Here is a 50,928-nt window from a genome sequence, read left to right on the forward strand (position 1 = left end):
GATGCATTTCAACTTCTTTTCAATTTGTCTCTCAACTAAGGCCCGAAACTGTTTAAACGTTTCCAATACTTGATCTTTTCTTTTCAAGGTATAAACCCACAACTTCTCTTGAATGATCATCTATGAAAGTCACAAAATACAAGGAGTCACCAAATGTTCTTGTCTTCATAGGGTTGCAAACATCTGAATGCACTAGATCAAATATACTTGACTTTCTTGAAGGAGTATAACTTTTGAAGGAAACTCTATTTTGCTTGCCTGTTAAACAATGAGTACACTTTTTCAAAGATGCACTCTTCATTCTATATAGAAAATTCTTTTTAGCCAATATAGTCAAGCCTTTTTCACTCATGTGAACAAGTCTCTTATGACACAGTTGTACTGTGAGCTCATTCTCCATAACATTAATAATACTATTGGAGAGCTTTGCCTATAACATGTACAAGGTTGAAACCTTCTTACCTCAAGTTATAACCATAGCACCCTTTTGAATTTTCCATTTGTCATTACTAAATGTGTTGCAATACTCTTCACTGTCAAGTTTACTTGTAGAAATCAAGTTCAAACGGATATTAAGAATGTATTTTACATCTCTAAGAATGAATATCGTGCCATTATTCATCTCCAAGCACACATCTCCAATGCCAATGATTTTAGTTAAGCCACAATTGTCCATCTTTACTGTGCCAAAGTCAACAGGTATATAATATATGAAGAAATCATTTCAAAGTGTAGCATGAATGGAGGCACCACTATCAATCACCCAACTAGTTTCATGAGAAGCAATATTTACAACATCATTATCATCATAAACAATGATGAAGTCTCCAATAGTAGTGATGACAACTTGATCATCATCATTTCCATCAGCATTCTTCTAATTTCCTTTCTTCTTGTATTCTCTTTTCAATTTTATATCATATTCCTTGATATGCTCCTTCATGCCACAATGATAACACTCAATATAAGTAAACTTGTTTGACTTACTTCTATCCTTATCTTTATTCTTTGGACCTCTGCTTTTACTCCTCCCCTTCTTTTCTGTAATCAAGACCTCTAACTCCGAAGAGGAATCCTATGATTTTCTTCTCATCTCTTCATTCAAAACACTGCTTTTCGCCAGATCCATATTATTACACCATTCAACGCTGAGTTAGATAATGACATTCTAAATATCTCCCAAGAGTTTGGCAATGTACCAAGTAAACACAATCCATATACCTAAACTTAATGCCCATTCCAGCTAGTTGATTAATTATTATTTGGAATATGTTCAAGTGATCTATCAATAGAGTTCCATCTTGGTATCTAAAAGTCATCAAATGCTTGTTCAAATACATTTTATTATTTACACTATTCCAAGCATATAACTATTCAAGTTTCTTCCAGAGTGTACGTGCATATGTCTCTCCACTAATATGGTTTAAAACATTATCATCTACCCACTGCCTGATATATCCACAAACTTGTTGATATTGCAAAGTTTTTTATTCATCAGATTCATTTTTAGGCTTCTAAGAAGGCAAACACTGGTAAATGAAATTGCTTCACAAATAAAAAGTCTTCCATTTTTTCTTTCCAAGTATGATAATTAGAACCATTGAAAGTAACCATTTACTCAAATTAACTTTCATTATTCAACACAATATATTCAGTGGTTATGACCGCGCTCTGATACCACTTTGTTGGGAGAAATCAATTACGAATTTAGAATAACCAAATCAATCACTAAACAACTGAAATAATTTTCTCTCACTTTGTACGAGCTTGTTAGGAAGTAATTAAATAGATAATAACATAAACCAAAATCATACACATAGAGACAATCAATTTTTTACGTGGAAAACCTCCCCTGTGTTGGAGGAAAAACCAGGAGATTGTAGTCCACCCAAATATCCATTATCAACAAATAATGGGTATACAATTGTTTTCTCTAGATAGAACTAGAGGCATACAATCAACAATAATTTCAAGAAATACTTTCTTGGCAACTAAACAGTATGATTAGTAGAGACCTCACCAAAACACGTTACTATTCACAATCCTTGACACCGAAAATACTGCTCCAATCTTTTTCATAGTCTTTCCTTCTTTATTTCTTCGAATTAATTCTAAAATAAGTAAATGAGTCTTTGCCTAATATAAAGTTAGGTTTTTAATTTTTAAAAAGAGAAGTGTTAAAGACATAAAGAGATCTTACAAAAGTAAACTCACAAATTGATTTGATTTCACATAATATGCTAGATTTACTTTACAATAAATGTAGTTTTACAATATAACATACAATATCAAGCTACGTGAGTTTATAGATTTACTTTTGGAATATCTCTTTGTGACTAAAATATTTTATTCATCAAGTTGGTGTATATGGTTTTCTTAAATCACCAAAGGTTTCTCCTTTTAAAAAAGATAATAAACAAAAGAGATGAAAACACAAAAGAAAGTATTTTTGAGAAATCATGTTAAAAAAACAATAGGAATCAAGCCAAGTCTAAATTCTATACCTAAGTTTTAAAAAATTCACAATTAGATGCATCCATAAATATTTTGTTATAAAATTAAAGTAAGGTTGCGTTTGAATGTTGAGTTGAATTCAATTCTTTATAAATAGGAATGAGTTGAGTAGTGGAGGGAGTTATGTATGGTTTATCTAAACTGAGTTTAAAATGTGTTTGGATGTTAAGATAAGTTTAATACTTTTTATGAAAAGTTAAAAAAGGTTGTGGTCCAACGTATAAAGATGTGTTAAGTTAAAAAAAGTTGTGAGTCTCACGTGTAAGGAGATTTTGAGTTGAGATGAGTTTAGTAATTTAAAAATTTAGTATTTAGATGTTAGATTCAATTTAAAATTATATTAAATTGAGTTGATCTCAATTGAATCTAACAACCAAACAGGACCTAAGAATGCCACGAGGCATTGGTATGCCATGCGCCAATGTTCGTTTTAGTTGTCATAACAAATTGATACTACGTGTAAACCAATTAAAAATTGACACGTGACATGAATACATCATATGATAATTATTCACTATTTTCTAATGAGAGATTGTCGCAACTACTTAATTATAGAATTTTTAAATTTTACGTGTTATTCTTATAAAAATTGAAGACATTTATAAAAATATGAATATTTATTTACTAATTTTGTAATTAATAAATATAATAAATAAATTTCCACACAATTTTTATAAATTATTATATAAAATATAATAAATAATTTAATATTTTAAAATAATAATAATATTAAAAAATATATTTTATTCAATTTTCATCCTTCGATTTCCAATCCTTCTCTAAACTTACCTTTAATCATAATTCATACATCAGTCCAATCGGATTGCCGACCTGATCAATGCACATCACGTGGCTCTGCAACTGGGGTCTCTTTCCTAATTTCATAACTACTCAAATTCCTCCACGTGGAATTTTTCATTTTATCTCTCCAGTGAATCACTACTTTCCTGACTCTCCATGTTTGACCTTTTGCTAATGACATTCAAGTCCCCCACCCACTTGCAAGTTGCAACCCTAGGTCCCCCCACTCCATCGCATCTTTGCACAACTTTTTGGAAAAAGATTTCATGAATTTGAATCTTTTAAGTATACCTAAATTAAATCTAATAATGTTTATTATTATTCATAAAAATATTTTAAATAATAAATATTATATGATTTACTATACAAGTCAATTTCTCTTCTATTTACTATTAGAATTTCGATTCTAAATATTTAAGAAAAACATAAATTATTATTTATTTTCACACCTCATAACTATAATTTTTTTTTCATAAAATGTGAAAGTATTTTTCATAGAATATAGGAGTATTTTTCATATAATATGAAATATGTGAATATTTTTTATAAGATGTATAGTATGTGATAATAAATAGTAACTAATGAAAAGAATTTTTCTTTCTAAGAATATTCAAGCAATTTTGCATTTACATACAAAACCACTCACCCATTTTGTCAAAATATGTTTCTATTGGTTTAGGTAAATATCTATTTATATGAATAAAAAAAGTACTGTTTATGTGAGAGACTTGTAAATGTAAGTGTTACATCGGCACAATAGTCTGTACATTGAATATTATTGTTTAAAAAATAATATTAAATATAATTTTAGTGTATATAAATCTCATACATATTTTTAAAAATGATATATTTTTTTTTTTTCTTTTAAAAAAAGTGAAGCGGGGGCGACAGCGTAGTAATCATCTCTGGACATGACCATAAGAGCTTTTTCCTGCTACAGAATGTTCGATTTGAACTATAACTATTGCTTCAAGAGTGAGCCTTTCACCACAGCACCACTAAAGTATTTAGCTGGTCCAAAACTCAAGTCATAGCCCAAATGTCAGGCTTTACTATCATAATTAATTTCAATTTACTTTTTGACTCGTGCTCCTAACCTCAAAACCATATAATACAACTGGTATCAATTGGGCTACCATCTTAGTGGGTTTTTAAAATGATCTATTATAAAAAAGTATGATTTATTTAAGTAGATTTAAAATTACATAAATAATTTTCTTGTTGAATTTTGATAGCGGATTTAGGCTATTAATAGGGGTATAAATTCAAATTGAAAAATCGAAAAATCGGTCCGAATCAGATCGAACCGGACCGGTTTTGAACCGGTCTGGTCCAGAATCGGTTTTTAAAATGTAAAAACCGGTCAGTTCCAGTCCGGTTCCGATTTCGAAATTTTTTAGCCCGAACCGAACTGGACCGGACCGGTTGATTAAAAAATATAAAAAATAATATTTTTATATATAAGTTTTATACAAAATATTTCATATATATTAAATATTAATATATATAAGTTTTATATATAATATATAATTATAAATTTTTATGTGAAATTTTATATATAATATATATATTCATATATGAAATAATTTCTTATTATAATTTATAAATTATTACATAAAATGTTAATACTAAATTACTAAAAATTTATAACTAATACTAATATATAACTTATAACTATACCAATAGTCTGATATTAATACTATTATATAGTCTAATATATTAATAAAAGTATAAAATAATTTTTTTAAAATTAAAAAAAATTTTTTAATTATAAATTGTGAAACTTACATTTTAAAAAAATTAAAAAATCGAACAGGATCAGATCAGAAATTGATAAAATCGAAAGTATCGATTTAAGAGAATAACCGGTGCGTAATCGATTTTAAAAAATATAAAATCAGTACATATTCATTCGATCCTAAATTTTATTTAAAATTGAATCGAACGGGACCAATTACATCCTTTAACTATTAATGCGAAAAAAACATAGAGAAACAAAAAGGTCCAGGTGACGCGTGGCTCTGCAGTTCGATCATGTCGAATTTCCTTCGTAGCCTGAAAATCTCCACGTGGCCTCATCTCCTCCCTATCTCCGCCAAAATATCCTCTCGCTTTTCGCACTTTTTCTCTCTCTTTCCACGTCACTCGTTTTGCTAGCCTGCTCTTCCTGCCACACTACACCCCACTGCCACCGGCGTTCTGTTCCCCACCTAACCCGCGCAAGTTAGCCAAACCGCACTATCTTTGAATTATTAATTAAAAATAATACTTTTTCTTTTATCAGATAAAATGTTGTCTATAGTTAGACATAACATAACATAAATATAAAAGAAAAGCTGAGATGACAAACTGACTGTTTTCGCTAAAACGCCGAAAAACAAAAGGGTAAAGCCCCGTAGCTTGTGCGTTTTGCTAAATTGCGCCGCTCTCCGGTTGTCCACATCTCTCCGTCGTTCCCCGACGGCCCCACCTCAGTATCGATTCTCCACCGTCGATTGGCTGAAATCTTACTTTTCTAACGCTTTCTCTCTTTAGTTGTATATGTTATAGTGGCATAACTTACCGGCTATGGATAGAGGTAACGTGGGCCGCCGTATGCACGTCAGAAATTCTGAGAGCTTTCTTTGGTTGGTGTGTACGGCAGGTTCGTCGTTTTTCTATGGCGGAGGCTCTGATTGAAGCCCTTGAATCCGAAACCCTAGCCCATGGAAGTTCTTTAGAATTCAAGTTTTGAAGCAACGAGAAAAAAAAAAAAAAAAGAAGGAAATTTAAGAGCTTGTTTTTGGAGTGAAGGCGGCTGAATTTAGAGCTCAGAGTAACCTGATTTGCAAAAGAAAAAAAAAAAAAAAACAAAGAAAGAACATGGAATCTAAGGAGCTTAATTTGAGCAAAGACTTTGGAGGTGGGAATACTAGTAAGGGAGGTGATGGGTTTATAGATAGGAGCAAGGTGAGGATTTTGCTGTGCGATAACGACGCCAAGAGTTTGGAAGAGGTTCTGACACTTCTTCTGAAATGCTCTTATCAGGGTATATATTTTATTTATTTGTTTTTATTTTCAGATTCTTTTTTAATTATGCGGTTAAGTTTTGTTATGGGCATGATTAGTTTTATTTTCTTATTATTAGTTTGGAATTTGAATTGTCTATTGGAAATGTTAAATATTATTGTCTGTTTGATTACTATATGAATGGATGTGCGTTTTGATATATTAAGGGCTGAGAAAAGTTGTGATAGTAGAAACCTTGGTGATGCGGGTTTGGAGATGGTTTAAGCTGTAATAATTTGCAACACATGGTTTTCTTTTTAAGAAGTTCATCTCTAAACTGTATGACTTTTGTTTTCAAGCTGTTCAACAGGAACTGGCTTTTGTTAAGCAAAACTCTGATAAAGTTTACTGCCTCTCGTCAGAATGCTTTGATCTCTTCCTGCTCTCTCTTTAGGTGTCCTAGAAATATACGCTGTGTACTGTGATAATGCCTATGACTATTTTTCTTGGTTATTAACGTACTTATTAAGAACAAGTTTCCTGCCTCTTGTCGAATTTGTAGTATGGGGATACTTCTGCTATCTAATAGTAAGGTTTCCTTCACCTTCTTATCTCACATTTTCTTGCAATTTGAGGTAGGAAATCAGTGACAACTTTGGATTTCTTTGCTTTTCAGTGACTCCGGTGAGGTCAGCTAGACAGGTGATTGATGCACTGAATGCGGAGGGAGCTAATATAGATATCATACTTGCTGAACTTGATCTTCCATTGGCCAAAGGCATGAAGATGTTAAAGTACATTAATCGGGATAAAGAGTTAAGGCGCATTCCTGTGATCAGTAAGTTTGTATTGTTTTCATCACTGCCAAATTCCTTGATAATAAATCTATTTACGGTTAATTATAGCCTGATCATTCTTTTGCTTTGATAAGTGATGTCGGCACAAGATGAGGTCTCTATAGTTGTCAAGTGCCTGAGGCTCGGAGCAGCAGACTATCTTGTAAAGCCTTTACGAACTAATGAGCTACTAAATTTGTGGACACACATGTGGAGAAGAAGGCACATGGTTTGTTTTACCTGACTTTGATATATCTATTTATATATATATATACACACGCGCGTATATGTATGTATACATGTGCATGTATATGTGTGTGTTACACATCTTTTCTTCCTGCAACCCCCATCTCTTTGTAGATACATTTGGATACAAATTCAATATTGTCGGTAATAAAAGCTGGGGAAATTTACACAATGCAAATGTGCAAGGAAACAGGAGGGACCTTCTGTGGTACCGAGTGATATACTGTTAGCATCTTTATGTGAGGCTTTTATCTGTAGCTTATGGATTTTCTGGTATCAGAAGAAAGAATAGGTGCTTGCTTTTACATGTGTCAATTTTGGATCCATCTTCTTGTGTTACATATCACCAGTAAACAGTCTTGAGAGTTTCACTGAAAGCTGACTTATTCCTCCCAGCCTTTTTCTAACTTCTAAGCGGCTTATGAATCCCTAATCAATGTTGAAATGTCATTTATATCGTTATGTTTGCAGCTTGGACTGGCTGAGAAGAACATTTTGAACTATGACTTTGATCTGGTAACGTCAGACCCTAGTGATGCTAATACCAACAGTACGACTTTGTTCTCGGATGACACGGATGACAAGTCTCGCAAGAGCACCAACCCTGAAATGGAAATGTCAACCCATCAAGAAGATGAGGTGAGTGTAATATAGGATTTGAATTTGTTTGCTCAAAATTATAATATTGTCTACGCATTATGAAATAATTGATTTGGGAGTTGTGAAGATTCTTGACCCTAATAACCCTGGAACTATAGAAATTATGATTGATTGTTTTAATTTGAGATATACTTACAGGCTTAGTTATTCCTTTCAAAACCTGTTTTCTAAACGTTATGTTTTTTTGGGTTTTATTATTGGGCCTGGTATCTTTATTTTTAAGAAAAAAAATTATTGGGCTTGATAAGGGCTATTGAACACGGTAAATGGTAACTGTAAATCTCTCTGGAAGTTCTCTTTGCAGAAGTACATTATATTTCATAGAATTTTTGACCCGTTAAATAGAAAGAAAGGAAGTGATAGAAAAAAAATATACAAGGAGTTCGTGGGAATATTGCAAAGCATGTATCCCTACTCTAAGTGTATGTTTGCTTATGAAAAATTTTGAGAATTTTTTTGAGACGCGTTGTTTATTGGGTTTTAGGAAAGGAGAGAAAATTGTGGATAATATTTTTGAAAATAAGTTTGTATTGGAGAAATTCTCAGCCGTTCTATTTCTAATACCAGACTATTTGACACAGAGAATATAAAACCTTCTAAACGTATGGATGCTGAATAGGTGGCTAGAGAACACATTATAGAATTCAAACAACCTCCTCGTGGACTAGTTATGGCTCGCTTGTTCTCTTTCAAAAACTTATATTGAACCAGGCTCAGGAGGGTTAAATTAAACATTCCGACCTTTCAAGCAAAATATAGAACTAGAAGGTAGGTTACAACTCATAGCTGCAAACAAACTGAAAAAGTATTCAGATGCAACTGACTTATGATCCGAAATTAGGTGAGAAGCTTAAATATTATCCAGAATAATAAATTATTCTCTTTGTTATTCACAATCAACTACCGGTCATTGTGTTATTTCTATGTAATGTGCCTTACTGTGCTTGTCAGAATGCAAAAATTTTACTTTTCTTTGTTAAAATCATTGGATTTGTTGGGGTGAACATATTAGTGGGATTGAGGATCAGTAAAGAGTAAAGTGATAATATCAAGTCTGGTCTAGACATACTATGTACTGAGCTATGGCCACATTTCACGCAGCAAAAAAAGGATTTCCTTAAGCTATATGTAATTCTGTACAATGACGGAAATAAGCGATTTTGACAATGACATCTGCTGTGCATATATTTTGTTTTCCTTTTCCAGTCTGCTGCTGTAGAGCCTCCACATATGGATTTAGTGGGATATCGGCCTGATGTGCCTGGAATTAGTGACCGACGAACGGGTGAGCCTTTCCTCTAACATACGAATATCATGTGCTGGTGTCTTGTGAGTGTGAAAAATTTGTCTCCTGCGTAACAATAAAAAATATCGATTGTTTTTGTGTAAGATATTTGAAACGGATCATTTAGGCCTCATTTGTTTTCGCAGATGAGAAGAGATGAGATGAGATTAGATGAGATGAGTTAAAATAAAAGTTGAAAGTTGAATAAAATATTGCTATAATATATTTTTTTAAATATTATTTTTATTTTGAGATTTAAAAAAGTTAAATTGCCTATTTTATTTTGTACGAGAATTTGGAAAAGTTGTAATGATTAGATGAGATGAGGTGAGATGACAATGGTTGTGAAAACAAACGAGGCCTTAGTGTGAATATATAGGATCTCTCATATTTGTACCATCAAATGACAGTTGCTTGAGTCTTTGCCATTCATTTGGGGTGGCCACCTTTTTCCTGTAGCTGATGCAGTCTATACTTTAGATTCTCTTTCTCTGGATCGAAACAATGAAGAAAAAATTTCTTCATGCTATTGTGTTATTTTAACTTCGCCTTATATAATATAGCTGTTTCATAAATATCAAAAGGTTAACCAAGTAATTTGCCTGCTGGATGATATCGGTGAAGCTCATAAGATGAATAACTCAAACCCCACTCTTGGTTTTTTTTTTTTTATTATTTTTTTATTTTCAAGGCTTCTATATTGTTTTATGATCAGCATTATTATGAATGGTTGATGTAAAGCATGTGTTATACAAGATACCATTTATATGGCTTCACCACATGCCATGTAACGCCTCAATGGAAGACCCAAATCACATGGCCTATATTTCAAAAAGACTAGTCAATAATACAATTGGAGTCCCATTGAAAGATTATAAAGAGCATGAACTTCTCCTTCCCAAGTAATGTGGGATCCCATACATCACCTACCATTACACATCATATGGGGTATCACATGCCATCTTGAATAATTCATGTCAATTGAGTGCGCCCATATTTCTTTTTTAGTACGAGTTTAATGTATCAGTACCATGGAAATGAGAAATTAGTTATTCAAAAACAAAAGGATTTAACTTTACAGTGTCCTGCGTTTTCATTGTTTCCACTTTTTTCCCCATTGGTTTTCCTCTTTTCTTTTAAATTCTTTGGTGATGTCTTGCAGGACAATTTTCATCTGGCCCAAAGAAGAGTGAGCTGAGAATTGGCGAGTCTTCTGCCTTCTTTACTTACGTGAAATCAAGCACGGTCAAAAGTAACTCTCAAGGCATTGTTAATGTTATTGACAATTCTGTTCAAAATTTGGGGACTAGAGAAAAATATGAAGAGTGCAGTCAAAGATTGATTAATGATCCCCAAATACATGCAAATGGGGCGGCAGGGGAAAACTACTTGCAGGAAGATGATTTTCCATGCAGTAGTAGTGTTCCGGATTCTCTTTCAATGGAGAGATCTTGTACGCCACCTTCATCAATGGGACTCTCACAGCAAAGGGATCTCAAGGACGTGAAACTCAATCAAGTTCTTTCACAGCCTAGAAATCAATTTGATGTTTCGGCCTTACCTGCACAAGCTGCGTTTCCATATTGCCTTCCAGGAGTTGTAAATCAAGTTATGATGCCATCGACAGCACAACTGTATCAAAAGAATCTGTACGACCTTCATAATCATGCACCTAATTCTATGATGTCTCAGTACCATCATCTTCATCAATGCCCTCCTCACGTTAATGGAATGGCATCATACCCATATTACCCGGTTAACATTTGCTTACAACCTGGTCAAATGCCCACTTGTCATTCTTGGCCATCTGTTGGAAGTCCTTCAGCTGAAGTGAAATCAAATAAAGTGGACAGAAGAGAAGCAGCATTAATCAAGTTTAGGCAGAAAAGGAAGGAACGATGTTTTGATAAGAAGATTAGGTATGTTAATCGAAAACAACTTGCTGAAAGAAGGCCTCGAGTACGTGGACAGTTTGTGAGGAAGATAAATGGTGTTAATGTGGATCTTAATGGGCAACCTACTTCTGCTGATTCTGATGAAGATGATGGCGAAGATGAGGAGAAGGATGCTTGAAAGGATTCCTCTAAAAATGCGTGCTTGAAAGCATGCTTCAGGACATCGATGTCGTTGCTGGTTATTGAGGATCATATTGTTCCAGTTCCCTCAAAGTTGTTTAATTTTCGAGAATTTTCCTATACCCTTACCGTTCTGTAATGCGATGGACAGGAAGTGGTTCTTCTGTTTGGCCAAAAAAATGCATCCATCGAATAGACAAGGGATTAAAAACATTTGCTGGAGATATCAGGGGATCTGAAAGCCCTTTTTTTTCTTCTTCTGCTGAAAGGATAAAGAGTTATTGGCATGCTTCAAGAATCTGAAAAGGGATTGAAACGATGAAGAAGAATATCAGAGATCTGAATGATCCTCCCAAGTCTTATAGATTTTCAATTTGCTTCCTTTCTGTATATGGTACGTTTCTGTTGTCTTATGTGTCAATAAGGAATCCATTATGGTAGTAGTGTTAGATGCTCTCTCCAAAAAGGCTGATTGCTCTAAGAAAATGCTTCTGTGTGCACAAATCACTTGTTCTAATCAAATGCTTGCAGGAAATCTCGGCATCAATTGTTTACATAATGATAATGCATAGTTTTTATTCTCTACCATTCCATTGCTGTCACATTTAGAAAACGCAGGCCCTTTCCTCCTGTGTGTTGTGCAATAGTTATGGTAGAGGTTATAAAACTGATATTTTTAAGTTGTTCTCTCTCTCTCTCTCAAGACATTTTTTAAATGTGATAACGATAAGATTTTAAAAGAAGATGATTAAATGAAGGAAATGTCACTCCCACTACCGAAAAAAGCTATCGAATGATTTTTTTTTTTTTTTACTTGCTGATTGTTTCTTAATCAGTTTGTGATTTATGTTTAAAAGGGTATAAAAAATATTTGAAAAAAAAAATTATACTATTTAGTACAAAAATTCGGTGAGTCTCGGTGGCCCTAATGGCTAATACTACTCAAGAAAAAAAAAAAAGTTCATTTTGTCTAAAGAATAGGCTTCGTTTGGTTTCAAAAATCCTCTCAACTCATCTCAACTCATCATTACAAATTTTTCAAATTTCAACATAAAATATAATAAACAATTCAATTTTTTCAAATCCTAAAATAATAATAATATTAAAAAATAATATTCTAACAATATTTTATCATCTCAACTCAACTCAACTCACTTCAACATCCAAACACAACCTAAGTCTTCTTACAGTCGGCTGGGAGAACCGTTGCGTAGTCGGTGCCCACGTGGACAAAATGAAATAAATCATTTCATTCAAATGGACAAAACACCTCGTATCGAATGGTCAATTCAGAGACCCACAAACCCTCATTTTCTCCCATCTCTTTCTCCCATTCATTCTCTTCCCTTTGTAAACCTAGACTGCCTTTCATGTTCCCCCTCCTCTCCAAGGCCTCATCTCCTCTTTCGACCTACGAGAAGCATGTTTTCCATTTTCGAGATCTCGGCCTCATTTCCTTTTTCGTGTTTTCCAAAGCCAAATCTCCATCTTCATGTTCCCCTTCGTGTTTTCCATCTCTGAGCTCATTCCTAACCCTAACCCTAACATTTCCCCTTTCTCTTCATTCCGAAACCCTAACCTAGCCCCCTCCTCTTCATCCCGAAAACCCTAAGCCTAACCCAAACCTGGCCCCTTTCTCTTAATCCTGAAACCCTAACCATCACTAAACGACATCGTCTCATTCTCGTTGTTGACCCCTTCTCCTTCATCGCGATTGGGCACTGGGCAAATGATTGACTGAGAAGTTAAAAGCTTGGTAAGCTCTCTCACTCAACTCTGAAAAGCAATGATTTATAATCTAATAAGCTCTCTGATTATATGACCATTCTTAAAAGTTGCATAGCTCACATATGATGATTCATTGTTTCATTTGTATGTTTGAGTGTGCAGGATCTTTGAAGTAAATCAGTGCTGCTTGGTTTGGATTGTCACCTTACTGTGTTTTAGTTTAATGAAGCATCCAATTTTTGCATGTTCTGATTGAAGCTAGCTATTGTTAGATTGTTCTATTTATATTCTTGAATATGGACTCACATTTTGGCAGCAAATATTAATAGAGTTTTGGTTGAGGTTGGCTCTTTTGTTGTATTATTACTATGTATAATTTACAAAAAATGCATTCCATATATGATCCATATTATCCTAAATGATGCTTTGGCATTTAGGGCCATTAGCAATGGGTGATTTTGCTATTGATATGTTTCAGAAGAACAATAATTATCTAAATTGGTGGTAGAGTTTTTATTAAGTAACCGCTGAGAATAAATTCTAATATTCTGCTCGTTAGTATTTGCTGTAATCAAATTCTAGTCATAACCATCTTTTCCTCAAGCATTCAGATTCTTGGAATGTGAATAAAATATTTTTTTTTCTGTTGTTTAGATTATTGTATTGTGAATTTAGTTTTGGTTAGAATGTCGTCATCATTATCAATGTCTTCTTCATCTTTTGTTAAACGTACTTTTAGTCAACCAGTGTGCTTCTGTAAGGTTGAAGCCACACTGAGATACTCAAATACTGCAAGAAATCTTGGATGAGTCTTCTTAGGATGTCCAAAGTACAACACAGAGGTAATTACAACATTTGTTAAACGTTTAATTTATGTGTTGATAGTCCTACTCAATATTATGTACATCTAACATTTTTATTTAAAATGATTAGTGATTAGCATCCTGCAAGTATTTCAATTGGGCATATAGTCAAGACATAGAGCAAGAACTTCTAAAAAGAAAAAATGAATCGTTAAAGAAGGAGGAATACCTTGACAATATACTTGAAGATATCGAAAAGAGGGAAATTCAGCTCTGAAAGAGAGCAGATGAGATCGAGAAGAGAGAGATGGTGCTATTTAATAGAAACGAGGAGATTGTTAAGAAGGAGTGGGCGCTTCTTTAGAAACAAACTGAAATAAAGCATTCACGCACACTACTCTGAGTGTATTGGGCTTTTGCCATTATTGTTTCATATTACTTGGTAGTATCTAAGTGATGTCAGATTGTACCACAAGTTATTTGATGGTATTAGGTTATTTCATACACTGCAAATTAATAGTCTAAGTTAGTCAGAACTGTTGCTATGTGATAGTCTGAGCTTTTGAATTGGGATGGTGGATGTACTAAATATCATCCTATGGAGTATGAAGGTATAATGTGTTGTAATAGTTTTGGCTTTCAAATCTGCAACTAGGTTAATGTACTAAATACTTTTGGCTAGTTATTTGGTGAATGTGTAACCAGGTTGTTTCTAACCCAAATTTTGCCCAAAAGATTTCGGAATACCTAATCTATGAAAATCTCGGCAGTAAAAATTGCATATTATGTTTTTCAACATTTTTTGAATAAAGTTTTCTCATAGGTAAGACAGAAAATTCTCTATTAATTTTAGATCCAGATTGTATTTGCAAATTGTGTCTAACATATTACAAAGACTAGCTAATGCAGCAAAGACTAAGATATTCGTCTTGCTAATTAAACAAATTCTTCTAAATAATACAAATGTTGTCAATATATATGCTGAGTTTTGAGTGCAACTATCCCAACCATACATCCCCTTGAGGCAGCATATTGCATAATACAAATAGCAATCAATATATATTCTAATCTCCGAGTTCTAATACATTATATTCAAATCTACAGTTTGCAAATTATATATCACAAAGTTCCAACTACACTTGCCAACTATAAAGTTGCAATTACAACGGGCACGACTTTCTTCTTGGCCTTTCTTCTTGGATTACCTACACCTGTATGATACCGTTATTGAAGTCTTCATGGTTCACCTGAAATTGAACAATATCATGACTCTAATCAATACCTATTAAGTTAAATAAATCATAAATTAAAAAAAAAAATCATGGTGTAGCAGGTTCAGAAATCATTCCCCCCTCCCCATTCACAAAAACCAACCCTCATTAAAAAATAGGCAAAGTAATTTCAATGACCTTTCCCGTCCACACTCTCTGGTTGTGACTCATCCAACCCAACTTGCATCTGTAATTAATATTCAATTAAGTTATGTCATGTGTATATTATTGTTCGTACGTAGATAATAAAAAACCTACTCCAGTATAAAAAAAATCATTACACTTTCTTGAGTCCCAATGATTGCTTCCCGGAGCTACGTTCCACTAATGTCAAAAGCTGAACTGTCTGGAATAGTCTGGTAATAAATAACAAAAATCAGCCAAATATTAGTCTAATGTTCACAATGTCTAACAGTTACTTCTTCCATAGCCAAGCATCAATTCAAATATAAGTATATAACAATTAATATACCTGCATGTGTCCAACATTGGACATATCTATCTTTGATGGACCAAATAAATTCTTGCACATGTCCTGGACTGGTATATCTCATTCATCTCACTAATAATCAAGCAACAAGTGGAATGGTGTATCTCCTCCATCTCCTCCATCAAATATTACAAAACCCATTTGTAATATTTGCATTAATAAAATATACATAAATATGTATGCTTTTAATATTATGAGTAACAAGTATTAAAAATGTGCACTTATTTACGCTTCTTTTTTATTGGTGCTTTCTTTTTCTTTGCTTCAACCTTTAGCATGTCTTTCTCAATCCTGGATGCTCTCCTCAAAGATGAGGGTCTGTCTTTCCCTCTCAAAACAAGTGGACTAAGTACTTGTTTTGAACTACTAACTGTAGTTATGTCCAATGTCGTACAACCTACATTGAAAACCGTTTGGGGCATAGATCGGGGTTGTTGATTGTCACGATATAAGTCAATCATTGCATAAAACTTTTTAGTTGCATCCTCATTGTGCTCATTGGAACCTGTTGCATGAGTTATCATCTGATAACATTATTCAATAGACGTGAAAATCTGTTAGCATCTGGCCTGTGATCCCCTATGTCATAGCTATGTTGGATTAAAATGTATCTTTTTTTGATGTCATTCCTCCATCAATCTAAAATGTACCTATCTAGCAATGATTTTATTTGGTTAGATTTGTGGCCAAAATATGCTTACACAGTATCCCCTCATCTAAATTAACCCATATGAACACTTTACATCATAGTCTTTTTCATTAAAGTTCACAGAATGTGTAACCAGCTTAGTGAACTCTTCAACACGAACTTCATCCTCTACCAAATAGGTTTTTATTACACCATCCCTTTTAAGTAGAGTTGGATCCATATCGAGCACACCTATGACTTGCTGCTGAACTTCTCTAAATTTAGCGTTTGTATACAACTCTTGAAATCTCTTTTCAATTGGAGATCTAGATATGTAAGGAATTGTGACGTCAAATGAGTGGAAGTTCTCGCTATTTTCATTCTCACTTTTCTTTCTTAACACATTGTCAAACTGGTTGACAAACTTTTTCAAATTTATCCTCGCATGAACATAATCGTAAAAAAAAAAACATTCATACTTTCATTTCATTGGGTTGTACTCATTCCAATCCAAAAGAACTCTTTTAGGAATACCGGTACCCAATGTCCATGCTCAGTGTATAAACTTTGCAACCAGACATTCTCATGCAAGTTATATGTGTTAATTAAACCTTCCCAACAACTCTCAAATTCTTCAATACTTTGGGTGTCATACACATATTTCATCAACAGATTTTTCAGCCCACTTTTGCAGGTATCATGGGAGCCAAGCTTCTCAGGGATTTTTTTCAGTATATATCACAGGCAAACTCTATGTCAGCTTTTCGGAAAGACAATTGCAATTTCATTTTTCATTGCTTTATCTTGATTTGTGATAATAGCTTTCGGAGCTATACCATCCAAACACTACAACCAGGTTTGGAATAACCCTGTAAAAATCTCTGTATCCTCACTGGAAATTAACCATACTCTCAAAAGAATTGACTACTCATGGTGATTTACACCAACAAAGGGTGCAAAGGGCATCTCATATCTATTTGCCAGGTATGTGGTGTCGAATGTTATCACATTACCAAAATATTGATAGGCTGCCCTACTACGTGGGTCTGCCTAAAAGACATTATTTAACCTTCTCTCATCATCTAAATTCATCAATGCAAAAAACCCGTCATTCTTGTACTGCATCCTACAAAATACTCTTGAGTGCTCCAGCACCACCTTTGTTAAGTTGTAGATGTTGTGCCTTATCGATGTAATTGTGACAATTATTTTTAAAAAATGGGAGGTTCTCGAATCCACTTGTGCCAACTACAAGAGATCCGAAACTCTTATTCATTCGGATGCCATCAAAGTCGTTTATATCTAGGACTCTTTTTACGAACTCACTCACTTCTTTATTACATTTAAAGTATCAAAATTTCTGTGGACTGAGGCCATGATTATGAGTATTATGAACTGTTGTTAACCACAACATTCTCTCAACTTTTAAGGTATTTATCTTTGTCTTACAGTTCGTCTTTCATGTCAGATGTGGTTTGGCGATATTCAACGTCCTATTTCGAGCCTTCTCACCATGAGCAACCCCAATGGTGACATATCTGACACTCATCCTCTCCCTTCTCACTCCTTTGTGCCATCACCTCAAACTTGCATTTCTTAACATATTGCATATAATAACTCATTAACTCTTCAAAAGAATTAAACTGTATTCCCGACTTTGGTTTCTCAATCATAGCATCACTATCCATTTGCATTATCTGAGGTGTCACGGCACTGACATCATCGGTTTTCCTAGAATCTGGTATATCCTCTTCCTTGAACAACTCTAGAGGATGTACATGGCGCTTCAGTTTTCCTACAATCGAGTGTATCCTCTTTACCAACTCTTGCGCTTGTAGCAGGAGCTTCCATCCCATATTGAAATGGATAACCAACATTTTGTTTAAAGCATAAAAAATCTGCAATTAAACTTCCAAATAGTTTCATTACTAAACCCAAAAACAGAAAAACGCTTCTAATTGCATTGGGTAATGGGAGTACAAAAAATGCAAACTTACAAAAAAAAGATAGGAACAGAGTTGCATCACCTGAATGTTGCTTGGATATTAGTTGCTATTTGGATATGGCAGAAAAGCCGGTGACCACGCAGGCACTGGTCCATAGTAACCGTGCATGTAATTTGTGAAGTTTGGACAAGTTATTGGTATGTCCTAACAAAAAGATTAATGACAATTAACACGCATGAGGTTGATATAGTCTGAAAATAAACATCAACTCAACATATTCCAACAAATTTTTTAAATAATATAACATACCGGGGTTGATGGATTTGAGTTAGATGGTGTTAGCGGAGATGAGTGTTCTTCTAATTTTCCCACGCTACAATCCCAAGAAGAACTATATATACAAACAATACAACAACCAACTGAATGAGCTATCCAAACGATTTTGCATTTGGTAAAGATAATTCCCAAAATGATCACCAATGCAATATTTCAATCTACCTAAATATAACAAAATTAGGAATTTAATTACAAAGCTAACAAACAAAACGAAAAGATTAGTTCATAAAGAAGAACACGGAGTCAAATATTTTCATGAAAAAAAGCATCAAGAAAAGCAAACTTTATTTGTTGTATGATTCTAGTAGATATGTGAATTAAACCATCTTAAAATCAGTTCTTCTTACTGGCTGGTATTGTATGTACTACTTTTGTGCTCATCATCTAATGTATCATTTATGCAAAATATTACTTTCTAGCTAATTTTTGGATTCTTGAAATGAGATTCTTGTACATAGTGCCCTGCATCGGCCACATCAAAGTTTCTGTAATCATGGAATCGAACTCGTATTCACGAGCCTAACGAAGTGATCTAAGAAGATAATAATGACATAAAACTCACATCAAGGTTTCCATGCTATGATTTTAGCTGACTACAAGTCTACCACTGTAAATAAAGCATATTTCAAGCAAATCAAAAACTCACAGTGATGCATATTTCAAGCAAAATTACATTTCTAATTTTTTAATTAATTTTGATCATCATCCTCTTAAATAATGACTGCCCAAACTCTCAGCAAAATTCAGATCGATTATATTCACAGATCTACCAACGTACCAACATTAATAACTGATCCAAACATCATAAATAAAGGAAATTTTTACCCAACTAAGAGAGAGGAAGTGCAGCAAATTGATTATGCACAAATCTATTCCTTGGTTTTTTGTGGCTTCAATGTGCAACAATCCACCGACGACAAGCTCCACAAAGTTGGCTCACTAGTACAAAGACGTAGATACAAATATTTGTTGAAGCTGGTACGGAGACAGTGGAAGCTCAGCCTGGTACAATGTCAAAGAGAAGCTCAGCCTGGTGCGATGGTGAAGAGAAGCTCAGTCTGGTACAACGATGAAGAGCAGCTCAAGCTCCACCCACAAAGACACCAACGAAGACGAAGAAAGCTCTGCATATTTCTTTTCCTGTTTTTGACGATTGTGCGTAGAAGAACTGTTGTCTAAAAACCGTTTGTGTCGGCCTATTTTAATCTAGCATTGTATCATTTTTCTTATAACAATAAGTCCAAGTTTAGAAATCAAATCAAGTGATCAATCGTGGACTGGCACACAAAAAGTAGGGCTGTACAGGAACTGCCGGAACTGGCCGTGAACTGATCAGACCAACTGCCGGAGCACGGAACAGGTCGGAACTGGCAAAGAACCGGTCGGCGGTCGAGAGGAATTGAAGGAAAACCGATATCGGAGGTTTGGCGCCAGTTTGAACCCCTGGATAACCGCTGAACCGGCCGATCCGGTCTATTTATATATATATATATTTTAATATATGTATATAAAACGGCGTCGTTTCACTTATAATGAGTGAAACGGCGTTGTTTTAAATCCTGAAAGTTAAAAAAAAAATTATAATAGAACGGCACCAAACGGCGCCGTTTTAAGATGAATTAATAACCCCCCCCTCCCACGCCCCTCTTCTTCTTCCCTGCGTCGTCTTCTTCCTCTCTAGCCTCTGCAACTTTCTTTTTCTTCCATGGCAGCGACGGCGAGACACTTCTTCAGTCTTCCTCAGTTCCTCCTCCTTCACAGAAGACGCCGACAGTGGACCGAAGACCGCGTCAATGCATGTCGAGACCAATTCGATCGGTTTTCTCTCCCTAAATCCTCGGTTTCGGCTGGTTCATCAGACCCATGGTAGACGTCGGTGGTGTCTCGGTTTTGCGCTGAAACCGACGCCGTACCCATCGGTGTACATCCCTAACAAAAAGTATGTTTTTTTTTAAATAATAATTTTTTTTTATAATATAAGACTGATTTCTAAATTTTATAAAAATATATATATAAAAAAAGAGAAATGATACTTGTAGTCGTGAGTGTGCAAGCGTCGTGTAGTCGTTTTAAAAAAAGTAAATAAATATGAGACCCACATGAAAAGAAATTAATTTTTTATGAGCGAACTCCATTTTTTTAAAAACGACTGTACGGTATTTACATATTTTACGATTGTATGTAGTATTATTCATAAAAAAAAAAAAAAAGGCTAAAGAACCCGTTTTGGACTTTGTTTATGCTTTCCGTTTGAGATGTAAAGGCCATGTGGCCTATACTTTACCATTTTTTTTTTTTTTTTGTTTTCTTTTCCTCCCTCACCCAGCTTTTTGCAGAAATGAAATATTGAGAATATTTCTCCAAGTCCTCTTTATTGTTTTTCTTATGGTTTTTGTTTCTGCAACATGTTCTCTTTTAGTTCCTTCCAAATGAATATAGTCTGAGGTGGCCTTGCATGGCGAGCCATAGAGTTGGGTAGACTGGTTTATTGGACTCAGGACCTTCAAATCACCATGTCCCTTATGTAGTTTTTCATGGATTTAATGCTCCTTCCACAAGTTTCATGTATGAGGACAATTTTCTTCATTGTTTTCCATCAAAATCTTATTTAGTAATGCAAAATCTTAGATTATTTGCTAAACGGAATCTCTTCTTTTCCCAACAAAAACTTGATTTGGCTTTGTTTGCTTCTCTGCTCATCATGTCTGACAAAGGTCATTTAATTGTTTTCTTGTTTAGCAATCAAGAAGGATCTACTTTCGATTTTGGAGAGCTAGAAGAAGCAATTGTGCTACAAGGAGTTGAGAAAGAAGAGGGGAGGGGTCAAGGGCAGGTGAGAGAAGAAAAGAAAGAAGACAAAAAAAAAAAAAACAAAAAAGAAGAGGAAACTGGGAAAGAGCCATGGTGAGAAGAAAAGAATAAAAGAAAAAAAAAAAGATAAAATAAAGGTCACGTGGCCTTTACGCCTCAAACGGGAAGCATAAACGGGAGCCCGTTTTGGACTCCCTAACATTTTCTTATGTATATAAAACAAAAGGAAGACAATCATGAGTGGTAATATATCTCTTATGTTATTAAAAAAAATTTATTTTAAAGTCGTGCGTAAATTTTTTTTTTTTTATAATCGCGAGTGTCCGGGTTAATTTGCGCAAACTTCGATTAATTTTAAGGGATCCTAAAGTTAACGATCAGATAAACCTCCAATGATCTTAAGGAAACTCAAATTGATAATCATTAGAGATCAAGCTTAAAACTTGACCATATATTTGTTACTTATCATTTTATATACTATACATCATTTGTATTATTACTATTTTTTATTTTAAAATTTTATTATTTATAAATTAATTGATTATTGATTCATAATTCATATACCATATATTAAAAATTAAAAAATTAAAAAAAATCATGTATGTTATAGTCCTTGTCATGGAAAACGTGAAATTAGAAGGACGATTGATCATGCATTACGGCTGAGGATAAGAACGATACCATACAATTGATCCCCTAAAACCAACACCGAGACTATAAAACCCTAAACCTAGGGTTTTGCTTCACCTTCTTCTACTTCTTCCTGTCCTACCTCTCTGAAATTCTCTCTGTAAAACCATTGTTTTGGAGAAGATGCTCCGCAGAAACATACGGCTGAGGAGAGAGTATCTGTACAGAAAGAGCTTAGAAGGCAAAGAACGTCTTCTCTATGAGAAAAAGCGAAAGATCAAAGAAGCCCTGCAAGGTTCAGTTACACTTTTCCCATTCTTACTATTGAATACATACGCGCGTTTAGGTGTAATTTGTTTTTTAATCTTTTAATGCTCACGAAGGAGTTTTTATCCCACAGAGGGTAAGCCGATTCCCACGGAGCTACGGAACGAGGAGGCGGAGCTTCGGCACCAAATAGACCTTGAGGACGAAAACACAGCTGGTATGGTGTTTATTTTTTTTTTTAAATCTTTTTATTTCGTGGTTAGCAGACAGAAAGTTACAACATGTAAGTTGAATTCTATGGTGGAATGTCTTTTGAAAAGTTTGGCTTTTTGTCACGGGTTGAATGGACGGCGGCTAGGGCAATGGAAGGAAGCAGAAGATAGATGAAGATGGGAGGTGTTTAGATTGGAGGTGTTTAGGTCGCCCGTAGATTCAGAAATTTGGATGTAATTGGACATGGGCCGAACATATTTTGATTCTTGGAAGCATGGAGCTGTATTAGAACATTAAAAAATTTTGTTTCTCAAAGTTACCGAGATTTATATTGTTGGAACTGGATATAATTCTCTTTGCGGCAGAATGTCCAAAAAAGTACAATACTGTTGGCTCATTGAACTTATGACACGTGGGATTGTTCACAAATTTATCAAAAACATAAATCCATTGAACTGCTGTACAGTTATAAGTGGGTGTCATTCTTGATTGGTGAATAAACACCAAAAGGGTGCTTCCAAGTGGATTTCTTTATTTCCTTCTTCATTGGAGTCTGAATTCTAACTTAGATATGGTTGTTTCCCTGTTGTTTTTTTATTTTTTTATTTTTATGGGTAAAATAAAATTGTTTCCCTGCTTTATTAGTTTATACTTGAACATTTGACCGATTTGAAGTTGTGAAATTTAATTTATTTAGAATTTTATTGTGTTTTTTTTCTCCCTTCTGACACATGCGAATTTTCACTTTTGACTATGATTGGCACCTGTGCGGAAATTTCAGTCCCGAGGACACACATTGATGATGAGTATGCGAATGCAGCGGAAAGAGATCCTAAAATTTTGATAACTACATCCCGTAATCCAAGTGCTCCACTTACACAGTTTGTAAAGGTTAATGCAGTTTTTTTATTTGCCCGTGTTTCTCAATTCATCTATTCTGGGCTATACTTATGTTTACATACATCGGTATACTGCAAGTAGTTTAGTTTTGTTCGCTGACTGGAACTCATTGTCATGTTCTGGCAGGAATTGAAGTTCGTCTTTCCTAATGCACAACGAATGAATCGTGGTGGTCAGGTTAGTGAATGGATTTTCTTTTTACACCGTCTTATTCTCAATTTTTAATATCCCAAATTTAGTGTATAAGAGGGTGATAAATGAAATCCCACATTGCTTGTGAGGCATAAGTTATTTTGGTTTGTAATGAGTCCAATGTGCTTCAATTGTAATATTGTCTAGTTATTCTGGAGTATAAGCCCGTATGTGGTTTAGCTTACTTTGGATAGTTATAAAAGGTATCAGAGCCAGAGACGTGGGACTTGACTCATGTCCTTTTAAATGGAATTGCCTGACCTTGCGTCATGGATTTTATAGGGGAGATTGTGATACCCTGAATTTAGTTGAAGAGGGTGGTGAATGAGGTCCTACATTGTCTAGGAGGGAGAAGTTTCTACGGTTTATAATGATCCCAAGGGTTCTAATTGTAATATTGACTACCAGCTGACTCAAAACCCACTCCAGTAATTTGCTCGGCAGGAGGCTTTGACATGATCGGTGCCTCCAGCCCCAATTGCCTAAGGTCCTTTTGGAATAGAAGTCAAATGTGGCTTGGGCATGTTGTTTCAATTTGGAATTGTAATTGCTTGGTGACACAATTGCAATTGTTTTTTTTTATCTATTTCTTTCCACTTAGTTTTAAGACTTACTTGGAGATGTTAAAATTTGTAGATATCCATTTCTCACATTTTACATTTTTTTATTGGCATTGGGAGTCTGGACATTTTTGCATCGAATACATTTATTCTTGCAATAATTATTTGATATTTTATTAAAAATATACTTTCAAGCTTTTTTTGACACACCTGACACAACTAAAGAGTGTAATACGATGATAAAAAATATCAGTGTTTATTTTTTTTTTATAACTGTAATGGGTCTCATAACATGTGGACTGTTGACAAATCGGGCTTACAAATAGAAAAATTCTATTTTATTTGATGCAAATGCCAGATTTTATAATAAATGATCAGGAAATATGTACCTACAAGTCTACAACATTTTTGTGCGTGTACAGTTCATATGGCCACCTAGCACCATGTCATTCAGCTGTTTTGATGGCATATGCATGTATTGAAATTTGGTGTATATGCTGCATGATATTGTTACCATCTTATTAGTTTGATGCTATGGGTGCTTATCTTCATTCTTCATTATCATGCTTTGAATATAATTTTCCATTGTCAATAAAGTGTAAATGGTGCAGTAGCCTTGAAACTTGTGCGCGTCTGTTGTGGTCCTTTTCCATCGTCAAGCATATTTTTGAATATTTCTTTTTTGCAGGTTATTAAAGAAATTATTGAAACTTGCCGTGCACATGATTTTACAGATGTTATCTTAGTTCATGAACACCGTGGTGTGCCAGATGGTATGACTATAAGCCATCTACCTTTTGGTCCAACTGCGTATTTTGGATTATTCAACGTCGTAAGTAGTTGATCATACTATTATTTCTAAACTTTTGTTTTGTCCCAGTTGTTTCAGGCATTGATAATAAAATATTTGCTTGTAGGTTACAAGACATGACATTAAAGACAAGAAGACCATTGGAACAATGTCTGAGGCTTACCCACACTTGATACTTGACAAGTTTTCAACCAAGGTGCCATATCATGAATGGAAAATTTATTTTCTGAGTTGGCTTTTCACTAATATACTTACAAAAAACATATATTGTGTCAATCAAAATGTACTTTATGTCAAGAAAGCTGAATATTTAAAAATCTAGCCAAAGGGTCTGAATATTGATGCTCTGGTGTTCTGGCCAGTAGCGTTAGTGTGTTCTGCACTAAGGGTTACTGCATATCTAATAGAATGTAGCAAAGATAAGGAAGAGTCCATAATTTTGTATATGAGTTCCAATAGATGTTATGTGAGCGTTATAATGGTTTCCCAGTTATTAGCATTACACTAGTAAAAGATGACTGGATGAATTTAAGAAAAGAATTTGAAGGGTTTTACTGCTGGAAACATTAGGATTCTTTGTTTTGGTGGATGCTGGCTTTGCATTATAAGCATGTATTTGTTTTTTTACACCTTTTATCTTCTTTTGGCATTTCTTCTCTTATTCGATGTAGACCTATTCTTCTTAGATGTTCACTGTTTTTCATAATTTTTATGTTTTTGTTGACAGCTAGGTGAAAGGACAAAAAACATTTTGAAGTATCTTTTCCCTGTGCCAAAGCCAGATACGAAACGTGTTATAACCTTTGCTAATATGTCTGACTATATTTCGTTCAGGTTGGTTTGTTGCTTGTTACTATAACTATTGGCTGTTCTATAGTTTGTGAAATTTCTATTAGCAAGGATAATCTTTTTTTTTGACAAGTGAATTAGCAAGGATAATCTTGGCTTGGATAATATGCCTTCTGTTGATAATGATGTTCGTCCGTAATAGTTTTACTGGTCTTTGGCTGTTCTTTAGGTGTTATGGTATTACCATTTTAAAGCAGAAAAGAAAAATTAAAGCTGAAATTTTTTCATTAGATGCACCCATAATCTACTTTGCTGGGTGATTGGATCTTTGGACTTAATGGTGCTGTGAAAGATCTGTTTATACAGCTGTTTTCTGTCATCACAGATTTTTTTTTTTTGATGTCGGGGAACCTCTCTATGGCAGGGCCCTTTGGACCCACCCCTGTAGAGTAAATCCCGGTCCCATGCACTGTGCCCTCGGAAGTTTCCCTACACGGAGTTGGTTAAATTGCTGGCTTTTCACCAAGGGGTGTGGCCCCAAAAGATTGTTTGCACCCATGAGGTGTTGAACCTTGGATCTTGAAGGGAGTGATACCCCAAGATCAAGGCCTTCACCACTTGTCATCACAGATTAGGTATTATTTAGGTTGCCTCCGCAAGTAGTGACACATTTTATTGATGGCTTGATAACAAGAGAGATTCAACCTTGCTCATTCAAAATGTCCAGATTTTCAAGTAAAATTGAAAATATATCATGGGACTTGTACAGAAGGCGAGCTTTGAGTACATAACTAGTGACTTGTTGAAAAAATAAGGAAAAATATACTTTTCACCCAGACTATTTTTGTATGGTACCCTTCACAGTAGATTGCTTAGGGTAATTTGGTGTATTTTCCCCTTGCAAGGTGGCATACATGGGACTTTTGAACTCTTATTAATGACTTACGAACTTATAGGAATCACATTTATGAGAAGCCTGGAGGTCCTAAATCAATCGAGCTTAAAGAAATTGGTCCTCGGTTTGAAATGCGGCTTTATCAGGTACATTTTTATGCTCCTCGGTTCACTTTTCAGTGAAGCTTAATTTTATTTGTCAATATTGTTGTTAAGAATTATACATGTATTTTTGTACTGCACCCAATTTGATGTCTCTTATGACTATTATACTTCCATATGGCTTTAGATTTTGCACACCCAGAAAAAATGTTCTGTTTTACCCGTCCAAAATACTATTTTGTCGCAAATCTTCCTTTTGATCCTTGTTTGTCACCAAAAGCAAACTGAGATCACTTTCATCATTGTATGTTAGTTCGTAAATCCAATTTTCTTCTATGCTTTTTCCTTTCTCATGGGCTTTTGTAGTTATCTTTCGCTCTCACCTTGTATTTATCTGTGGTAGATATTATGTCCTAGTTGCTCACTAGAAAGTTAGCATCTATTCATTATCCAAGAGTCCTGTGATCTGCATTTGTCGAATTGTCATTCTGCTTAATTATCAATGACAATTATGCCTATGAACGAGTAATCTGATACCTCTATCTGAAAAGAAGAGAGGAAGAATTATTTTTTTTTTTTTGGGGTGGGGGATGATAGCTCTGCAAAACTCCTGATCTCAATATATTTCACTTCCTCGTGTAACTAGGTATGCTGCTTGAATACCTCCGGCTATGCCTACTTACTTCTATTAATAAATTGTTGTCTTATAAAAAAATCATTTTAATATAAAAACACATCAATTTGAGGTGGGGCCCACACTTTCATCTCAGACTTTCACAAATACTATAGAAAGCACCAACACTTTCACAAAAACCTATAAGACTTTCATCATCTCAACTTCATTTCTTCAATGTTCATCAAAAGCTTTCCAACTTTTAACAGCCCAACATTACCACAACCACAGCATATCTCCAAACCCCTAATACATGAAAAAGGCTTTTGTTCATAATTTTTTATTTTAGGTAAGGCTCTGGTTCATAATCCATTGCTTCTTGGTATTACCGATAAAAAAAAAAAAGGGAATAATTCATTGCTTCTTGTTGAGATTCTTGGATTACTTTTAACATTTGAAGTCTTAACATACTTTTCTTTATAGTTGGGTTGCACATTTTGTGCACTTTAATGAAATTATGTTACTTGTTGGAAGAAAGTGATATGGTCAAGAGTCTTTTTCATAGCACATGTATATCATTGTATATATTTGTATGCATTGGCTGTTACTTATAAAAAATATATATATATATATATTTGTATGCATTGGCTGTTATTTTATTTAGTTTCTATATATTCCTGTTTTCAGATAAAGTTAGGAACAGTGGATCAGGATGAAGCTCAGACTGAATGGGTAATCAGACCATACATGAACACGACAAAGAAACGGAAGTTTCTGGGAGATTAATTCCACCTCAAAAATAATTTCTAGCTTTGTTTTGTTTGAATTTTTGTGATCGATCTTGGAAACTAATGTGCTTAAGAGCATTAGCATTGGCTTCATCAAAAACTTAGCTAAATGTAAAATATGATGAATTTCATCAAAAGAGAGTTGCATTGGATTAGCTAAAGAGATAAGTGTGAAACTTTGAGTTACAGTAAATGGATATGTTTCTTCAAATTTGAAGGGTTACTGTTCACTTATCAAATCTACTTATTCATTTTTAATCTCCAATGGTCTTTTTATTTACGTTTAATCTCTAACTGTCTTGTAATGATAATGTAAGAATCAAATTAAATTATTAATGAACATGATTAGTGTAATTATAAAATATGAAAAAATAAATATTATTATTAAAAAAATAATATTATATTATTATTTTGATGAATTCGATAGCTAATTCAATATGGAGTTATAGATAAGGAAGTTTTAAATATATGGAAAATATGTACTTTTCATCAAAAGTTGAAGATGAATTTGATGAGTCAAATGCTATTGCTCTAAGCTGGCTTCTCTCATTATGAATATTGATTCCATCGAAAGTCATACTCAGAAATGGAAGAACATCCTGAAATAGTTGCTGGAGATTTTGTTTTTGTTTGCATCCCAGAAGACAGATGTTTTTGCTCTCTCCTTAATAGCAGCAATCAGCCTAAGCATGCAACGTTCTCTGTTGAGCTCTCGAATCGGAGAGATTTTAAGGATGGTGTTGGTTTACTCGATAACTCAATGTTATGTTGATTTTGACACTAAAATCGCTAGAATAAGATTTTACTAAACAAGAAGACGAGATTTCATTATCAGTCGACTAGTGTTTTCCACGTCCCATTGTTTGTTTTGCATGTTCTCTTTTGAGATATTTTGTTGGTTTAAAATATTAAAAACTATACCTTTTTATCTTTCGTGTTATTATTTATTCGCAATATGACTTGCAAGACAACAAAGTTGTCATTTAGCACTCCAGAGTAGTTGTTTAGAGGGTTAAAATTCAACTTTTTTTTTTCCTTTTAAAATATGTATTTTAGAAATGAAATGATTTATTTTGTATTACTTAATTATCATCCCCATATTTTCTTTTTATGATAAAATGAAACGTGAAGAGAGTGTAAAAATTCTTGTTTTTTATTTTATGTCATTAGTGACGGTGTTGCTTAGTTTGAGAGATGGAAGTTTATATTTTAAGGTTTATATTACACTACGTAGTATGTATCACTAAATTTATAATATTTTTTTTGGATAATTATACTTCACACCATCATATTAGTACTCAAGCCGTTCTTTCTTCCCATGTTCTGCCACGCGACAGGTTGTCCATGCTTGATTGTGGCAACCGCTAACAATCCAGGGTGCATGTCGTGGTCTCAGCCTGGCACGCTCATCATTTAGGTCTGTTCAGCCGTCGGTGTCCAGGGACCAGGATTGTCCCTGACATTGTGTATGGGGATTGTCGGCCCGTAGTGGCGTTAGACCTTCTGACTCAAGGATTCTCGTTCCATGCGTCCGACTTCGTTGCTCCTCTCTGGGCTTCCTAAGCCGACCTTGCCCTTCTCGGCCTGGCCCATCCTATCCCTTCTTTAGATTCCTCTCAAGTCTTAACAGTTATAGTTGAGTAAAGATGCAATGTATGAATGTTTTTATAATTTGTTGAGGAGAGAGGAGTCCTTGTGATGTTGCTACACTAGAGTTTTCTTTTTGTTCTAAAAGTATTTTCCTTGTTTTTCCTCTTTGTTGGTAGTTTTTTGTTCCCAAGGATAGGACAAAAGTGTCAACGGATCTTGGTAGAAAAACCAGGAAAAAATGGACAAAATAATGTATTTAGGATTTGGGTAAATCTCATGGAGCTGATTCAAAGAGAGAGCAAAAAGGTACAAATTCAGAGTACGGACTTTACAATTTCCCTTTCTGGAAACTCTCCTCCTCATGGCTTGAATTTAACAAAATCTAGCAACCATATTCGTATCCAAGTTAGCCTTGAATCCAACAAGTGGACCTCAAGGATCTAAAACTCTTTGAGATTTCACCTCTCAAACTCTTGAAAAAGTTCAAATTCTTTGCAAGGAAATATTCGTTGAAGGTCTTTGCAACAGATTTTTTTTTTTTCATGAGAGAGGTCAAAGCCCCAATTTTATTCATAAAACCTCACTTATCACAAAGGAAAACCTTGATAAAAAAAACAGCATCTAGACTATACAAAAACCCGGCTACAACCCAAAGTAAAGATAAACTAGAGAAAATAAAACGTGTATATGGATAGTGTATATTCATCCCTATCATTTACACCGTAGCACAGGCAAATAAGCTCTCTCAATATTTCGGGAGATTTGGATAGTGAGTTGAGTTGAGATAAGATGAGATGAGAGTTGAATAAACTATTGTTAGAATGTAATTTTTTAATATTATTTTATTTTGGGATTCGAAAATGTTGAATTATTTATTATATTTTGATTGAAAGTTTGGAAAAGTTATAATGATTAGATGAAATGAGATGAGTTGAGATAAACTCATTATCCAAATAAGGCTCTTAGTTCCTATAATATCTCTAGTGGCTGAAAAGATCTTTTTAGTTTCTTTTGCACCTGCTTAGTCAATATGTCTGCAACTTGGTTTACTTCTCTGAAATTGTGCTTGACTGTAAGAACCAAATCTTTTGATAGGCAAAAGATTCTCTCCCAATCCTTCCTTACTTCCCAGTTTAGACAACTATGTCCATTCCACCAATTTACAAGAATCAATGAATCGGTCTCAACCTCAATTCTACTTAAGTTTCACCTTATGCAAACTTTAAGGCCATCTAGTAAAGCACCTACCTCAGCCATTGTGTTTGTTCCCCATCCATAGCAGGCAGAAAAACCTACAATCAAATCCCCTCTTGAATTTCAGATTACCCTCCCCCACCACAAATACCTGGGTTGCCCAAACTAAATACATCTACATTCAGCTTGACGAAACATGAGACTGGAGGAGTCCATCGCAAAACCAAAACTTTTGGTATTTTGATACCTGAGAAGGTGATGCCTAGTTGATGCATAATGTCAAGATCAGAATTACTAACTTTCTTACAAGGAGATAATTTTGTCATCTGTTCAGCTAGTAAAAGTTTAATCTTCTAATGTATCGTGTTTGTCGACTCCTTTTTATCTTCCATGCGAGCTGTGCACCTACGAAGCCAAAGACACCAGCTAATAATAGATGGTAGTAAACCCAAAATAATACCTAGTTGGGAGACAACATTAGCCTTCCGGAACCAATTCTCTGTCATCTGTTTCCAGCTTGTTCTTCCTTCTATTTTGATGCCGAGCAATCTTGCATAATAATCCCATAATGCAGAAGCAAAAAGACTTGAGCACATGACATGGTCTCATGAGTCCATATCTGTTTTTTCACAGCACTAAAATTTCTATAGAGGGCTTCAATAACTTTATTAATGACTGCAGATTAATCGAGCCAACTTTTGAGGGATCCAAATTCACGTGGTGTAATGGAAGAGAATGTCTATTCAAAATATGGGGAAGATTAAACAAAACTTTAGAACTCCAGATTTCTTACACAGAGAGAGAAGGTTGGTGGTTAAACATTTACCTAGGGTATGCTCGGATCATTGTCCTATGCTGATCTCAACAAGGCCGAAATTTGAGGCATATGGACCATCTCCATTCAGGTTTCAACGAATGTGGTGTCAGCACCAAAACTTCAAAAGCATAGTGGAGGAAAGTTAAGCTAACAATAGGTAGAGTGTTAAGATTTGCTTAAAATGACAACAAAGTTAAAAAGACTCAAAATAAAGCTCAAAACATGGAATAATGAGTGTTTTGGGAGGGTAGCTGTTTTGGGAGGGTAGAAAAGAGGATTTATGGTTTGGAAGATTCTATTGTGGAACTAGAAGCAACGATGTGCAGTGGCTATAATGTGCATGTGGAAAAGGAACTAATAAAAAACATGAGCTGGAAAGATGTTTGCTCAATAGGAAATTCTATTGAAATAAAAGGCTAGGTGGCTGCAGGAGGGCGACTTCAACTCCAAGTTCTTCCATGCATCAATTCAATATAGGAGGAATAAGGCTACTATCAAACATATGAACATGACAGATAGAAATATTTTACAATCTCCCAAGGAAATCCACAATGCGGCTATCAGTCATTTCCAGGAGGCTTTAACATCGAATGGGGAGATGACACATTTTAATTTGAGCCATCTGATATGCCTCGTGATACTGGAGTTGGAGAATTGTAAACTTTGTCAACCCCCTACTGAAGAAGAGCTTAAACATGCATTGTCTGGCATAACCATAGATAGTAGTCCAGGTCCTGATGGGTTTGGGTCTAGCTTTTCTTAAGCTGTTTCGGGAGATGTCTTTGAGGCTGCTAAGGAGTTTTTTGAGGGAGCTGAATTACCACCCTTCTATTCCTCATCATATATCGTCACAATTCCAAAGGAAGATAACCCAAAAAGTTCCAAAGATTAAGGCTCATAAGTTTATGCTCAGTGATCTATAAGATCTTCTCCAAGGTCATAGTAGATTGGCTATCCCCCTTCTTTCTAGAATGATTTCTAAAGAGCAATGAGCTTTTATTAAGAGACAGATTATTCATAAAAACATCTCCTTAGCCCAAGAAATTATACAAAGCATTAATAAAAAAGTTTGAGGTAGGAATTTAATGATGAAGGTGGACATGGCGCAGGCTTATGATAGGCTGGAATGGTCTTTTCTCTTGAATGTTCTTAAAGCATTTGGATTCTCAGATCGTTGGAGAAGCTTGATTTATAATTGCATTGCACTTTGTTCATTCTCAATCGTGATGAATGGGACGTATCAAGGGTTGTTTAAGTCATCTCAGGGATTGAGACAAGGCGACCATCTATCGCCTTATTTGTTCATAATATTGGAAGAAGTACTTAATAGGATGCTGAATCAAGCTTTTCAAGAAGGTAGGATTGGTTCTTTTCAACAATCTCGAGGCTTCCCTTTAATCACTCACCTTTTTTATGTTGATGATTTGGTCATATTTATGAATGGGTCAAAGTCTTCTCTTAAAGCAAGTGTGGAGGTTCTAAGGATTTATGAGAGTATATATATCTGGTCCAAAAGGTGAATAGCAACAAGTCTGCTATATTCTTTTCCAACCAAAGTGTCAGCAGCTTGGAGATCAATTGTGCTAAATGCCACTAGGTTCAAAGAGGCAAAATTCCCATGTACGTATTTGGGAGCACCACTTCATACAGACAAGCTTACTTCTGCCCTTTTAAAGCCATTGATGCTGAAAGTGAAGAAGAAACTTGTAGGATGGAAAGCGATTTTATTGTCTAGTGGTGGAAAGCTTAACTCTCATTAAAGATGTCTTATCAAGCTTACCCATTCAACTTATATCAAGTTTTAAATGTCCCAAAGAAGGTGATAAATGAGTTGACAAAGCTATTAGCGGATTTCTATTGGAATGAAAAGGAAGGGAAAAAGAAGAAAAAATGGATTGTTTGGAGAAGAGTATGTAAACCAATAGAAGAAGGGAGTCTAGGAATCCAGGATTTAGAGGAAGTGAAGAAAGTACTGCACATGAAGTTTGCATGAAAATTTTTATATGAGAACTCTCTGTGGGCAATTTTTTTTAGAGGGAAATACCTGACACAGGCACACCCTTTTCTCATCACAGCATCTCGACAAGACTAGTTTCTGGAAAGGGGTTAGATTAGTCCTTCTAGATGTGATCTGTGGAACATGCTAGCTAGTGAAGTAAGGAAATCTCTCCTAGTTTGATAATTGGTCTCAATTGGGCTTGTTGGCAGATTATGTGGAGCATATTTCTCAACCTCAGCTACTGGTTAAAGAGGTATGGAGAAATGATGGATGGAATACAGATAAAATGGAAGAACCATTGGGGGAGAGTCTAATAAACCAAATAGTGACAAAGGAATTATGGATCAGAGAAAGGAATTATGACTATCCAATATGGAAAGCTTCTAGCACAGCAGATTTCACAACTAGATCTGCTTTGCAACAGAAAATAAAAAGGGTCTTAATTCACTATTATGTGAAAGTAGCAAAAGCTAACCCTAATGAACTTCAACGACCCCAAATTTACAAAGTGCAAAAATGGGACAAACCAAGCAATATTCCATATGTCAACATTGGTTTGATGTGAGGACTGCTTGTTTCAAGCTAGCTGTTTGTCGGGTGGATCAGAGTCTGCTTGACCGAGGGAGAAGCTGTGAATATAGAGTGATGACAACAAGTAGCGTTGGTGCAGCCGAAATGGGTCAAAAGTCGCACATAAAAAGACAGACAGACAAAGGTAAAAAAGCCATTTTGTGGTTGCCGATGCCTGCATCTTGTATATGGCCATTACGTGCCCACCAGAATTAAAGATGGAATAAAACCCAACTTCTAAAATTATGGATGTTAGCACGTGAACTTGACTTCATCTTGATGAAACACACCTTCTAGCCCCATATAAACCGCTCACTCCCTGCCAAACTTGCCGTTGATCCTTCTACTTACAATTATAGTACTACTTTCTCATTTCAAGTTCCATTTTTTAAAAGCTTTGTTGAATTATAATACTACTGATCACCATATCATAAAACATCATCAAATTCATTTTGAGGATCCACCCGAGCTGGATCACTACAAATTCATGTGCGCACAATTTAACAAAACGGGTTGCTACCTCACCGGCCGGGAAGCATTTCGATCCAATTGCCATCACTTTTCACACACTAGTTTCATGGTCTTTCCTTGGATTTAATCAACAGTTTCTTATAACAAAAAGAGTACATCTTTTTTAAGCTCTAGGCTTGAGTAACAAAGCTTGGACTAATGCTGCAGTCTGCACTTGTACTTTGAGATTCCCCAAGGTCAGTGGTTCTTGTTTTGGAGGGCATCATGTCATTTGTCTAGTGGTTCTTGTAAAGAGGTGCTTCTCTCGGGTCTTCGCCGGTTGCCGTTTTGCAAGGGGAATCAAGACGGCTTTCTTTTTATACTTTTTTTTCCTCATCCCTCCAACTCATGATTCTCATATTTCTCATCTAAAACTAAAAAAGTGCTTAAGTGAAAACTGTCCACTAGAGGTTGTTGTATTCGGCACCAAACCTCCAAAAGCCTAAATCCTCCTATTGCCAACTAACTCAACATACCAATATAATATAGCCTCTATTTTTCACATGACCCGCGAGCTCAATATATCAAACATAAAATAACAGTGAAACCCAAGTAATAATCGAACAAGTCATATCGAGTCGTGTAGGGACAACACGCCATATTTTATCCACTGTGTGTATTAATCTAAAAACTTGATGGTCTGATGACATATGATCCGATCATTGATAAAAAATTTGGATTGAAAACCTCACATCCCCTTTTATAAAAAAAAAAAAAAAAAAACTACAAATATAATATTTTTTTAAAAAAAATAAGTCACTTAAAAATATAGGCAACCTCAACAGGTGTGAGTAAAAGGTCCGAATCCCCATCCATGAGATGAAAAAAAATATGATAAATGATAATTACAGTCGTGAGTATGCAAATGCGATACAATTATTTTAAAAAAAAATAAAGACGAAATTTATATTAAAAAAAATAATTTTTTAATATTAAATTCTATTCTTTTTTAAAATAACTGCATCATTTACTCATTACGTAACTGAATACAGCATTACACCAAAAATATTACAAGTGAAGTGAACTAGTTAAGCTTTGAAGTTGAAAGCAACTGAAGCGTGCATGCACGCGCGCGAGAGGAAACACGTAGTGGAATTTGGTCCGTGTATGCAACGAGGGACAGAAGGACGAACACGGTACTCTCCTCCCAACCATTTATAAGCTTTTCTCCTCTTCTCTTCCTCTTCCCATTCTCAATTCCAAATGTCTTGCCTTCATTTCTTTCCTGCTTTGTGATAAAAGAGTTTGTAAGGATCAATTCACCTATGTCTGGCGAGGTTTCTTCGTCGTCCGCTTTTATGGATGGCCTCGACGACGTGGAGGACTACGTTCGGGTGAGAGATTCTCCTCCGATTTCTTCCTTCTTAATTGTCTGGTTTCTGACTAGAAATGTAGGACAAGATGAAGGATTTAAGCTCTCCCGCAGCTGTTTGAAGAAATCGATTCGTTTTTTTATTTCTTTTCTCTTCCCTTCTTCTTTGGCATGTTTGCTTGCTGCTGATATAACTGAAAAAACCGCCACTTAACTGAGCGTAACAAACTTGTTCTCTGATCTAAGTTGATTGAGAGACCAAAGACTTGTAAGAAAAATCGAGTTTTTTTCTTTTTTCCTTTGCCAGTTTCTTTTCTCGGAAACCAAATGGTGTACCAATTTTGGGTTTTCCGTATATTTTTCTTTTTCCTTGTATTTTCCTTCAAGTTTCCCGCTTGCTGAGAAAATGTGCTTAAAGACAAGCGATGGAGTTTGATTGCGGTTCCTTTGTTTTTCGCTTCTCCAACTGTTTGATCAGTGAGAAATCTGAGGGAAAGGGAAATCGCTGTAGTATGTTTTGTTTTATTCTCTCTCTTTCCTGATACTTTGTAGTTCATAAGAATTGGATATTTGAATGGTAGTCTTGGATTATGGACATGTATTACTCCCATCGACCTTGTATCTGATGACTGTGTCATCCTACCACGTCACCATACTCTTGGAGTACCTGATAGTATTCCGTATTTGATGGAAAGTGGTCTTTCAGTTGACTTGAAATTTTATTCTGTTGGTGAAATAAATTTGAAAACAGAACAGGCTAGCTAGTTGGCTCTAACATGAATTAAAAAAACGTTTCTGTTGGTGCTTGCTTAGTCGATTAGGTATATTATCTAGCAGTAGATCTTTTTATAAGTAATAAACTAAGATAACAGATCTATTCACGTTCTTGCATTTTTCTGCAACCAAACACAGCTACTCTTTCTACCTCATGGAGTATTAATTGCTCTCGAGCAAATTTAATGGTTTGTTAAAGAATTTGATGAAGTAAGCATTCATTGAATTTCAGGCAAATGAAGGAGGTGGACCGGTGCAATGGGATAGTTTTAATCATATTTTTGACCTTGTACAGAATGGAAACAAAGCATTTCGAGACAACCGTTTTGAAGAGGTAAATGTTTTAATTCAGAGCACTTTGTCTAGTTTGGCTTGTTTTTCCTCCAGAGTGGAGTTTAAGAGGATTTCCTTATCCACGTAAAAACAGATAAAAAAAAAAAAAAAATTCATAGAAATGCTAGTGAAGAATGATAGCATTGGGCTTGAGTTTCTTAGCAATAACGTTTATACTATTGATGAATCATCTACTGCCTGTTTTTCCACCACTTCTGGATGTTGTTGATCTGGTGCACTGGGTGCTTAATTTCAGGTGAAGGTATTAGTTTGGACAGTATATCTTGCTTTATAGTTTCCTTGTCCTTCCCTGGTGCAAGTGTTTGGTCACTTTAAGCATGCTTGTTTCTTGCAAAGAATTATAATTTCCAATTGTTAATAAACTTTATGTGATTATTTAATTAATTCATTACTCGTAAAAAATAAACTTTATATAATTGTGTTCATATTTGAAAATACTTATTTTTTTAGCTCCTTTACATTCTTGTCCTTAAATTGCTGATCCAGTTTATGCGCAGGCAATCAATTGTTACTCAAAAGCCAATAACATTAAACCAGGTGATCCTATTATCCTTGGGAACCGAAGTGCTGCTTATATCAGGTTAATTAATAAAATACTAGATTAGTGATTTGTGATTGATTGGACCCCATATCCATCTTCTAGACCATTAAATTGCACTAACTATGATGGATTTCTTGCAATGACGACTTCTTCATTCGACCAGGATTAGCCAATTCCTGAAACACAGATCACCATCAGCTTCTGAATATAGACCATTGAATGGGATGGATCCTACAATACATGCCGAGGTATGTTGTGTTGCTTTGGTCTTTAAATGCTTAGAAAATAAAGTTCAATTTTTGTTAGAAATCTTTAGATATATTCTAACAAGTATTGATTAATTAAATTCAGCTTGCTTTGAAAGATGCTGAAAAGCTGAATAATCTCCGAAGTAATTTAGTAAAGTCATACATTCTAAAGGCCAATGCACTGATATTGGTAAGAATAGGTTTCCATCTTTTTCTCTTTTTTGGGTCTTTATTCCTTTTCAATTTCTTTAATGTATCAGGGGTTGGGCCCCATCTCTCTCATTGTGTGCACCTGCATATTTTAGTAATGAAGATGAACCTATGTGGTGCCTTTAGGCCATAAGGCCTTAGAATTTTCGGTCCTTTATACTTAAAAAGATGGAGTAAGGAAAATATTTGCCCATTCTAGTGCCTTTGATTTTTCAGTCTTTTAGCCTATTCTAGTTCCTCGCTTGTAGTTAGGTGTTTTCTCTTGTATACTTCTTGTGTACTTGGACTATGCTTATTTACTTGTCAATAAAATTTTCTTATTACTTATAAAAAGAAAAGAGTAACTGAGTAAGACTTGAGGGGAAAAAGAGTAACTGGGAAAAAGCAGCATTTGTCCCATGGATGATAAGTTGGATAAATGTAGAGTTTAATACTTTTTTTTTTTGATCAGTAATCAAGAAGTTATATTCATAGAAACAGGCAAAGCCCAGGTACACAGGTGGTATACATGAGAAACACATGTATAAATGTAGAGTTTAATACATGTAAACTTGATTATGAATACAGTTTGTAAATATTCGAATAAAGAGCTAATTTGACATTAGAATATTGTGGCCATGTTACATTGTTTGATCATGGTCAGTAAGGCTGATGACTGCACTTAATACAAGGTACCGAACATTGCTTTGGACAGAGTATAATGACAATAAAATGTTGGAAATGCTACACATGAACACTCAAACTAGTCCTGAGCACATGCATTTCTACTTTTTTATTTATTTATTATTGAATAGTTTCATTTTATGTTAATATCCTGGATAGGAGGCGAAAACCTTAATTATAGGTAATTTTTTTGTTTGGTGGATTTTAGCCTTATATGTCATAGTTACATTGCACTTGTGGTTCTGCAGCTGGAGAAGTATGAGACTGCCCGGGATGTCATTCTTTCAGGTCTTCAGGTTGATCCTTTTAGGTAATATGGAATTTTTATCATATTGTTATGTTGTGATGGAGATATGCTCAATAATTTTTATATTTAATTTTTACACTCTGGATGGCTCTTGTGTTTGCTGCTTTGGTTATATGTAGCAATTCTCTTCGTGCTTCACTTCAGAATTTGGAGAGGATGTCAACAAGTTTACTTGGGAGGAGAAACTATGTGACACCAGAACGGACTGATGAATTTGATTGCACGCTTTGCCTGAAGTTACTATATGAACCCATTACCACTCCGTGTGGGCATTCTTTTTGCCGTTCATGTCTGTTTCAGTCCATGGATCGTAGTGAGAACCTTGCTTTCATTGATCCTAGTTAGTAGTTTCTATGATATCTGTATGTAAGCTTATTTTCTCCTAACCTTTGTATTGAAATGTTAGGTAACAAATGCCCATTGTGCCGAACTGTTCTTTTTGTCAGTCCCAGAACATGTGCGATCAGGTGAGTTGCTAATGATAACTGAAATGCTTATCTCAATGGTTTGACCCTGGAATATTCTTTTTCTCCTACCTTTGCAGTGTGAACTTAGCACATTAGTTAGTCTAGGAGCACCTATCCTTGGGTCCAACCTAGGAGATGTAGGTTCCTAATATCATGAATTTATTCAGGACCCTAGCCATCAGCATCAGATCCAGGATTTTACTTCAGCAGGGAGAATAATAGAATGTGAAAAAGAAATTGCAACTGCATTTTACACTTTACAATCGTACTTCAAAAACCAAAAAAAAAAAAAAAACTATTGTTCAGTTTGGTTTAGAATTGGTTTTGAAAAGCAAACCAACTTAATTTTGAACTTGTTTGAGGTTGAATGTGATTTGCTTGACTATTTATATTATGAGAAGGATTTTTTAATGCACATGCACATACAGGATGCCTATATAAAAGAAGATGCTACAATTTGTGTGAGACTACACAAGTTAACTTTAGATGCATTGAAGTTGAGTTAAGAAGGATCATGGTTAAAATAATAGGGTAAAAGAACTGCTTATTATGCAAAGACTGATGTTTATAAACTATATATATATATATATGTATAACTTTTTTTTTTTGATAAGTAAAACAAGTATTATTAATCCAAGAATGGGCAACAACTGCCAATTAAAAAGTCAGTATGCCCTATCTACGTAGGCGCATTAGAAAATAAGAAATCATGAAGGTCCATGCCATTAAAGTCCACAAAAATGGCCCAAGTACAAAGAGTCCTAAAAAAGAAAACTTTTAGCTCTACCATAGATCTCTCTATCTTCAAACGTCCTCTCATTGCGCTCCTGCCACAAGCACCACATAATACAAATAGGGATCATCTTCCAAATCGCTTTGATTTGATGCACACCTCGGATATAGTTCCAACACGCCAATATATCCACCACAGATTCTGGCATAACCTATGTTAGTTCCATCCTTTTAAGGACCTCATTCTAGAGAGTCCTAGCTACCTCACAATGTAAAAGTAAATGATTCACCGACTCACTCCTTCTTTTACACGCACAACACCATTATGCAATGATTATCCTCCTCTTTCTCAGATTATTTGTAGTAAGAATCTTGTCTATAACTTAAAACTTACTTATAAAAAAATATATTTATATATATTCAAAATGATAATTAGTTTTAGAAATAACTAGAAAGGAGAAGAGAAATGAAATTGGCTTGGAGAGCCAAGATAACAAAATTTATGCCATTGAAAGTCTGAAGTTATCCAGGAAAAGTAAAATAACTAGAATATCTTGAGCAAGAGCCAAAATTTGAAAGATAGTTTTTGTGGGAGTGTAATTGTGAAAGAAAAACATATCCTAAATGTTTGGGTTTTTTTTACTGTTGACATTTAATGCGGTGTATCTGACATTTAGAAAAGTTTAGAAATTAAGTTTTGAGAATGAAAACATGCGGTTCTTGTAGAACTGTTTATTCCTCATTGTATGAGTATATATTAATTTCTTTACATTGTATGATTATAAGTTGATTTCTTTACATTTTAAAAAAGGACTCCAATAGAATAACTTATTACTTATAAAAAAAAAAAAAAAAGGACTCCACAGTTTAAAAAACTAAGTACGTTTTATTAAATATTGGGCGTTTACAAAGGGCATTTTCCCACCAGCTCTCCTTCGTTCCAAATTAATATTTGAATTTTTGAGGGAGCACGGTAACAAACACAAAGGAACTTAAAATTTTCTAGTTGGGTCATTATGAGTCTAGAAAGTCCTTTTGGCTTTGCCTTGTAAGGAGTTCTCTTTACCATGCATGCTGCACTAAGTGTACAGTCAGTGAGAACGGTTTTTTCCTGGAGTTACTCCTTTGTTTGATTTGTTGCAACCTTTTGTGAGTCTTGGGGAAATATTTAAGATTCTGCTTAACATATTACCAATTCATTTGTCTTTTTACCAGTGTGACACTTAACAACATTATACAAAAGAACTTCCCGGAGGAATATGCTGAAAGGAAGTCAGAGCATGACAGTTTGACAAACCTTGGTGTTGATTTGATGCCTCTTTTTGTCATGGATGTCGTCATTCCAGGTCAAAAGTTCCCACTCCACATTTTTGAACCCCGGTACCGGCTTATGGTGAGTCAGTCTATTGATGGTTAATCTTCCTGTTGAGCTTTCATATATCGTGATAAAACTATGACAAATGGATAACTATGGAGATGCCGGTACATCCATATGATGAACTAACTTTGCATACTCTGCAAATTAGAGAAGCTTTATGAATAGCGAAGTTGTCCAAGTGTTACTTTATTTTGTATATCAATTGTTTTACTCTAGGACTAAGGGGAACTGTAGCAAAAGAGTGGGTGGTTCAAGCAAAGGGATTATAGACATGGTGCTTGGGAGAGTATACACCTTCGATGATCAGTGCTGATAGCTTTGAACCTTCAAATTTGTTATTATTGTGAGAGTGGAAATTGAGCTCTAGGTTTTTAGATAATGCTTGATTTTGATCTCTTAGAGATATAATGGTTCAACAACGGAAAACTTTCTTTTTATTGTGGATTTATTTGTTTATTCTTTGTGGGGGCTGGGGTTTCATGGACCTATTGCTGTATAGAGTTTACTGATACCCTCAGGGTAAGCTGTTGATGGTATATTCATCATCCAATGAGACTGTCATTGATCGTTTCCTGTCATCTATAGCGACTATCTCTGGAAAGGCTCCTATTGAGCATGAATACCACCTGTAGTCTTCAAAACGTATAAATTTGAGCTCCATTTGAATTTTGAGAGTTGGTCTGGTCACGTGATCAGTGTACAAAACATGTTTCTGTAATCTACGTTTTGTTTATTGCTGGTGCTTATTCTGTCTAAATAGACACCACAACCTTTGTACTCTGAATATCTTTCAATTTTTGCAGTTTTATATATTATGTTTATATCATGTCAGCTTACGTATTTGCATATTGTATTACCTCATCAAAATTGTTGGTCAAGGGTATCATTTGGAAATGCTCCATAGAAACAGAAAGGAAAATTATGAGCTCTGGCAGAGTGAAAGCATATGGCTTTCTATCTACCAATATGGTTTAATATGCAATAGAATAGTTATACTTTGGTTTGGTTGCCCTTTTGTAAATTACTAGCAATAAATGCATGGCAGCATGGGGATATATGGGTCATAACAGAAATATACAATCTTTATTTTCTGCTGAAGCACCAAATTGATTTTTCTCTTCTTTTTTTTTTTCGAAAAAAAAAAACCCAATTTGTTGCTTTATTTAAGTTGACAAAAGGTAGAATCCAATTTCTGCTTTGGTTTATCGATAACATGAACCTCTGTCTACATCATAAGCTACCATTCCATCTATCATGTTAACTATATCCATGTAAATAATGTTATCGTTATTTTTGTTTATGTGGACATCAGGTGAGGAGAATAATGGAAGGAAACCATCGGATGGGAATGGTAGAATACTGTCACTGGTCCTTTTCTTTCACTTTTCCTTCCTAAGGTATATCTGATTAATCAAGAATTCCTCACCATTACCGGGTTTGATTTGTCTATTAATCATGTAGGTTATCAATGATTCTACAACAGGTTCCATAGCTGATTTTGCTTGTGAAGTAGAGATTACTGAGTAGGTGTTTGATCCTTTTTTCCCTTATGACTTGGCTAGCATGTGTACCATCTAGTTTGTTTCTTCTGAACTGTACTATTACATACTATTTTGAGAATAAAATGACCTTGATTTGTTCGTTGATGTAGATGTGAGCCACTTCCAGATGGACGATTCTATCTAGAGGTGAAGTTTTCTTCCCTTTATTCATGGTTCCGCACTTTATCCTGATGGATGGTTCATTAGTGGTTAAAGTTTTTTGAATTATCTTCTTCACTATGGTGGCTTCGAAATATCTAAGAAAGGAAGACTAAATACATGTCAGCATGTGCAAAATGTGTGCATTTGTATCTATATGTAGGGGGTTATAATCTTAATCCATACTAATATTCATTTTCCGTTTACATAAAAAAATTTATCCATGTCTTATTCACAGGTTGAAAGTCGACGAAGATTTCGCATAATCCGCTCTTGGGATCAAGATGGGTGTGTTTATTTACTGGTTATTCCGATTTCCGGCTGTCTCTTTTTCCTTTTTGGGGGGCTAGACTCCATGTTTTGATGATGTAATTCCTGCAGTTATCGTGTTGCAAAGGTTGAATGGGTGCAGGATATCTATCCAGCTGAAGGAACAAGAGAAAGAGAAGAGGCAAGCTAACTGCCAGTTTGGCTTCCCATTTGTGTGTGCGCTATAGACAATCCCTTCCTCTCCAGAAAAGAAAAGAAAAAGAAAATGGTTCAAAAAATTAAGTTTGAAGCATGATAGTTTGCTTTTACATTAAAAGCCTGTAACAATGCCTACAATATTTTACTATGGGTTTTGCATAGATGGATGCAGACATTTGTGGCTTCGTTGATAAATATTTGTTGTGATTTCAAATGCTTCAACTTAAGTTGAGAATACAGCTTAGTGACAATGTGCTGTAAGCCTTCTGGCTAAAGAAACTTGAATTGGAGGAAGTTTCAGACGTTTTAGTTGGTACAAGGCCCTTTAGTGGGGCTTTGATAGTCCAGGATATGGAATCCATTAGGAGTACTTTACATTCATGTTCACCTTTATGGATTCATCTTCTTTTTTTTTTTTTTTTGATTGGCAAACAAAATCTTATTGATCATAAGAATTGGCAAGAGTCCAAATACACGAATTGACAAATTTTATATGATTACAGTTGCAGGAATTAACAAATAATGCAGCAGAGTATGCTCAATCATGGATAAGGAGTGCAATTAATGCACCACGGCAAGGTAAAACTCTAAGGAGGGTACTACCTCAGAGCCTCGCATTTCTGGTACCAATTTGCTCAACATTGCCATAATCCCTAGTGAAGAGTTTCTTGGGAAAAATTTATTAAATGTGAATACCAGCATATTTTTTCCGAATTAGTAGATAGGTACATTAAATAATGCCCATGGGGTTTCATGATGGAGCCTTCCAGATATCAGATAAACCCATTGCTTATTCATTTCGAGTCGGTTATACTCGTTAGCTTGCATATAGTTTGTCATTTCACATTCAGATGGTTTTGTCTATGTACTTGTCTTGTGTCTTTGCAATGTATTGTTGTTCTTCACAACACAATTCATATTGCAGATTCGAGAAGACTTGAAAGACTCTGTAACTTAGAAGCCATGATGCCTGCACCACAAGATCCAGAGCGCTTCAGTTTCTGGGTACGGCTAGATATTTACATAAAATGTGGGGCTTCAACTTTTATACTTCTGCTAATGTATACTAATCTACAGCTTACTACCCTGGCAAACCGGAGGCCTCAAGAAAGATTAGATCTCCTGCGCATAAGAGATACGAGAGAGGTATGGAATCTTTCTTGACCTGCTGAAAAGTTCAATAGCAGATAGTGCCAGACTGCCAGGTCTGACAGATTTTAATGTATACAATGAGATGCTGTTAATCATTTCAAACGTGCTCTGTTCTGTAAATTCCCATTTGAGATATCCCCAATGCCTATACCATGTATTCCTTGACTCATATAATCCTTTGCAACTTTGGGTGGGAAGGTCCCCGGGAGAAATATGCCTTGCTGCATGGCCTACATAAAAAGACTTTCCTAATTGTAGTTAGCCCAGTGGTGAGGGTGTAATAACTCCTCTTAAAAAGTGAAACTCTAGGCTTGGGAACCATACACTTGCTAACAAATTGATAGATAATTGTCAATGGAAAACCAAGATATGTTTTGATTGTGGAGAGCATGCTTGTTTTTGCATTTTACCTTCCTCATTGCTACAAGGAGCTTGTTGTTGTGACCCAGAAACAGAAAAAGAAATTGAAAGGTCATGGCAACCCAGAATGTTACTTTTAATATTCATCTCAAAACATTCTTATAATCATTTTGATATAAGATTAACCTTGCAGAGGATCAGACGCGGATTGATATACCTGCGAGCGGAAGAACAGAGCTGTCGAGTACAGTGAGGAAAGTTGTAATAAGAGTCAATGTTTTGTAACTGTGATTGTTACCATTTGATTATATTCGTATACAAACGATTCAATATTCTTTCTTTTTCTTTTCCTTTTTTATTTTTTTGATAAGTAACAAGCGATTTGATATTCTTTGGTCCACATGCTAAAGATTGTGGATCTCGGTTGTTCCATGTTGTAACAGATAGATAAAAAACTCAAATTCAATAAATATTGACCACTTATTTTCTACCTTTCTTGCTTAGGAATATTCCTCTGTTTGTTGATGCCCTATCCAACATGAAGCTGTTTAATTCGAAGAAAAACTATTACCAAGTTAGTATGTAAAGCACACTTAGTAAAATATTTGTTTGGCATAATTTAATTTGGAATATAAAATTTAAAATTTTAATCTTACAAATTAAATCTTACTATTTAAGTAAGAGAAATAATAGTTGCATTGGTAAATATACAAGTGTCGTGCAATCATTTTGAAAAAAGTGAATAAATACAGAATTTACATGAAAAAAAATTAAATTTTTAGTAGTGAGTCTCACTTTTTTTTAAAGCGACTGTCCGGTACTTGCGCACTCTACGACTGCATATAGCATTAATCTTTAAGTAATGTAGATAACGTAGTCTATACACCGACTTGATAATAAAATGTAATCCGAAACTTCTACCCCCTAAATTGATGCCCACGTTAGCCTTTTTCTCTAACTGACTCTTAATTCTCCAAATACTTTGATCATCATAATGACTTCTTTGTTTAATCGTTACTGTCAGCATAACATTGGGATCCTTTTGCTGTGTCAAGTTGCCCTATATTATTTTATTTCTATTTTCCAGTGACGAGTTTGTCTATGAGCGTCCTTTATTTATTTATTTTTAATTTAATTCATTCCCCCCAAAATAAATAATTAATTAATTAATTAAACCAAAATAATAAAAATTTAAAGGTAATGGGATGGCACTCATGAGTTTGGGCTTCTAGGGCAGTTGGTAGTTATAAGAAAGAACATCATGCATGAGAGCGGCTTTTAAGGTTCAACGCATAGCTCGCTATCCCATACAATAATTCTTCTTTAATATCTTTTTACCCAGTCTTCCCTCTTCATCAGAACCTCCCAAACATACAACTCTGCACGTTTTCCCTTACTTGCTTCCAACATTCTCCTCCATCTTAGTTTCTCTGTTCCTGCAGTTTCTCTAACTGCTGCTGTCATTTCTGTACCTACAAATTCACTTGAAACCCACCTACAATGTCTCCTACTTTATTCTCCATGTTTATCCTGACCATCCCCTTTAGCCTTTAGTTGCTTTTGCCATATTGCATTTTGTGTAGCCCACCTCCACAATCATCACCACCAACATTGCTGAATTAATATCTCCATTGGCATTTATAGGTGCAATAACAATGGGAGGAGATAGATATAGGGCATCATGGCCTCAACCTTTCTCCTCCCTTCCTCTTCTTATCTTCCTCTTCCTCTTCTTTTTCTTCCTGCTCAACCTTACAAACTTTGCTTCAGCCATTGAAAATGGTTCTTCCAATACGGCTACATTCGCACCTCCTGATAATTATCTCATCGATTGTGGATCATCCCAACCAACTCAACTTGTTGATGGCCGAACCTTCAAGTCCGATCATGATGCCGCTTCTCTCCTACAAACCGATGAAGATGTGCAGGCTTCAATAGATTCCATTTCTATCAATGCCTATTCCTCCATACCTTCTTCATCGTTACCTTTATATCGTACTGCAAAGATATTTCTTGAAGACTCCACATATACATTCTTCATTTCCCAAGTGGGCTGGCATTGGATTCGTCTTTACTTCTTCCCAGTTGCGCACCCCTCATACAATCTCATAGATGCTGTTTTCTCTGTCTATGCTGATCAGATTGTTCTCTTACATCACTTTTCTGTCAGGGACAACACTTCATTGGTTTTCAAAGAATACTTTATTAATGTTTCAGATACATTCTCCCTCCAATTTAAGCCCAACAAGGAATCATATGCATTCATCAACGCTATTGAGGTTGTCTCCGCTCCAGACTCTTTAATCTCTGATTTAGCAACCGGTGTTTCTCCACTTGGAGATTTTAAAGGGTTGTCTAAATCGGCATTCCAAGTATCGTATCGGCTGAATGTGGGAGGGCCGACCATAACTCCTAAAAATGATACGTTGTCAAGGACATGGGAACCTGATAGTCAGTATAACATGTTCCCACAAGGGTCTAAAGATGCATCAGTCTCTCCCAAAACCATCAAGTACCCAGATAATGGTGCAACTGCATACATTGCTCCAAGTTCAGTTTATGCAACGGCAGTGCATATACAAGACCCACTCACTTTGCAACCGAATGTCAACCTTACTTGGAAACTGAATGTGGATCCAAGTTTCTCCTATTTGATCAGGTTGCACTTCTGTGATATTGTGAGCAAGGCCCTCAACAATATGTACTTCAATGTGTATATCAACCAAATGGTGGGAGTTTCGATTCTTGACCTTTCATTCCTCACCAATGCCCTTGCCACTGCTTATTACAAAGACTTTGTTCTAAATCGGACTGCCATCACAAATGGTTCCATTTTAGTTCAAATTGGCCCTTCTGAATTCCATTCGGGCAATATGGATGCAATTCTTAATGGATTGGAGGTAATGAAGATGAGCAATGAGGCAAACAGCTTTGATGGTTTGTTTACTGCTGACGGTTCATACAAGGGATCGAGTTCAGCAAAAAGGAGAATGAAGATTTTAGCAGCTGTCGGCCTGGGAATGGCAGTGACAGCAATGTTGTTGCTGGCCTCAATTTTTGTTCGGTGGCAAAAGAGACCGGGAGGTTGGGAGAAGCGGAATAGCTTCTCATCATGGCTCCTCCCACTCCATTCCAGTCGCACTAGTTTCTTGTCTAGCAAGAGTAGCTCTCGAAGATCTAGCCTATTTGGTTCCCGCAAGAGTAAGAGTGGTTACTCTAGTTACTTTGCATCACAGGGTCTTGGCAAGTTCTTCACCATTCATGAGTTGCAAAATGCTACTCAAAATTTTGATGAAAAAGCAATGATTGGTGTTGGGGGTTTTGGAAAAGTGTATCTTGGGGCGTTGGAAGATGGAACCAAGATTGCCATAAAACGAGGTAACTCAGGTTCAGAGCAAGGCATTAATGAATTCCGGACTGAAATAGACATGCTCTCCAAGCTTCGCCATCGCCACCTTGTTTCACTAATTGGGTTTTGTGATGAGCAATCAGAGATGATTCTTGTATATGAGTACATGGCTAATGGACCACTTCGAGATCACCTCTATGGCTCAAAGCTTCCTCCTTTGTCATGGAAACAACGGCTTGAGATTTGCATTGGTGCTGCTCGTGGGTTGCATTATCTTCACACAGGTGCAGCACTAGGAATAATACACCGTGACGTAAAGACCACAAATATTCTTCTCGATGAGAATCTTGTCGCCAAAGTTTCCGATTTTGGCTTGTCAAAAGCTGCACCAACAATGGATCAAACCCATGTAAGCACAGCTGTGAAGGGTAGCTTTGGGTACCTTGATCCTGAGTACTTCAGGAGGCAACAACTAACTGAGAAATCCGATGTCTACTCATTTGGAGTCGTCCTTTTCGAGGTATTATGTGCAAGGCCTGCCATAAATCCATCATTGCCAAGGGAACAGGTCAGTTTGGCTGAATGGTCAATGCAATGTAATAGGAAGGGCATGATTGAGAAGATAATTGACCCTCACATTGCCAGCAATATCAACAATGGCTCACTGAAGAAGTATGTTGAAGTCGCAGAGAAATGCCTAAAAGAATATGGTGTTGATAGGCCAGGAATGGGAGATGTTTTGTGGCACCTTGAATATGCCCTCCAGCTTCAAGAGGCAGCAGCTTCACAGGTTGGTCCCCCAGACAATAGTGCAAGGGTCATTACTTTGGAAAAATCAAGGGAGAACGATTCTAGAGGAGACAGTGATGGTGTTGTTAGTGATAATTCAGAAGTAAGTACAATCGGTTCTCCTTTATTTTCTCAAATTGGAAATTTTCAAGGAAGGTAAAATCAGGTTACAACAAGAAGAGCTGAAAATCAAACCACATTGGGAACTCAAAAGACAACTTCCATTCAAAGCTTAGACTCCTTCCTATAGAACTTATAGTTTTGAGTTCAGAAGTGATCTCTTCCCCTGCTCTCAGCATCTGCTCCACCCGAGAGTATGGTAATCACCAAAACTTCCCAAGTTAAATTGGAGCAAAAGCATCACAAAAGATTCTGTTTTCTGTAGTTGTGAGTAGATTTGTTTTGTTTAGAACACCAAAAACCTTGGTTGAGATGTTTTGATCATTTCACTGATAATTTTTCTGTACTACTTCAACTGCCTATCAAGTTTCAACCATGTTATTGATGGAGAAGGAACCAAATGATTCATGAGCAGAAGAGTATAGCAGTGCAACAGGTTATTGATTATGCTCTTTCTGTTCAAAGGTCATTCATAGATCTGAAGCAATTGCCTAAGACTATGGTTCGAGCTTACTATGAACGGAAGCCTCCACCTAGTGATTGGTTGAAATTGAATGTAGATGGAGCCGTTTTTGGTGAGATCAATAGAGCAGTGGTGGGGTTGGTGCTTGGAGATGGGAAGGGTGATGTTATGTTGGCAGCTAGCAAGATAGAGTATGAAGTCAAAGATGCTGAAGCTATTGAATTATTAGCAATCCTACGAGCCTTACAGTTGTGTCCTAACATGGGAATCCAAAGAATGTTGATTGAGTCAGATTGCTTGATGGCTGTACAAGTGCTTAATATTGAATTATATATTGTAATAAATGATATAATTTTCTTATATATATATATATATTGAAATAGTTTGATTTGTGACCCTTATTGCCAACATTTTACAATATTTTATAAGCACTTGACATATGACCATTAATTTTAGTTTTAATTATTATTTAGTTTTGGTGATGAGATCCCATATGGTCCATGTTTTAAAATAAAAACAAATAAATTAAGGGCCAAGCAGTATCTTTAGAGGATGTCAAATGGGGATTTTGGGTCAGTGGACTTAATCCATTGATGATCTTTACGTTTCAACTTATATATATATATATATACACATATATATATATATATATTATATATATATATGTAATCCAAATTAATCTAA

The 50,928-nt window shown here is 35.2% G+C and overlaps 4 protein-coding genes and 1 long non-coding RNA gene across 6 annotated transcripts; 4 read left to right on the forward strand and 1 right to left on the reverse strand.

The window, feature by feature from the left end:
• Positions 1-5,627: 5,627 nt before the first annotated feature.
• On the forward strand, positions 5,628-11,988 carry LOC109013302 (two-component response regulator-like APRR1). Its single transcript, XM_018995338.2, has 6 exons — positions 5,628-6,343; positions 6,980-7,141; positions 7,235-7,368; positions 7,857-8,024; positions 9,252-9,330; positions 10,493-11,988. The coding sequence occupies exons 1-6, from the start codon at positions 6,178-6,180 to the stop codon at positions 11,401-11,403; spliced, it is 1,620 nt and encodes a 539-aa protein (XP_018850883.1). The 5' UTR covers positions 5,628-6,177; the 3' UTR covers positions 11,404-11,988.
• A 3,505-nt stretch (positions 11,989-15,493) lies between these two features.
• Positions 15,494-18,656, reverse strand: LOC109013301. Its single transcript, XR_001999572.1, has 3 exons — positions 18,581-18,656; positions 18,353-18,475; positions 15,494-15,563 (listed from the first exon to the last, which is right to left on the reverse strand). It is a non-coding gene; the product is annotated as an uncharacterized LOC109013301 (long non-coding RNA).
• A 3,408-nt stretch (positions 18,657-22,064) lies between these two features.
• LOC109013300 (U3 small nucleolar ribonucleoprotein protein IMP4) lies at positions 22,065-28,437 on the forward strand. 2 transcript variants are annotated; one of them, XM_018995337.2, is made up of 9 exons: positions 22,066-22,343; positions 22,449-22,532; positions 23,310-23,419; positions 23,555-23,605; positions 24,869-25,012; positions 25,098-25,187; positions 25,719-25,825; positions 26,737-26,821; positions 28,077-28,437. In XM_018995337.2, the coding sequence occupies exons 1-9, from the start codon at positions 22,232-22,234 to the stop codon at positions 28,173-28,175; spliced, it is 882 nt and encodes a 293-aa protein (XP_018850882.1). In that variant the 5' UTR covers positions 22,066-22,231; the 3' UTR covers positions 28,176-28,437. The 2 variants fall into 2 exon arrangements, with proteins under 2 accessions (XP_035543456.1, XP_018850882.1); XM_035687563.1 differs by lacking the exon at positions 28,077-28,437 and having other exon boundaries at positions 22,065-22,343; positions 26,686-26,746.
• A 7,589-nt stretch (positions 28,438-36,026) lies between these two features.
• Positions 36,027-46,015, forward strand: LOC109013310 (LON peptidase N-terminal domain and RING finger protein 1-like). Its single transcript, XM_035687565.1, has 18 exons — positions 36,027-36,191; positions 37,176-37,277; positions 37,795-37,877; positions 38,002-38,086; positions 38,190-38,276; positions 39,208-39,269; positions 39,386-39,579; positions 39,673-39,733; positions 41,681-41,858; positions 43,156-43,194; positions 43,305-43,366; positions 43,495-43,531; positions 43,782-43,831; positions 43,925-43,994; positions 44,515-44,590; positions 44,937-45,016; positions 45,089-45,157; positions 45,717-46,015. The coding sequence occupies exons 1-18, from the start codon at positions 36,123-36,125 to the stop codon at positions 45,774-45,776; spliced, it is 1,464 nt and encodes a 487-aa protein (XP_035543458.1). The 5' UTR covers positions 36,027-36,122; the 3' UTR covers positions 45,777-46,015.
• Positions 46,016-46,925: 910 nt separating this feature from the next.
• LOC118347635 (probable receptor-like protein kinase At5g61350) lies at positions 46,926-50,551 on the forward strand. Its single transcript, XM_035687564.1, has one exon. It carries the CDS (start codon positions 47,179-47,181, stop codon positions 49,819-49,821), a length of 2,643 nt encoding a protein of 880 aa, XP_035543457.1. The 5' UTR covers positions 46,926-47,178; the 3' UTR covers positions 49,822-50,551.
• Positions 50,552-50,928: the final 377 nt, after the last annotated feature.

The sequence above is a fragment of the Juglans regia genome, chromosome 2 (genome assembly GCF_001411555.2).
Source record: "Juglans regia cultivar Chandler chromosome 2, Walnut 2.0, whole genome shotgun sequence".
NCBI classification, from domain to species: Eukaryota; Viridiplantae; Streptophyta; class Magnoliopsida; order Fagales; family Juglandaceae; genus Juglans; species Juglans regia.

Excerpts from the sequence above, each read along its gene's own strand:
- LOC109013302 (XM_018995338.2), top strand. The coding sequence starts at position 6,178 with ATGGAATCTAAGGAGCTTAATTTGAGCAAAGACTTTGGAGGTGGGAAT. Across the intron at positions 6,344-6,979 it reads TCTGAAATGCTCTTATCAGG|TGACTCCGGTGAGGTCAGCT; the intron begins GTATATATTTTA and ends TTTGCTTTTCAG. Across the intron at positions 7,142-7,234 it reads AAGGCGCATTCCTGTGATCA|TGATGTCGGCACAAGATGAG; the intron begins GTAAGTTTGTAT and ends TGCTTTGATAAG.
- LOC109013310 (XM_035687565.1), top strand. The coding sequence starts at position 36,123 with ATGTCTGGCGAGGTTTCTTCGTCGTCCGCTTTTATGGATGGCCTCGAC. Across the intron at positions 38,277-39,207 it reads AGGCCAATGCACTGATATTG|CTGGAGAAGTATGAGACTGC; the intron begins GTAAGAATAGGT and ends GTGGTTCTGCAG. Across the intron at positions 43,832-43,924 it reads CGCTCTTGGGATCAAGATGG|TTATCGTGTTGCAAAGGTTG; the intron begins GTGTGTTTATTT and ends TAATTCCTGCAG.
- LOC109013300 (XM_018995337.2), top strand. The coding sequence starts at position 22,232 with ATGCTCCGCAGAAACATACGGCTGAGGAGAGAGTATCTGTACAGAAAG. Across the intron at positions 22,344-22,448 it reads GATCAAAGAAGCCCTGCAAG|AGGGTAAGCCGATTCCCACG; the intron begins GTTCAGTTACAC and ends TTTATCCCACAG. Across the intron at positions 23,606-24,868 it reads GAATGAATCGTGGTGGTCAG|GTTATTAAAGAAATTATTGA; the intron begins GTTAGTGAATGG and ends TCTTTTTTGCAG.
- LOC118347635 (XM_035687564.1), top strand. The coding sequence starts at position 47,179 with ATGGGAGGAGATAGATATAGGGCATCATGGCCTCAACCTTTCTCCTCC.